Source organism: Adiantum capillus-veneris, chromosome 15, assembly GCF_014529385.1.
Source record: "Adiantum capillus-veneris isolate H3 chromosome 15, ASM1452938v2, whole genome shotgun sequence".
NCBI lineage: Eukaryota > Viridiplantae > Streptophyta > Polypodiopsida > Polypodiales > Pteridaceae > Adiantum > Adiantum capillus-veneris.
Window position 1 is genome coordinate 71,067,425 of NC_140945.1, and position 71,356 is coordinate 71,138,780.

A 71,356-nucleotide genomic window follows, 5' to 3' on the forward strand; every position below is an offset into this window, starting at 1 on the left:
GAAGGTTAAGAGGGGAGCAAGTGAATGATGGATCATTCTCTTTATAGTAGCCTTGGGATTCCAATAGTCGTTTAGGAATCCAACACAACGTTGTCTTACATTTCTTGGAGAGAGTAGGGAGTCTCTTACAAGGCTCCTGTTTTTTAGCATAAGAAATGATCGCTAAAGAAGTTTTAGGGATCCATTTGTATGTTTTCTTAGTTATATTGTGATGGGTCTTGTGTGTTTCAAGTTTTGTTTCAGCTATAGAAGTTGAAGCTCTAGAGAGTTGGGCTATAGGTACAGATGGTTCAACCTCTTGGACATGCAATGTTTTGGGTTTTATTTCCTTAGAAGGTAATATCTCAGGGACTATGGCTTGAGTGGCAGGGCTAAGAGCTGGTTTTTGTGTTATGCCACTCCCAATCTCCCAATCAATAGTGTATTTGGTTGCTATCATCCACGTGCTTCCTAGGTTTATATTGCCTTCCATAGTTCCAACAGGCATGACCAAAAAGTCTTGAGCTGCAACCCTGTTGTCATAACTGATAGAAGTGTGCCAGATTCCAAAAACCGTAGTTTTTTTCTTGTTGATACCCTTGACTTGGATAGTACTCTCAGCTAGAGATGGATTTCTAACTGACACCACACTCCATATGACAATAGATCATATTTAGCACCTATATCCAATAAGGCGTTATATAGCACTTTCCCATAGGCGCTATTTAACTCAATAGGGTATTGTAGAGGTGTGTCAGAGTCCATCCAATCATCCTTTGTTTCAACATGAAACGCATGTGTAACTCCAAGGTTGGCCTCTCGTGGTTGGCGTCTTATATGTTGTTGTTGCTCCTTAGCCTCAGCTTGAGCTTGTATCTTTTTTAATTCTGCTTGTGCCTTGGTTGCCTTTTTTTTAATGAATGGTACATAGCTCCTCTTGGCTTAAAGTATCATAATATCTTTTAGATTTAATCCCATTGAGGAATCCATACATCATTCTTGATTTCAACCAATATTTGTGTTGTAGCATCATTTGACAAAAAAATTGAAAGGCTATATGCACACCACCATGCATGGTATGGTTTAACACCCCAACAAAAGGCTCTTAGTTTGAGTGCATATACATTCTTCAACATATATGCAAAAATGTAAATAAATAGATACTAATCTACTTTATTGTGGAAAAATAGGTCAGAGTCCAAGTAAGGGGCATTTCTTGCAATGAAAGAAACATCGACCTCGAAGAACTCTTTGTCATGCACGAGCTAAGGTTTGTTGATTTTAAAAAGTGCAGCCTCCATTCATCATTTCTACTACCATTTTCACGGTATTCTGAGAAAAATCAAGCCAATAGACACCTCATTGTAACACTTCCTTCCACAAACCTAGTTCTAAATATTTACTTTTTTATCCACTCCCCATCAATTATAAAAATATTTATTTTACTTATTTTTCTTATTTTACTACTTTACATTTATAGAAAACATTCAATCAAGGCAATTTCACAAAACCTTACATTTCTTTCCATCAGTCAAGAATGTGCTAACACTAGAAAGCTCATAAAGCACTTGAAGAATCTTCCCAATTTAAGGTACCTCTGTTTCTCTTCCAATTCACAACTAAGATATCTTCCATCATCTTTGTTCCCTATCCTAAAGTGCCTTATCTATCTTGATCTTTTAAATTGTGACTCTCTTCTTAAATTGCCTTCCTCAATAAGCCACTTGAGCCTGTTAAGAACACTAGACCTAAGCGGGTGCACGGTCTTAGGAGAGCTTCCTAATACTATATCCCGGCTAACTTCTCTAGAAGCTCTATTTTTGTCAAATTGCACTCAACTGAAGAAGCTCCCAGATGCTATTGGTGATCTCAAATCTTTAAGATCTCTAAAATTATCTCGTTGCTACACCTTAAAAAGGCTACCGCGCACATTTTTCAACCTACAATCACTTCAAAATCTTGATGTCTCATAAAACAAAAGATGGGAGGCATGTGGCAACATGTGGCAAATTTAATGGCCTTGGAATACCTAAACATGGAACATAATGAGAAGCTACAAGATTTGCCAGCTGCTTTGGGAAATCTGAGGTCCTTGAAGGTTTTGAATCTATCCAGCTGTAAACAATTGAAGCACTTACGTGACAGTTTAGGCAAATTGAACTCTTTAAAGGCTCTATACTTGGCACATTGTGATGAATTGGAGGAGATACCATTAAATTCTATTGAAAAAATCTCCTCATTGGGCAAATTTCTGTGCCTCCAAAGCATAGAGAAAAGTTGCCACCATCTTTAATGGCAAAGCTTGTACCACATGGACAAGAGAGCCAATGATAAAAGCTGAACTTATTGCTCTAAATCTTGTCATGTAGACCTTGTGATTTAAAATAACATTGCTTATGTTCTTTATTCTATAGAGCTAAGCACTCTTATAAAAAAAAACCTCCACTTCCTGAAGGGTCTCTCTCTCTCTCTCTCTCTCTCTCTCTCTCTCTCTCTCTCTCTTTATACACACACACACACACACGTGTGTGTGTGTGGTGAAAATGTGCATCGACGTGCGTACACATAATGGAGCCTCAGAGACACATTCAACCTTGCAACCATGTAAATTGAGCATTTTAATATGGTAGTATGTGATTAATTGTGTGTGTGTGTGTGTGTACAGGTGTGTGTGTGTGTGTGTGTGTGTGTGAGTGTGAGAGAGAGAGAGAGAGAGAGAGAGAGAGAGAGAGAGAGAGAGAGAGAGAGAGAGAGAGAGAGAGAGAGAGAGAGCTTTTATACCGGGGTAGTATGTGATTAATTGTGTGTGTGTACAGGGTGTGGGTGTGTGTGTGTAGAGGGGTGTGTGTGTGTGTGTGTGTGTGTGTGTGTGAGAGAGAGAGAGAGAGAGAGAGAGAGAGAGAGAGAGAGAGAGAGAGAGAGAGAGAGAGAGAGAGAGAGAGAGAGCTTTTATACCGAGCTTTAAAGCAACTAGAAAAGATTTGTAGCACCAAAACCTCTTTTTATGGGCCCGAATGACATGTTGACACCCGACCCTACCTTCCGTTTGCATCCAACCGTAAATAGCTGAAGCAACAGGTTAGATCTTTGCAAGATTTGTGGTAGTCTCCAAAGGTATCCAAAGTAGATCTTGAATGTGAGATCATTCAACTAGCATATGATCGCTCTCTCTCTCTCTCTCTCTCTCTCTCTCTCTCTCTCTCTCTCTCTCTCTCTCTCTCTCTCTCTCTCTCTCTCTCTCTCTCTCTCTCTCTTTTACGCCATCGTTAGGTCTATCGCCAATGTATCCAGGCTATCATTGGTAGATACAAAGCGACTCCTATGAGGATCTTCACAAAGCAAGAGATTGATATCATACTAGAGAGACCCATGAGAGAATTCATGTGATGACAGAGGGCAAGAGCCACCTCGAATCAACAAGCTGTTTCTTATATCAGCCACCTTCCTTGCACCTCCCTCTCCCCCTTCTTTTTCTAGTGTTTCATTCTTTACTTCAGTACTTTATTTTGTATTGGACACTTTGACACACCAGATGAGGATTTTTGTATTGGTCTCATAGGTCTTTTAGGCCTTTTGTAGACGTTTATAAACATTTCATTTCACCTCCTGACTTTCACAATAAAAAGAAGGAGACATTGACTTAAAATGTAGCAGGGCCTTCAGCTACAGGGCATGAGAGGGGTGCAGAGCATGTGTAGGACATCTCAGAGGCAGTACCAGGTGAGTGGCTCACTCCTCTCGAGCCAGCAGCGCCCAAATGGATGGGAGCCTTCACGTGACTGGAGGTTCTCATCTCAGTTCAAGCTTGTTCAGAGACTGTACCCTCCCTGTTTTTTGAGTTACAGGGAGAGGGATGCTTACAGCGAGTTGCAGTAGAGGCCCCGCAGAGGTGGCAAAGTGTTGTTTTTAGAGGATCCGAGTGGTGGGCATCTGTGGGAGGACTTGTGTCATCGATTCTGACCCAGCAGCCCTCTTGAGACTCGACACTGGAGACTGTGGGCTTGTGAGAGCTGTCCACTGGCACGAGTACAATGGGATCCTGGAGAGTGGCTTTGGAGGGACCCTTTCTCTTCCGCAGACCACCCAGGTGTCCCTTTCTTTTAGTACACTGTTCGACTGCTGGGACGTCACGTACTGGCAACACAGAGAGAGGCTCGCCCTGCTGCAACACCTCATTGGCAGGAGGAGGGTCTCACAACTGAGTTCTTGGCAACTTTTTGGGAGAGGTTGTGGGACTCCAGACAGTCGAGGCGAGTCACTTTGTTTCAGTGGGCTGGTCGCACACAGAGCTACAGCAGTTGGGAGCTGGCTTGTACATAGTGGTCTCTCGGCCACATGTGCAGCTTGTGACCATTTGGTGGAGAGTCAGCATCACTGTCTTTGGGTTTGCCCTTTGGCACACGAGGTGTGGCTTCATGTGCGCGTCCGTCGCACGTGTCAATGAAAGGGACTTGCTAATACACTGTGTGCAAGCCACAGATGGCTCCAAGCACACAACTAGCCTAAACTAGTAAGCTCAAAGATGACGATGGTGTGTCACTCACCGCTCTACGCTTGTTGTCGTGGAGGATTTCTCGCCGTGAAGAAGTTCCACTCCAACCTTCAGTTTTGAAGGGTGATTACTTAAGTTTTTGTAACGGGTGGCTCTACTTCGCATTTTGAAGGCTGTAAAGAACACCGAGCACTATATGGCATGGGCGTGGTTAAATGGGATCAAGGGTGGAGGTGACAGATCATGACACGCATGCATTGTAGACCATGTGATTGGCACCCAAATTTACAAATCAGTCTGCACTTACAATGTAATGCATAGTAGTACCATGATCTTCAGTGAAAGCATGCGAGCGTGGTGGTTAGAGCCCATGCCTTAAATAGGGCAGGTCGTGGTTTTGACGTGCAAGGTGCGAGACAATCTTGACTAACTCAAATTTACTTGCTGGCCCGAATTTATTTTTTTGCCTTGGTTTTACTCGACAATCCAAATTCGACGGTTTGAATGACCCCCAATGTCGATCCCATTGGGATGTGCACGGGCTAGATTGTACGGAGCATAAAGAACTCGCATTTCTAGCCTTGAAATTTATACTTGAGCTTCAAAAAATGTAGAACTTTTAAAGATTTCACACATTGTATTTTGTTAAGCTAAAATCTTGCACTTGGCACCTTCATGTATAATTTTCCTTCTAGCCCCAAGAATGTGCACATTGCATGTTACGTTGTAGCTTTGCACAAAGGGTCAGAGTCAAATGATCTCAAAGTTGATTGGCGCTACCTACACCTTATGTGGGACAGCATGAGGGTGCTCTCTCTCTCTCTCTCTCTCTCTCTCACACACACACACACACACACACACACACACACACACACACACACACTATGGGTGAACATTATGGAGGCTTATATATCTCCCCCCCCCCCCCCCCCCCCCCCCCCCCCCCTCTCTCCCCCCCTATTGGCAAAGTAAGGCCTACATTACTAGCATTGTGCCACCGACTTGGGTATTGGGCAAGGAGCTCGTTAAAAAATCTTCAAAACTATCATTACAGAAGGAAGGCGGCTCCTTCCATCCTCGGACCGTGTAAAGGTGAGCTTTCTCCCCTGGCAGTAATGGCATCTGACGGACGAGGTGCTCTCACAGCATGGGGCGGCTCTACTCTCTTCACTTCAGACACTGAAGAAAGCGTGCATACCAAACCTATAAAGGTGAGGGCACTCCTTAGCCCTCACTTAGCTTGAGATTCAGTGTGTATATTGGGTAAACCCGTTCTGTGTTATTTCCGCTTGAAATACCAAAAGCAATGGAGCTTGCTACTCAGTCACCACAGGTATCATAAGTCTTCCTAAATTGTCTTCTTTTCGCCAGAAACCGACTGCTGTTTTTTTTGTAGCATGAGGCATGATCAAGCTTAATGGTTATTATCCCTTGACCGACTGTGGTTCTGGAGATGTTCTAGCATAGCATATGGTTGCTAAATACTACATAAAGCTCTCAAAGGATTTGGCAATCGTTTAAATGACTGCAGAATAGGTGTCTTTGGTTTTTTTCTCTCTGACTAAAACGTTTTTTCCCCTAAAGAAAGATTGTAGCAGCATATGGGTAGTGCTACCTACTCTTTTACCCTGAATTAGGGTGGGACATATTTAGATGGGCTGGCATCTCTTGGGCAGATCAAGGGAAATGACTGGATGTACTAACTAAGGCATACTTTGATGGATAGTGGTTGTTCTGTTGCGGAACCTTGGACAATTTTTTCGTTACTGCATATAAATTTTTTTATCACCAAGCTCCTATCTACTTGTTTTTTCTGATAGGCCTAGGCATTTTTGATGACCTTGGAATCACTTATGCATAGGAAATGAAGGGAGGTATTTTCTGTTTTCGGTTTTTTTTGAAGAGAAAAACTTGTCATAGAAGCCGAGGCTTGCCACAGTATGATGAAATGGCTCTAAAAAAAACCCATGGAAAGACTTCACCTCTGCATAAAATTATTAGGTAGATATGGGGCAGTATGTTGGCATGTACAGGTGTATATGGTTGGGAGTATATTGGTTGGCTTGGCTTCATGGCCGTTCTTAAACATCTGTTTCAACTGACGGAAAAATTGGTTTTTTCCAAATATATGAATAGAAGCAGCATTTGAGTGTGAACCTAATGGTCACTTGGCTCTGGAAAAAAAACTAGCATGATGGACTGGTTATGTCGCTGTTTTTTTAAAAAAAACTGGTTTTTTTCTGGCTTTTTTCTCAAGCTGTTGCGAGTTATCTCAAACTTGTGGCTTAACTAATCTTTTGACGTTAAAACTGGTTTTTAAAAAAAAGCTAATCTTAGCTTTGTATCATTCAAAACATGGGGTACTGTGTATGGATTCACAATGTGAGGAAGGATGACCTCTTGCTTGGCATAACCCTGGGGTTTTTTTTAGGGGAACTACCAATCTTTGGATATTCTGCTCTTTATGAAGGAAAGTATATGGTTTTTTTAGCATGTGGAAAGGAACTGATAAAAAGACGCTACACTTAAAAGTATCTTGGCTAAAATAGAGCTGAATACTGTCGAACTGAATGGAATACTAAGGGCTTAATAAGAAACTCGAAGTTTTTTGAAGGTAAGAATGTGGGGATTACTCTCAACATTGCGGAAAAATTTGACCTCTTTCTCATAAACATAAAAGCTCCACTTGAATAGGTTTTTTTGATACTCTTTTTGGAAAGAGAATAGTTGCTACTGTTATTTTTAAGCATAGCTACCTAGCTATGGAGAAAGCTTGGGAAATTGAAGGTAAGTATATGGTTGGTACTCTCAAAACTTGGCATAAATACCGAGATATGACTCGAGAAATGTGGTCTCACGTGATAAGAATGGAGTTTTTACAAAACTTTATTGACTAGTAAGTATATGGCTATTTCTATGAGCTCAAGCATAGCTACCAAGCTATGGCTTAAACAAGTAGACCTCACTGTTTTTTTAAAAAAATCTCTATAACCTAGCTTGTCTAAAGTAATTAAATTCTGTAAAGATGGACAAGGATAACAACTGATATAGTCCATTAATACCTGTAAAACACATCCAAGGCTAACTGAATTGTTGTCTTGTTTGGATGGATGCAGGTAAGGACTCTATCTTATCTTGGAGGGTTTCTTTTCTTTGGCAAGCAGCACTTCTGTTATGAAATATCCATTGAAAAACGGGGAAGTTTTTTTACTACCAAACCACATTGAAAGAGGATCTCTTTCTCACAATCTTTGTACTTAGATAATTCTGATACTGAGTTATTTTCGTACAAATCAAATCATTGATCCTTGGCCAGTTGTCTTTTGAATGTAAAAGTTCAATTATGTCTTATTAAGTAAGATTTAATACAGCTACACACACATCCTATACATAGGGTCTTCCCTCCGGGGATACCGGGATGCTGGCCTAGGATATTCTCGATAGAATAGAGTTCTATATTGGGACCCACAGTTGTTAAAACCTTTTTTGGTAGGCTGGTGTTAGGTGGCCCCTTTGTTAGACTCTCTTCTGGTCCCCTGCTCACGGCTACCATAGTCTCTGACTCAGTCGGTTTAAGGTTTGCAGGACCAAAAAAGACTTTACCTCGAAGACACTTTTCTAATCTTTATATCAACTGTGTTTCAGGACTGCTCACAGTATAGACTGACAGCTCGCATGAGTACAAATCACAACCCTAAAAATCACGCAAAGATCCTTGACCAGATCAAGCTCTTCATAAAAGAACATGCACCAAAAGATTCCATAGCGGCTAGATCTAGACCTTTCCTTCCTAGGAAAGCCAAAACATGTATCACATACTATGGCAAGAAATGATTTACCTTACCTCAATGTTTTTTGCAGACTCTTGACCTTTCTCAAGGTTTGGAACTCACCTCGGAGCCCCTCTCTGTGGCCTCCTCTCTGGTCCTCAGATGTATTAGCAATTTGGATGCATCACAACTTATTTATGACTCTGCCCTAATTTCAGACAAGAAGCTTCCAGTCTTACATATGTTATCTTTTAATGATTGGGTAAAAATTCTAGCTTCTTTAGACAAAGACCCCATAGAAGGTGTTAATCTACTATCCCAGTACATTGCCCAACTTCCTGTCCTTGCTTCACAATATCAGCAAGAGCTTGCCCTTTTCTCCTCATCTGGTGCTGAGCTGACAAATTTCCTTAGAAAACTCCGTGGACTTAATCCATCATTTGTTTGCACCCCTAATACCCCCGCCATCCCTTCAACAGGTGGAATCTTCTGTCGGGATAGTGCCGCTCTAGAGGCAGTAAAAGAGTTTCAATCTAACCTCTACTCTCTCAATGATGTCAATCTCCTTGAGATGGTCCCTAAAATCTCAAAAGTCTTTCCAGTCTTACCATTAAGACAAATAGAAATTGAATCTCTCGGGGTAGACCATCAACTCTGGGTTCTACCAAACAAAGCGTTCTTGGCTCCAATTCTCAGCGAAACTTGGGTTTACCTAGCCAACCTCCCTGCATCAACGGTGGAGGACTGCAAACTGAAAATTCTAAAAGGAGGACATTTTCTGGACAAAGGTGAACTAATTAAAGCCCCTTTTAACCTACACTTGATCGATCACTCTAAATGCCCATCGAACACTGGATTGTACATACGCACTAAGGGTAGCATGGAGTTTGCTAAAAGTAATCCGGACTTCTACACAGAGTCTATCTGGAACATCTTCCGACCCTATGTAAATTGTGCTTGCAGATTTTTGGACCCCAAAGCCTCCTGTGAGTCAAGCATTATGTGGTTTGACCATGCTATATGGTTTATCCTCAACCATTTGGAACTCCTATTCCCAGAGAAACCTATTGACTTTCATCTATCCCTCATCTGCTCTTGGCTAGGTGGGCAGGCACAACAGATTGTGATTGCTCAAATTGCCTTTAACATCTTCCGAGGACTGATGCATGATATTTTGAAAGAACTAAAAGCTGAGGAACCCGGTCTGTACCTCACCACATATTCAAATTACAAAGGAGTCAAATTCATTACTAATCTGCTAAAACCCTGTATTGAAGAAGATGATTCCCCTGCTTTTAAAAGAGCCAACTCTTTAGCTACTCCCAACTCTTTTACCTCCTTTTTTACACCTAGCTCCTCATCTAATCGAGGAAAATCTCGTAGCATTACTAGAGGGAGAGGCAGATTCCCTGCTATCAGAAGCTTCCCTGAAATCTAACCCTTAAAATATATAGTAGGTATCTACAAATTCATGTGGAAGAAAAGTTCTCAGCAAAGTGGATTCGAATTTTGGAGCCACCTACGTGCATTGTCTCTATCACAACATTCTCCTTGATTGGATCCCACCTAAAAGTCTCTTTTCTGAGTGTTTTGACATATTTTTTGGTAACCATAAACTACTTGACAACATTCTCATTGGATGGAGATATCACCATCCTCTAAAAGGATTAGTTCTTAACAATGACTTTCTTAGACAAAAAACAATCCCTCACTGTACTTGCAATCATTTTTTCGCATTCTGTAGGCATTTTAAAGAATGTGGCTACCATGTCTGTACTCAAGACCTCAACATTATCAACAATACTACAGTCCGAAAGCTCCTTGCCAAAGGACTCAATCACATTCCTAACTATCCAAAAAACCCCTACCTCGCCTTAGCAGCTTTACTTAGCTGCCTCACTGACCTTGTCAGTACTCTCCGACTGGAGATGACAGTCCTACCAGATTTAAAAGAGTTAGTTAAGGAATGCTTCCTTAAAAAAATCTCTCTACTTCCTAGAAAATGGCTTTCTTCTGATAACTCTTGGCTTACACCTCAGTTAGCCATCGACTTTCAAACTATCTCAGAAAATTGGCTAGTAGTAGGGCTTGACAAAAGCTCCAACTACCCTACTATTATGTGTAAACAACTTGCTTGGAAAGCTGCACGGGAACGGGTTGCAGGAAAAGAATTCTATCTTACCAATAAAACACCACAAGATATCTCCAACAAAATCTCTATACATCTAGAACAGCTAGGCTACACTATCAGTAACGTCAAGTTACCAATACTATTCCGACATATAAAATCCACAAACATAAATTCAGGTGGATATCTGATGCCTCCAATTGTATCTTCACAGATATCACCAAAGATATTACTCTTTGCCTTGATCTTGTTCTCACAGAATTTGAAATCATCTGTGCAGAAAAACAAAAAATTTGTAAGGATTTTCTTAATATCCAATGTAATCCCCTCTGGCTTACAAAAAATGCTACAGAGGTTACACTTAACCTTCCTCAGCATATTTTTCACATCTTTACAGCTGATATCACACAGTGCTATGAAAACATCCCACTGAACGGAGATCTTGGCCTTAAAACTGTATTGGCCAAGGTCATTAACCTAGCATTTACCAATGCCAAAAAAAGAAAGCATTTCTTTATCTCTCTTGCAAAAAAACCCAGATGGATTCTAGCATCTCAATCCATTAACCCTTTACACTTTGATGAAATAAAACTATGGGGCATTGGCGTGTGTGTGGGGCTACACCCTTGCATGGGGCACTGGCGTGTGTGTGTTAGAGAGAGAGAGAGAGAGAGAGAGAGAGAGAGAGAGAGAGAGAGAGAGAGAGAGATGAGCTCTAGAGGCATCCATGTGTCACTTAAAGGGTTATTCTACTTTTCCTTTTGAAGGCCATAAAGAAACTCCAGCGCTCAAATTTAATACTTTGATATGTATACTACTTCTTTATTGAGCTTGAGAAATCCTCGAGCACTGAAGCCTTCCACGCATCAAGAAGTTCTCTCTCTCTCTCTCTCTCTCTCTCTCTCTCTCTCTCTCTCTCTCTCTCTCTCTCTCTCTCTCTCTCTCTTGCACGTGCGCGTGGGTGAAGCACCATTTTTTTCAGGAATGTAGAACCTCACAGGCATTGACAATCAAGATGGATGTCTCCGCTATTCCCATGCCACTACTGGTTAGGGAGGTTGACAAATTGGCTTGCGAGAGAAGTTAGAACTACAGTGCCACAAGTCTAGGGCTCGTGGTCCCAACTTGGTGGCCACATCTCTCATGTGTGTGTGTGTGTGTGTGTGTGTGTGTGTGTGTGTGTGAGAGAGAGAGAGAGAGAGAGAGAGAGAGAGAGAGAGAGAGAGAGAGAGAGAGCACTTGCGTCCAGCCCCGCCTTGCATGCGACAAGATTGGCCTTGCGACTATGCTTTTCGGCCTTTCATTTCTTAGCTTCCTGCCCACAGAAGTAGTGCCATTGGTGGCTGCTCTTCTTGCACCTTGCTCAGCTATGCGATGGACGTTAGGAGCAAAGGAGGTCCTTCCTACACACTCACAAAATATCTTCCATTGGAATGCGTAAGCTAAAGGTTTATTGTGGGAACTATTTAGTTCGCAAGGAAAAATGAAACCACTTATGTTATCTTTCCAAGAAAATAGACACAAAGCTACTATATTGAGATCGATATGTACATAGTGTGAGGAATGTTTAGAATATTCTTAGGATTGCAATAACATGCGTGAATCAAATAAGCTAGTGGGATTCTGGGATATGGATGTTTCACGAAGGATCATAGGTTGTGACTTATTGCATGCCTAAAAAAGAGTAGAATGCTTAACTCTACCATTGAGATATGAATCATATAAAACAATATGCTATCCATAGATATTGACAATATAGTAAGAGCATGCAGCCCTCTAAAAATTTCATTTTCTCTTGCACATCTTCTTTCTTTACTATTGAACACCATATTTGACAAGTTTCATAGTGGTTCTTATAAAAATGTCATTTTCTCTTGCACATCTTCTTTCTTTAATAGTGAACACCATATTTGACAAGTTTCATAGTGGTTCTTATAAAAATGGGGAGACATGTTTGTCTTTTTTTGCATTACCCATTGCATTGAACTTATTGCAACGGTGTAAAGTGAGAGCATAGGGAAATAGCATGCATTAGCCTCTTGGCATTGACATGATACAAACAATCAAAGCTTACTTGGATACCAAAATATGGCCCCTTTATCATAAATGTGGTGACTGCCCCGAGAGCCCGCTACCACTTTCGCCACAAGACCAACAGAAGGATAGTCATAGCAAGGTGCTCACATTGATAGTCAGATCAGAGCAAGGACAACAGATGGGTGTCCAGGGATCGGGCCAAGCATGCCAAGCAAGGTGCTCACATTGAAGCAATCACTACAACACTTGTGGGGTGTGTGTGTGTGTGTGTGTGTGTGTGAGAGAGAGAGAGAGAGAGAGAGAGAGTGCACGTGTGAGAAAGATTATTATCTTTATAGTAATAATATTTCTCATAATAATCTTTCTCACACACACATACACACACAAGAGTGCACGTGTGAGAAAGATTATTATCTTTATAGTAATAATATTTCTCATAATAATCTTTCTCACTCTCTCTCTCTCTCTCTCTCTCTCATAGAGATTTAAACTCTCATAATCTATTATTTTCTACTCTCTCTCTCTCTCTCTCTCTCTCTCTCTCTCTCACACACACACACACACACACACACACACACACACACTAGTATACTGTTCTCATTAGTTATATTTGTTTTAAAAGAAAAAAACCCCCCCCCCCCCCCCCCCCCCCCCCCCCATCCTTGTTTGAGGCTCCTTCTGCCTGGACCATACTAGGTCTAAACTTAAGAAATTGGTTTTTTATTTGGACCACTACTACCAGGGGCCAAGCCCTTGTTTGAATTATGATGCTCTGTCGAGTGTGATCAATGTTGTCTGCTCTCATGGCGTAGTGAAGGCGGCCTTCTTCCCCCCTGACTGTCGATCCCCATTGAAGGCCATATGCGTGCAGCTTGATGCTATCTCACACTCATGGTGGAGCACGGCCTAGCTCTCTTGATACCGTGGCACAACAAAAGGGCAAGACTTGCCTCCTCCTGCTATAAAAACAGGTGAGGGCGCATCTCTGCCGCTCACTTAGCCATTGCAGGTGTGTTGAGTTATTTTGTGAAACACCTCTTATCTGCTTTTTACTACCAAGGAGAATGGAGCTCTCCTCGAAGGCGACTCAGGTGTTCAATCTTACCCCTGCTGAGTTTGCTGCTTTACTGCTCTATTTATGCACAAATTAAACACTAAAAGGTTTTTTTAAGGAAAGGTAGTCCTACCTTATGCTTGTTACAAGCATAAGGTCACAGTATGCGTGCTTGTTACAAGCACGCATACTGTGCAGTTTTTTTTTTGTCTATGGTATACTTGCAAACTGTGTGCAAATGGTATTTTCTGTTGATATTATTTCAAAGGGCTTGATATGGTAAAATTAGGAATGGTGCATCCCTGCCTTGTATAAAAACTGCTCCTGACCTCGGACTGGTTAGGTAGACTCTATGGCTTACTGTAGGCTATGTCGATTCTTGTAAATTGTTGCAGGTTCATATAGTTATGAGCTTGACTGGCTATTTTTGCTAAGCCTAGACATGATGGCTGGCCTTGGGTCTCTTGTGCGTAAAAAATGTTCGTCTATGGTTGTCTGCATAGAAAACAGGGGTGGCCTCAGTACGGTGTAAAGAGCTCAGAGATTAACCACTGCAGGACTTCACCTCCACATAAAACTTTTTGTGCATGTGTGGCAGTATGTGTATGTAGATATATGGTTGTGAGTATGATGGTTGGCTTGATGGCCGTTCCTAATACATGCTACAGTTGGATATGTATTGATAAACGCAGACTGTTAGTGTATCCCGACTGTATAAATGGTAGCAACATGGGGTTATGGCCGATGGGTCACTTGGCTCTGACTCTGGCGAAAATAAACAGCTTAATGACTGGTTCTTGTCGCTGTTGTTACTGGTTTTTTTCCCTAAAGAGATAGGGGTATCTAATTGATTGACAGGTTTCGAAAATGGTGAGTTTTTTTCTGTGATTAACTGGTTGCCACTGGGGCTTATCACAATTGGGAGCTCATATCAGGCCGGATACTACAGTCCGTGATAACCTGGCATTTTGTGAAAGTAAGTATACAACAGCTTGTTTTGGCTTTGGAAAAAAGCTATGGTTGGTATGGCCGGACACTACTGTTCTTGAAAACCGCTAATGGATATGAAGGTAAGTATATGGCCGGGGTTGTTTCGGCTTGGGTATAGCTTCCAAGCTATTACTAAAATAATGATGAGGTTCCACAAAAAAAGGGGGGGAGTCTTGCTCTCTCTTGACTAGTGACATTGTTGTCTTATTGGTTTAAAAAAAACGAGGTAGTCACCACCATCATCTATGACCTTTGGTTGACAAAAAGAAGTCGGATTTCACATCTCTTTGTCTAAAAGAAGTACCTTTGGTACCATGGGTTCTATTGATTTTGAAGGTAAGTATATGGTTGCTTTTTTATGCATAGCTACTGAGCTATGGCTCTTAGTTTTACTTTGGATGGACTTCACCATAGACTATAAAGTAATATGAAAGACTGCTAACATACCAAAACTAATGAATAAACTAGCTTGTCTAAAGTAATTAAAACCTATAAAATGGACATGGATAACAACTGATATAGTCCATTGATACCTGTAAAACACATCCAAGGCGAACAGAATTGTTGCCTTGTTTAAATGGATGCAGGTAAGGACTCTATCTTATCTTGGATGGCTTTCTTTTCTTTGGCAAGCAACCTTTCTGTAATAAATTACTCACTGAGGAACGGGGAAGTTCTTTTACTTCTAGTCTTACTGAAAGAGGATCTCTTTCCTACAATCATTGTACCTAAATAATTCTAATAATGAGTTATTTTTGTACATATCAGTTCATGATTCCTTGGCCAGCTGTCTTTTGAATGTAAAAATTCAATTATGTCTTATTAGTTAAGATTTAAACAGGTACACACACACACACACACACACATGGAATGTGGTCAACATACAAAACATCCCTTGGCTGGCCCAACCTCATTGTACACAATAAATAAGCAACATTACACAGAGCAAGCCACACCTTTAACACTAGGTTGGTAACCTAACAGGACATAAAATTGTCCTTTGCAAGGTCCAAGAAAAACTTAACAACTCCTAGAAGAGGTGTTTATTCACAAAACCCTTCATTGAGAGTATTCACAAGACCCATGTGCTTTAGGAAAAATTATAAGAATGTTGAAATGTGTAATCCAATGGAAGAACTAATCCCTCAAAGTAAGTGCTTTTTTACAAACAGCAAAAAACGGGAAGTCCATTAATGCGTAGCTTAGTGCTCCTAAAAAAAAATTGTTCTAGGAATCTATAATAGTATAGATTTCAACTGGAAGAGTACCTATGACCTCAAAAAATCTATTAGAAGTCTCACATTTTACTTGAAATTAGCATGTTTTTAGACAGTTTGAGGTGTAAGTGCATGTACGGTTACACATGGCTAATTGATCATTCAATTTAGTATACGAAGCACTTTATGAGCACCCTAACTCTTGCTAGGTATCACTGACACAAAAAAGTCACTTCTTTTCATCCTCCATTGATAATGACAAGGAGATTATGAATGAGAAGTTCTTCCCAGCTATAGAACACTGTAATACTAGTAAGTTATATTGCAGAGGAACAAATTTGCAAGCTTGAATCAAGGTCCTCCATGATAATTTTCCATGTGCACCATGAATAGGGATGACCAAAAAACATTATGCACATTAGAAATTAGAAACCATTTTATAACAATGTATTTTTTTCTAAAAATATAAAGCTTATTAGAGCCATTCTAGAAGGACAAAAGATAACATGTCAAAGCACTAACTTTACAACAAGAACAAATTCTTCCAACCTAATATGCATACCACATTGGTCATCATCACCACATTTGAAAAGACTTGCACATACTACTGTTCAATGAATATAAGTTACAATGACCATAGCCTCCCACAATGATAGATAGACCTAATGAGAAAAACCATACAACCATGTGAAAGAGATCCATATGTACATTGGCCAAAAGGATAGCCATAAACTATAAGCATTTGGACGTCTTTAAAATCACAAGTGCTATTCTAGCATAGTTATAACCATAACAAGGCAATAATGCCATCATAATCATATCATGGCACATGTTGCTATTCCATGTTTCAAGAGAAACATATTCTAAAACCCATTAGTGATACCATAAGATTCATGAGACAGGAGCTACCACATGTTCACAAGACCATAAGCCATCCACAAAATCATGTCAAAAATACTTGGCAAGATGTAAAATGCTTGGCGCGATTAAAAACACCAAGAAGACCGAGAAGGATCACAAAATTTTGGTAAGATAGAGAACACTAAGCAAACATACTTGGTACCTAATAAAACCACTTTAGTGCGTACATAAATCATAAGACCACAAACCCTAGCAAGCATTTGGCAAAGGGCTCATGCACACCCTTCTGTACGTAAACCACATCAAGTCCCTCCAGTGGAGTATTATCAACAAGCAGCACAAACCCTAACAAAGTTGGGCATGAACATTAACTTCATCAACTCGCTCCACCTAACCATCTTACACAAGATCACAAACCTTGGCGTACATAAACCACAAATACTTGCTCCAAATGAGCATTACACACTCATGAACTTTGCGACGATGAGAGGAGCAAGCCATCTACAATGGGAGAGCAAGCATCTATTGTCGCCATATGTCGCCTTACCAAAACATAATCTTCCAAAATTTTTTCCTACAGTTGTTACCATAAACAAGTGTAAAAACACTCCAAGTGAACCCTGGCAAGAGAGAACTGGACAACAAACCAACAAGATAAATCATGAGACCTTGGCGAGATAAATCATAAAACCTTGGCAAGAACTCATAAAACCCCTGGCGAGAAAGGAAAATCATAATTTCAAGAGGGAAACACTGGATCAGATGTAGGCTATTTTAGAACCGCTATTATAAGTGACAAAACGCAGACACAAACCATAACCTGGCAATTCACAACCCATAACCTGGAGACAAAAACCCTAGCGAGATTGAACCCTGGCAAGATTGCAAACCGTGGCCTGGCGAGACAACAAACCTTGGCCAGCCAAAACCCTGGCGAGATTGCAAATTGTAACAAGACAAAACCCTGGCGAGACACTGCCATGAAGTATAAAACCATAACCATCAAAAAACAAGAATGGACCTCACAACTTGTGCAATTGCCATAATCATAATTGGGCCCTTGCCATAACCATAAGCGACAAATAAAACCATAAACATAACCTAGCAAAAACCATAAACATAACTTGGCACAAGAACATCTCTATCCATAATTGCCACAAACACATATGCCATAAAAAGACCAAGATATAAAGATTTCCATATCCATAATTGAGCACTTGCCATAACCATAAACTGGCCCATGACCAAAACAACCACTTAAACTTGTCCTTGCCACAAGGCACATCACCAAAACCATAACAAAAGGCACATTGTCTTCACCCAATCCCCAATCCCTGGCAACAACACAATCGGCTAGGTGGCAACCATATAGAAGTTCTTGACATAAGAAGACCAAAAGTGGAGTTAAACAACTTACATAACCGGCAAGATGTATAGCCAATAGGCACCATAAACTTGGAACCATATACCATTGCGTCAAGTTCACATAACGATAACCAAAGGCAACCCATAACCATAGACAAGTTCACATAGCCATAACCAAAGGCATCTGTCATAACCGAAACCATAGACAACCATAATGCCGCAACAAAAGATCGTGCCAAAATATCACATGAAACCATATTACCTGCCATAAGACCACAACCAAAGAAACAGACCATAAGCTCAAAATAAGGGCAGCCCATGTCAGACCAGCAGCAAAGGGAAAAACCAACAGCAAATGTAAAAACCTACCATCATCAAAGGGAAAAACCAGCAGCCAGAAGGACCATCAAAAGGGACCAGCCATCAGCAAAGAAAAACCAAAAAAACTAGCAGCCATCTGTCACTAGCAAAAAACCAGTCAACTAGCAAAAAGAACCAGCCATCGGGTAGAATCCATCAGCCAAACCCTGCATGTCCTGCAAAAACAGAAGTTAGAGAGTATGAGAAACTAGGCCTAAGCCATGCAAGTATGACAACAGTCACTAGACCATGAAGAATGCTAAAAGACTTACATAAGATGGAGTCTCGTCGTCTAGTGACTCTCGAGCGACCATCAAAGAGAAAATCAACAACCACCCTTGCATGGTAGTCCTTGAAGCAAGGATCAGCACACATTACCTTCTTACACTTACCACATCCCCAAATAGTGCGGGACGGTTTCGAGCCCTGCACTTCTTTGTGCTCAGACAAAAGCTTCTTCCATTTTGCTGAGCATACCACACAATACCTACTTGTTGTATCATGCAAACGAATGGGAAAATGGCCATTGTATGCATCCTCTATCACTGGTCGCTTACACACATATGGCCTAAAAGCATTATTTACCAGATGCTCATGCATATGTAGCATAAACTCAAACCTGAATACATCCCTCTTGCCATAGAGGTCTTTCCAAATGATCCAACAATTTGTGAAGACAGAATCCATGAGACCCCAAAAACCTGAATGCCACCACTTAAAACCATGCATTGTACTTTGCAAGCTATAACCACTCCCAAGAACCATACTATCAAATGTGTCACAGCCAGCTTTACATGCATTGTATTGCACCGCAACATCAGGACATACAACCTCCCTCCTCTTTCCATCACTCATCAAGCGCTTTACCTCACCTTTATGCATTCCATAACAATTAGAAGCAAACAAAATTTCTTTCTTGTCCATCCATGTGCAAGCAAGGACACCTTGCTTCTTGCAATATGCAAACCGGCAAGCACCTCGTGCTTGCTTACCCAAATGTAGCATCTTTGCATGTGGGAAGTACTTTCTATTTTCTACATAAGTACCTATACCACCTTGGCCTTCATGAAGCAAGTGCTCAAGAAGCTTAACGGAGGTAAAAAACCTGTCAAAAAACACATGATGACCCTTCCTTGGAAGGGATTTTACCAAATTTGCAACTGCATGAAAAGACATCTCACCAAAGTTAGGAAACAAGAGTGAGCCTACCACATCATCCTTCCAATAGTGTTTCTTGGAAGGCATGTAGTGAAGTGCCATGCCCAATGCTATGCCCATGAAACGCATAAAAGAGTGACGATCAATAGGAACCCACCTACGGATGGAGTCATGCAAGCTCCCACACCTTCTCCTCTCTTTTTCTGCATACGTGTTTGTTTCACTTACAATGTGATCAATGAGATCTAGTGGAAACAACATCAAAAACAAATGAAATTCACAAAACTCACGAGGTAAATGACCCAAATCAGGTCCATGGACTCCATTGAAGGGAGGGAGAGTCCTAAATGTGCCATGGGGCTCTTGCTCAAGGCCATCACCACTATGCCATTCCGGAGGAATAACATCAACAAAGTCATTATCCGCTTCGGGAGAGTCATCAAGTACCGGCCCTTGTGCCTCCAAGGCCTCATCATCACCACCTTCAACCCCCTCACCCTCCGATGCATGCTCATCATTGCTTTCCTCCTCATCAACTACATCAAATGGGCTAGGTGAGGGACTAGCTCTACCTCATGCATGCGGTAGTTTATGTTTACGAGGTCGGCCACCATTTCGGCCACTATATTTGCTAAATTCGGGTGATGGTCCTGAGGCATCATCACTTGTAAGCGTGCTACAGCCCTTGGGTCTACCCCGGTTTCGTGGTTTGGGTGGCCTTCCACGCCGCTTTGCAATCGATGTGGCCTCCACTGGAGTGCTTTCAAAATCAGGACTGCTAAGAGGAGTATCCTCTTCAAGATGGTAGGAATGGCTTCCCTCCCTCAATGCATCCTCAACAAGGTTCCTCCACATTTCAACCATAGGTGCATGACTAGATTGACCAATTTCATATGTGGAAGAAACAGGGGTACTTGCATGGCTTACCTTGCTTATTTTCCGAGGAGAAGTGAGATTCAGGGAGCTTTGAACAAGGTACTCGCAGATGCCATTCCAATTTGCAGCATAGGACTTTGGATCCCCCTCAAACTGACATGCAAATTTCTGAGTTTTTGCATGGTACTTGTGTAGCACCCCAAAGAAGAACACCTCAGCATGATTATCCCCAAATTCTTGTTGTGCCCAAGAAGCCCCAAACCAAGCCGCGGGTACTTGTAGCAGGGCACCTTCTTGGGCCGCGAGAAACTCAGAGGATCGTCCAACACGCTTGGCAGCCTACCTCTGCAGGTGAGTAGCGCCTTCCATTGAGCTCCATGCACGTAGAAAAATTTGATCCCTGCACCCGTTCCTCGGCCTCTGTTTCTTGGATTTTTGGCTCTCCTCACGCTGCCCTACCCCAATTGCTTGAGTTGGGGCTTTCATTTGGAGCCCTTGGATCTAGGCAAGATCCTACGGGCCTCAATTCTCCCTGATCTGGAGCCCCCATGCATGAATTTGAGCTTTTGGGGAGGCAGGACACTCAATCGAAAGGTGGCTGTTGCATGCAATTTTCCATGCTTGGATTGGATAGTTGCTTAATTACTCAAATTAGAAGGCATGCAACAATGTTGAAAAAAATTCCAAGTTTTTTTCAAGTTTGTCCTCACCTACCCCAGTTGGTCAATCTATGTTATCTAACTTGAATTTCTAGAATTAATTTGTCGAACTTCTCCAGTTAAAAGGACATAAAATTGTCCTAGTGTTGGGGTATAAAGCCCAATGTGGTCGCCCAGGTAAGTGGGCGGGCCGCCAGGTATGTACACATATTCTTTTGTAAAAACCTAATAAGAACTCACTATGCTCTACACATTACAGTAGAGCGAGTTCACCATATCGTCGTGCTCTTCTTCTCACACTCTCTCTCGCGTCGCACTTCCGCTAGTACTCCTTCAACTGGTATCAGAGCTCAGATCGAGGCTCGGGGCAGCACTGCAGGAGGCTAGAGTCACCAGCTCAGATTGGAGTGAAATTCGATAGGCAAAGACACGGCCCCAAATCTTGTGGGAGCACTCGTAGGGCTTGGTGTGCTCAGAAATTCATTCTGAGGTCATCTCGGTTACCGTTCGGCTTCGACAAAGTTCTGCGCAGGCCATTTTTGACTATGTGGTCTCAATGGGTGCAGATCCGACTCTGCAAATTTGGGGTTTTCGGCCTACGACTGCAGGTGCTGAGGATATCGACACTCCCAGAGTGTTGATTTGTGGATGTCTACACATCGAAGGACGGCTCACAGTTCTTGGAGGCGTGTCACATACGACACGGGCGCATCTACACACAGACTGTAGGCGACATCCACTAGTTCATCAGGTAGCTTGTGTTTGCTGCTTGATATTCCAGATTTCATCCTGACATTGCAGGTACTTCCACATGGGATGTATTGTCAGAGATGATGTATGTCTGTTGAGGGTTTGCTGGCTCTGAGTCACGCAGCAAACAACCGCCGCAGCGGTTACAGCATAGAGTGGGAAATTTGTGGATGTATGACTTTTTGGGAAGTCTATGTACTGTCATATTTACTGTACCCTTTGTTGAGGGTCGAGTGAGGTTTTATTGAGCAGGGGGATTCTCGAATGTTGAGATCCTTTCGGTGATACAGGTCTTGGAGCGATCCCTCGAGCACCCTTAGATAGGCAGCTAGGATGTATTGACTGTGAGTTAGACAGTTGGGATTGCATCTTTGCTTTACTGCCGTTGAGGCATTGTCACAGTCTATGCTTACAGGACAGTGACAGGACAGTCAGAGACAGTACAGGTGCAGGACAGGTTTACCCACAGCTTACAGTGTTAGAGAGACAGTGGTTTTTTGAGCTGTTTTTTGGTCTGTTTTTAGTACACCAGAGCCATTTTACAAAGGAGACTCTACCAAAATTTCTGCAGAATCTGAAGCTTTCTTGGTTCATTTGACAGGTTGATATTGGTTCAGAGGTCAGTTTACAGGGGAAACTCTGCCGAATTTTTCCCAGGAAAGTAAACTACTGTGAAGCGTAGCTATGGCTAGATCACAGGACATTGCTCTTTACAATATCAAGAAGCTGGATGGAACCAATTTCCCATTGTGGAAGCAGCAGATTTGGCACGTGTTGGTACAAAAGAAGCAGATAAAACCTATAAAGCTCAAGGGGATAAAACCAGAAGATATGGACAAAGATGAATGGAGTTCACACAACAGAAAATCATGTTGATCTACTTACAAAAGGACTTCCCTCAGAGAGCTTTGCGCATTTTCGCAAGCAGTTAGGTGTAGGGTAGTACATCACTTCTCTACATCTCTTGTATATTAGCTTGTATAGTAGCTTCTCTCACTCTTAAAGTACCACATTGGACTTTAAGTGGGAGGTTGTTGGGGTATAAAGCCCAATGTGGTCGCCCAGGTAAGTGGGCGGGCCGCCAGGTATGTACACATATTCTTTTGTAAAAACCTAATAAGAACTCACTATGCTCTACACATTACAGTAGAGCGAGTTCACCATATCGTCGTGCTCTTCTTCTCGCACTCTCTCTCGCGTCGCACTTCCGCTCGTACTCCTTCACCTAGGACATAAAGCTGTCCGGTTACCAACCTAGTGTTAAGGTGGTGGTCACGCGAGGCACAATTATCACAGTAATTGATAATTGTGTATACTATGCTTTATTTTGAGAAATTCAATGATTATCGAGCCTACTCCATGGTCGCGCAAAAAGACTCACCTGGTGGTTGATGATCTCGAACCACGAGCCGGTAGTTGACCTTGGATGCGCCTCACGACAAAACGTTTGCTGTGCATGTGTTGCAGCTGCCATGGTCGTGTAACCAGCTCCTTCTGTCTCTTTTGCTCTCTCTTAAAGAGGTGCAAACAACGTCGTCAACGTACGCAAGCTTTAAAAAAACAAAAAAAAGGTACATGCGATAGGCCATTGCAACTATGACAATTTTGGCATACTTACAAGAGCCTTGGAATAATAGAACGGAGCTGCTTCACTCAGGAGGCTCAATTATTCGCCCAACTTACTTATAACTGAGCCTCATGTGACGACGCCCTAAAGTCGGCTTTCTATAGTTGGTCCTAATCCACCATGTTAGGGACACCTAGGCCATGGGGACTTAAATTTCATGACTGTAGCAACGCGCGGGTCACATACTAGTAGCCATTAACGATTTTTTTTTTTGTGGAAGATCCTAGGGGGGGCTTTGCCGATAGGCTGAAGAATTTGGCCAGAGGTATTGGCTCGAATATGTGTTTGGGGTGCAAAAAGACAAGTGAGGATCTCTCTCACTTGTTCAAAGAGTGGTGGAGGATTAGTTGCCTAGCAAGAAAGCTATGTAACTGGGTTCAAAGGACCTGGAATATAGGGTTCTACAAGAAAGAACTATCTGTTGGGAGGGATAGGATAAAATGTCGGGAGGGATAGGATAAAAAGTCAAGTGCATATATTTTGAGTACAAACTCTTAGGTTTGGCTACCTTCAATATGTTTGGAAGGCTAGAACGCTAGAAACCATCGCTATTCAAAAATGATTGCTCAATAGTTAACTTTATGGAGATCATTCAAGAAATCAAGGAACTCATTTTTGCCCTTGGAAAAAAGAGAAACTCGGATGAGTGGAATCGGGCCATTCTCTCTACCTCGATGGGTAAGTGATTATAATTTATGGATATTGAGTAGCATAGAGCTAACTCTTTGTAATATTTTGAGAGATCAAGAGGCACTTCAGGGCTCGTTATGAACTTGAGGCTTCTTTGTACATTTCAAGATTTTAATACATAAACCCACTAGCAATTGTGAGTTTTGGCAAAAAAAAAAAAAAAAGAGGAGTCAGGTTTGAGCTTATAGTGTTTCACAACAAAAGAAGCAACTAGTGTTTCACAACAAAAGAAGCAACTAGGTCGCCCCAATTTTGGAAGCAAGTTGATTAAGGGGTATCTTGGGAGATGCGTTCGATAGGTTTGAAGTGAAAAAGCAGGGAGGAGACACGTGGAGGCGAGAGAAAAAGGCAGATGATGTGTGTATGTGTGTTTGGGCGCACATTGTATGCGTGCAAGACTGACTCTGACTCTCTCTCTCTCTCTCTCTCTCTCTCTCTCTCTCTCTCTCTCTCTCTATAGAGCGCATGCAGGTAGGAGCGCATGCAGGTAGGGGGAGGTTGGGTGCAAAGGGGGAGGAAGAGATGTGATGCAAGAGAGAAACGAAGAGACGAGAAGGCAAGCGCGAGGCAATAATGGAAGCACGGTTGCGCACAATGGAGGGTGTGGGAGCAGGGCTGTGCAATGAATAATTCCAGGACGAGTACATGCGCCTCGGCAAAATGATGCATGCTCTTGTAGATGATCGGAGTTAATCATTCTATGGGTGGTTGCGTGCAGAGTGAGGGGTAGAGTTGAAGGGCCGTAGACCAGGACAAGGTCCAAGTCGCGATATAGGAAACATTGTGCATCCATGGCACTGCCACTATCCTGTGACCTGAACTGCATACGTGGAGGTTAGCAGCATTTGTGTAGATTCACATTAATAAGGGACGTAGACCGAGGAGGAACAGAGAGTCATAATCAAATAAATCAACCATGAGAAGAGTCAAAGGTTTATAAAAACATGTAGCATTTTAATTAGACGTATTGAAGCAAGCATCAATACACAAGATGGAATCCCTTCATAACCACATGAAGAAATCTAGACATTGAAAGCTAGGTGTATAGGATCATGTTGGCATTCTCAATGAAAGCATGCAAGTTTTACTGCTACAATCCTTGTCAAATCAAGTCTAGCGTCATAGCCATGCCCCTTTTGTATGCTATTGAAGTTGCTTATGGTTAGGGCAATGAGAATGGAGATGCCGACATCTCACTATTAACAAAGATGATGAAGGCTTTTAGCGGTACCAGTTTCAGTAAGTTTAGTCCCTTCTCCTCATTAGGATCAAGACAATGATGATGATGTTGAAGGTGAAGGTGATATACGCACATTTGGTGGTAGATTGTGCTGTTCAACATCATTTTTTTTTGCTTTGACCATACTCAAAATTGTGAGTAGAGGAGTTATATTAACCTGAAAAGGAATGTACAATCACCCTCAAGCACGCTTGGTGCCTTGAGGGACCAAAGACACAACATGGTTACACAGTTGCACTACTTAGAGAGTTACATTTTGATGGCCGAAAGGATTCAACCTCAATATCATTTCTTATACATTGATTATGGAAAAGGTGAATATTACAATTTTGCTACTATATGAAGACAAGGTATTGAGAGGTGGTAAGATTATCTGACGGTATCTTATTAAGTTTAAGAACTATCCTTTTGAAGATGCTAAATGCGACTTGAACAACAACAGACATTGGCATTCTCTCATTTTGGCATTTAAAAAAAAGCATGTCGGTGTAACAAAGTAACAAGTGTTGAATCTTTCGAGTCACATGTGTTGTTTTTCATATTTACAGTATTGTGGAGATAAAACCAATGTTATGGAATCTTCAAATGATCTCAAGAAGCTAGTCTCTTTAGCCATTCTTAGAATTGGTCAAATTGCTAATAGCATGCCTAGAAGCGAAGTCTCGGGCGAAGTCTCAAAAATCATAGAAACTACTTCTAAACTAGAAGCTAAGCTTGTTCATAGATGGGAGAAGTGGGAACCAATGATACAAAGAAATGGTGTGAAGATACTTTTAAAGCAAGCTCGGATAATTTCAAATAAAAGGTAGTTAACTCAATAATTTTTTCTTTTCTTAATTAAAAAAAGTGCCCAGTTGATCTTCAATTGCATTAATCACAGAAGGTTACAAACACCCTAGCTTTTGTCAATTTCTTATTGAAGCAATTAGGTGCCCAAAACAACTTTTTTGAGTGAAGCCATTACTTATTTTTTGGTTTTTGGGGTGTGGGGGGGGGGGAGAAAGGAAAAGGGAAGGGTGGGGGAAAGAAAGGGAAAGGAGAAGAAGGGGGGATTTTTTTTTGTGTGTGCTTAAGGGAACCCCTAAGGGCAGCATAGGCGAATAGCCTAGTGGTTATACTTTCTACGTGCTCAGGTCAAATCCTAGCCATTAGGATTGGTTTTAAATTGTGAATTGAATGGAGATGCTAATTGAAAATGCTAAAGCATCTTGGGAGATTCTATGTAATGGAACCTGAAAGTGGAGCCATTAGGGGCAGTATTAGGGGCAAGTAGTAGCCTAATGATATCAATGTTCTTGTCACATAATTAGCTATTAGGGGCAAGTAGTAGCCTAATGATATCAATGTTCTTGTCACATAATTAGCTATCATTTGATCCTTAGTTTTGGGCAAAATTTTTCCCATTTATATTTCATAATAGGTATTTTTATCACGCCCATACCTAATTTAGCAAACCATACCTGATTTAGGTGCCGAAAACGACTTTTTTGAGTGAAGCCATTAATTAGTTTAGGGGGGGAAAGAAAGGAAAAGGGAAAGGTGGGGGAAAAAAAGGGGAAGGGGGGGGGGGGGGGGGGGGGGGGGGGGTGTGTTTTTTTTTAGTGCTTAAGGGAACCCCTAAGGGTAGCATATGCAAATAGCCTAGTGGTTAAGCTTCAACTTTATACTCTCTACGTGTTGAGGTCAAATCTTAGCCATTAGGATTGGTTTTAAATTGTGAGTTGAATGGAGATGCTAAAGCATCTTGGGAGATTCTATGTAATGGAAACTGAATAGATAACATTCGATGGTACTGTCAAAATCCATTCTAAATTCTCTCTCTATCTCTCTCTCTCACGCATACACACACACAAGGAGATGAAGAAGAAGAAGATGGAGATGGAGCAAGAGCACTCTTCAATTGCACAAATGAGAGAATAAGTGAATTTTAGGTTTAGTTGACTTTTATATGAGCTCGTCCCATTCACACTTGGGCGCTCATGCTTAGCCAACTAATCCCTTGAATGTTCCAGTTAGAGTGCGCCTCTCATCGGTGATCACTCTTACCCTTTTCCTATTGGACCGACAAGCCCCGTACCTGAATCTACCAAATAAATAATACAACGTCCGTCATAGGTGATAGGAATGTGCGTGAGGGTTAACAGTTCCCAGACTGGCTTAGCCTTTCCTTACCTTTGGATCGAGCAGCCCCTTTAGGCCATTTTGGAGTAGAGGTTATAACTTTGATTGCAGTTTCCTTAGGAAAGAGAGGCCTTACCGTTTTCTTTCCTCCTTTGATGTGGATAACTTCTTCGCGGTGAATGTGGATGTAGACGATTTCAGCCCCTTCGTTGCTGGCACTCATTGACAGTGTGTTTTGGTTGACAGCAGTGATAGCACTTCATAGGCCTCCCACCCGATGCTCTCAATTTGTGGTTAGAACGAGCAACACGAGATGGGGAGCTTACCTCTTGAATACTGACGACACTATAGCCTGGTAGTAGTACTTGAATGAAGGCGGCTAGTGCCTCTTTAGTCTCCTCCTCTTCCGTCCTCCATTAGAGAATTCCTTCAGCCATTCGTTCATGATTGATGGTGTGCGTTACTTTCAGCATTGTAAACCGAAGGTTTCCAAGAAGCCCTCCTCAGTGGGGGCACCAAATGACGAGAGCAAAGCGAGACATGGACCCCGACGGCCTCTAAAACGCCGGGAGCCGATGCACGCCTCAAGCCGATCACGATAAAGCGAACAGGGGGCACCACCTAGCTTTGAGCGGCTAGGACGCAGACATCGGTGATTTGAAATATCACGAACTTACACACACACACACACACATACACACACACACACACACACACACACACAGAATAGAGAGAATAGACAGGTGATGAAAGCCCTCGGGGGTGTGAGGGAGAATTACTTCTTGCCGTATTTACAAATGATCTTCTTTCCGACGAGGTGGCACACCGTGGTGATAGCGAGATAGAGGGGGAGATAGTGAACCTACTTGGTGCGTTCTCTAGGGATGACTCGGTGATGTGAAACTTGCTACCAAGAATGTGTGTGTGTGCGCATCGACCATTGGAGTCGAGAGGTGGACGTAGCTCCCTTCACATGATGCAATTCCAGAAACAAACCATTACACTAAATCCCCCCTCTTGTGACGCGAACATTGCCAATTCCTCCCACTAAAACTCTACCAAGTGCTGACCTCCCATGAGCTGCCTCCCCCCCCCCCCTCCCCTCTAGTGACCTCTCAGTGCCCTTTTATAGGTGTTGGCTGCTTAGATCACGGTAATCTGGCTTGATTAGGGTAAGCTAATCGGGGAGACAAAGCAAGGCGGTGGGTCGTGGGTGGTTGACCCTTGCTTTGTCTAGGGAGTTATTAAAATGAAAACCTCTAGGTGGGCCTTTGTGACCATCACCTAGAGAGTGGGAAATTTACAAGTTGAGATCTTTTTACAAGGCTTGGGTGAAAACTGAAAAAATGATGATAATAACCTACGGTTTACTGAAGAGGGTGTCGTGATCGCATGATGCCGATGAATGACAGTTTTGCCGGTGCGTCGGTGTAGCGCGTTTGTCTCTTCGCGGTCGGCCGGGGCATGCCTTTGGCGCATTTACTCTGTTTGTTTCCGGTGTCGCGTGATCTGGGTCCTCCTTCTTTTGTTGATGTCGTCATAATCGTCGAATCCTCCGTTTTTTTTTTGTACCATTTGTGTGTGCGTTTATGCGTGTGTGTGTGTATGTATGGGTGCGTGTGCGTATGAGTATATATATATGCGTAATCGTGTGTGTGTATGTATATATGTGTGTGTGCGAGCGTGCGCGGGAACGGGGGGGATATATTATACATGTAAATAAATATATATATATATATAAAATTAATTTTCGGACCTGCTGCTGGCGACGTAGAGAACGATGAGAGAGATGGGGTGAGAGAGAGAGAGAGTTGTACGCGAGAGTGTGTGGGTGTGTGTGAGTGTGTGTGTGTGCGTTTGTATGTAGCGGCGCCTGTACAGGCTGCGAAGGGAGAGAGAGAGCGTGAGGAGCGGGTAGCGCGGTCTGCGGACAACGCGAGTGAGAGAGAGGGGGGGTGGGGTGGTGAGGTGGTGGGGGAGGGGATACGGGATGGGAGGTTGCATTCCATGGTGCGCCCGCATGGGCGGGGGCCGGGGTCGAAGGCGTCCGCGCAGGCGCATCCGACAGAGGCGCAAACGGGGGGGGATCTTAGTCAACGAAAAGGGGGTATATATATATATATGAGAGAGAGAGAGAGAGAGAGAGAGAGAGAGAGAGAGAGAGAGAGAGAGAGAGAGAGAGAGAGAGAGAGAGAGAGAGAGAGAGAATGAGTGTGAGGTCGTGAGGGAGGGTGAGAGAGGGTTAGGGTGTGTGGTTAAGGGAATTGAGAGAGAGAGAGAGATAGAGATAGAGCTTTCCTTCCATGGTCTGCGGGGCCGCTCTCTCTCTCTCTCTCTAGAGCTAGGTGAAGGAGGGGGGGGGGGGGGGGAATATAAGGCTGGTGGTCCACCAAGGTTGGGGAAGAAAACAGAGGGGGGGGTATAAGGCCAAAGGGGTGTGGACGACGGAAGATGGGGCATAATATGGCGGCCCGCTGGGGTTGGGGTGTGGACGAGCAAAGAGAGAGAGAGAGAGGGAGGATATTTGAAAGAGAGAGAGAGAGAGCATATACAATATCTGTGGCGGCCCGCCAGAGGGTGTGACAGAGGCATCAGCGTCTTATGCTTCCACTGGGCCGCGTGATGCAGTGCGGCAGAGTAGGTGAGAGAGAGAACATTGGTGGAGCCGAGCAGTACGAGAGAGAGAGTCCGTCTTTTGGCGATAATGGAGAGGTGTGGCCATACTAGCGGGGCCCCGCTAGTGGTTAAGCTTAGAGGGGGGTGGTGAATGGTAAAGAGCTTCTTTTTTTGTGTTTTTTTTTCCTTTCTTGGTGATATGGCTTCCCTTACTTAGGGTGTGGTTCTCGCGGTCACGGTTTCGAAAACCGACTGTCAGCATCAAAAAGTTCTCTCTCTCTCTCTCTCTCTCTCTCTCTCTCTCTCACGTGCGCGTGGGTGAAGCACCATTTTTTTCAAGAATGTAGAGCCTCACAGGCATTGACAATCAAGATGGCTGTCTCCGCTATTCCCATGCCACTACTGGTTACGGAGGTTGACAAATTGGCTTGCGAGAGAAGTTAGAACTATAGTGCCACAAGTCTAGGGCTCCTAGTCCCAACTTGGTGGCCACATCTCTCATGTGTGTGCGTGTGTGAGTGTGTGTGTGTGTGAGAGAGAGAGAGAGAGGATAGAGAGAGAGAGAGAGCACTTGCGTCCAGCCCCCCTCTGCATGCGACAAGATTGGCCTTGCGACTATGCTTTTCGGCCTTTCATTTCTTAGCTTCCTGCCACAGAAGTGGTGCCATCGGTGGCTGCTCTTCTTGCGCCTTGCTCAGCTATGCATTGGACGTTAGGAGCAAAGGAGGTCCTTCCTACACACTCACAACATATCTTCCATTGGAATGCGTAAGCTCAAGGTTTATTGTGGGAACTATTTAGTTCACAAGGGAAAATGAAACCACTTATGTTATCTTTCCATGAAAATAGACACAAAGCTACTATATTGAGATCAATATGTACATAGTGTGAGGAATGTTTAGAATATTCTTAGCATTGCAATAGCATGCGTGAATCAAATAAGCTAGTGGGATTCTGGGATATGGATCTTTCACGAAGGATCATAGGTTGTGACTTATTGCAAGCCTAAAAAAAGAGTAGAACGCTTAACTCTACCATTGAGATATGAATCGTATAAAACAATATGCTATTCATAGATATTGACAATATAGTAAGAGCATGCAGCCCTCTAAAAATATCATTTTCTCTTGCACATCTTCTTTCTTTACTATTGAAGAGCATATTTGACAAGTTTCATAGTGGTTCTTATAACAATATGGAGACATGTTTTTCTTTTTTTGCATTACCCATTGCATTGAACTTATTGCAACGGTGTAAAGTGAGAGCATAGGGAAATAGCATGCATTAGCCCCTTGGCATTGACATGATACACATTATCAAAAGCTTACTTGGATACCAAAACATGGCCTCTTTATCATAAATGTGGTGACTGCCCAGAGAGCCCGCTACCACTTCCACCACAGCACCAATAGAAGGATAGTCAGAGCGGAGCAGGGACAACATATGGGTGTCCACGGATCGGGCCAAGCATGCCAAGCAAGGTGCTCACATTGAAACAATCACTACAACACTTGTGGTGTGTGTGTGTGTGTGTGTGTGTGTGTGTGTGTGTGTGTGTGTGTGTGTGTGTGTGAGAGAGAGAGAGAGAGAGAGAGAGAGAGAGAGAGAGAGAATATAGCAAATAACAGATTATGAGAGTTTAAATTCTATGAGGGAGAGAGAGAGAGTGCGTGCTTTCTCACACGCACTCTCTCTCTCTCTCATAGAGATTTAAACTCTCATAATCTGTTATTTGCTACTCTCTCTCTCTCTCTCTCTCTCTCACACACACACACACACACACACACACACACAATCACACACACGCACACACACACACACAATCACACACACACGCTCTTTTTTCGTAACTCTCTCTCTCTCTCTCTCTCTCACACACACACACACACACACACACACGGAATGCGGTCAACATACAAAACATCCCTTGGCTGGCCCAACTTCATTGTACACAATAAATAAGCAACATTACATAGAGCAAGCCACACCTTTAAGGTGGTGATCACGCGAGGCACAATTATCACAGTAATTGATAATTGTGTCTACTATGCTTTATTTTAAGAAATTCAATGATTATTGAGCCTACTCCATGGTCGCGCAAAAAGACTCACCTAGCCGTTGAGCTCCAACCACGACCTAGTAGTTGGCCTTGGATGCGCCTCACGACAAAACGTTTGCTCTGCATGTGCTGCAGCTGCCATGGCCATGTAACCGTCTCCTTCTCTCTCTTAAAGAGGTGCAAACAACGTCGTCAACGTACGCAAGCTTAAAAAAAGCAAAAAAAAAAGGTACATGCGATAGGACTTTGCAACTATGACGATTTTGGCATACTTACAAGAGCCCTTGGCATAATAGAACTGAGCTGCTTCACTCAGGAGGCTCAGTTATATGCCCAACTTACTTATAACTGAGCCTCATGTGACGAAGCCCTAAAGTCGGCTTTCTATAGTTGTTGCTAATCCACCATGTTAGGGACACCTAAGCTATGGGGACTTAAATTTTATGACCGCAGCAACGTCCGGGTCACATACTAGTAGCCATTACCGATAATTTTTTTTGTGGAAGGTCCTAGGGGGGCTCTGTCTCGACAGGCTCAAATAGGTGTTTGGGGTGCAAAAAGACAAGTGAGGATCTCTCTCACTTGTTTAAAGAGTGCTCGAGGATTAGTTGCCTAGCAAGAAAGCTATGTAAATGGGTTCAAAGGACTTGGAAAATAGGGTTCTAAAAGAAAGAATTATCTGTTGGGAGGGATGGGATAAAAAGTCAAGTGCATATTTTTGAGTACAAACTCTTAGGTTTGGCTACCTTCAGTATGTTTGGAAGGCTAGAAGGCTAGAAACCATCGGGTAGTCAAAAATGATTGCTCAATGGTTAACTTTATGGAGATCATTCAAGAAATCAAATCAAGGAACTCATTTTTGCCCTTGGAAAAAAAGAGAAACTCGAATGAGGGAAATCGGGCCATTCTCTCTACCTCGATGGGTAAGTGATTATAATTTATGGATATTGAGTAGCATAGAGCTAACTCTTTGTAATATTTGAGAGATCAAGAGGCACTCCAGGGCTCTTTATGAACTTGAGGCTTCTTTGTACATTTCAAGATTTAATACATAAACCCACTAGCAATTGTGAGTTTTGGCCCAAAAGAAAAAAAAGGAGTCAGGTTTGAGCTTATAGTGTTTCACAACAAAAGAAGCAATTAGGTCGCTCCAATTTAATTAGGTCGCTCCAATTTTGGAAGCAGGTTGATTAAGGGGTATCTTGGGAGATACGTTCGATAGGTTTGAAGTGAAAAAGCAGGAAGGAGACACGTGGAGGCGAGAGAAAAAGGCAGATGCTGTGTGTATGTGTGTTTGGGTGCACATTGTATGTGTGCAAGACACTCTCTCTCTCTCTCTCTCTCTCTCTCTCTCTCTCTCTCTCTCTCTCTCTCTCTCTCTCTCTCGATAGAGCGCATACAGGTAGGGGGAGGTTGGGTGCAGAGGAGGAGGAAGAGATGCGATGCAAGAGAGAAACAAAGAGACGAGAAGGCAAGCGTGAGGCAATAATGGAAGCACAATTGCGCACAAGAGAGGGTGTGGGAGCAGGGCTGTGCAATGAATAATTCCAAGACGAGTACATGCACCTCGGCAAAATGATGCATGCTCTTGTAGATGATCGGAGGTAATCATCCTATGGGTGGTTGCGCGCAGAGCGAGGGGTAGAGTTGAAGGGCCGCAGACCAGGACAAGGTGCAAGTCGCGATACATGCAACACTATGCATCTATGGCACTGCCACTATCCTGTGACTTGAACTGCATACATGGAGGTTAGCAGCATTTGTGTAGATTCACGTTAATAAGGGACGTAGACCGAGTAGGAACAAAGAGTCATAATCAAATAAATCAACCATGAGAAGAGTCAAAGGTTTATAAAAACACATAGCATTTTAATTAGACGTATTGAAGCAAGCATCAATACACAAGATGGAATCCCTTCATAACCACAGGAAGAAATCCACACATTGAAAGCTAGGTGTATAGGATCATGTTGGCATTCTCAATGAAAGCATGCAAGTTTTACTGCTACAATCCTTGTCAAAGCAAGTCTAGCGTCATAGCCATGCCCCTTTTGTATCCTATTGAAGTTGCTTATGGTGGTTAGGGCAATGAGTTTGGAGATCCTACTTCTCGCTATTAACAAAGATGATGAAGGCTTTTAGCAGTACCAGTTTTAGTAAGTTTAGTCCCTTCTCCTCATTAGGATCAGGACGATGATGATGATGTTGAAGGAGAAGGTGATATACGCACATTTGGTGGTAGATTGTGCTCTTCAACATCAATTTTTTTTGCTTTGACCATACTCAAAACTGTGAGTAGAGGAGTTATATTAACCTGAAAAGGAATGTACAATCACCCTCAAGCACGCTTGGTGCCTTGAGGGACCAAAGACACAACATGGTTACACAGTTCCACTACTTAGAGAGTTACATTTTGATGGCCGAAAGGATTCAACCTCAACATCATTTCTTATACATTGATTATGGAAAAGGTGAATATTACAATTTTGCTACTATATGAAGACAAGGTATTGAGAGGCGGTAAGATTATCTGACGGTATCTTATTAAGTTTAAGAACTATCCTTTTGAAGATGCTAAATGCGACTTGAACAACAACAGGCATTGGCATTCTCTCATTTTGGCATTTAAAAAAAAGCATGTCGGTGTAACAAAGTAACAAGTGTTGAATCTTTCCAGTCACATGTGTTGTTTTTCATATTTACAGTATTGTGGAGATAAAACCAATGTTATGGAATCTTCAAATGATCTCAAGAAGCTAGTCTCTTAGCCATTCTTAGAATTGGTCAAATTGCTAATAGCATGCCTAGAGGCGAAGTCTCGGGCAAATTCATAAAAATCATAGAAACTACTTCTAAACTAGAAGCTAAGCTTGTTCATAGATGGGAGAAGTGGGAACCAACGGTACAAAGAAATGGTGTGAAGATACTTTTAAAGCAAGCTCAGATAATTTCAAATAAAAGGTAATTAACTCAATAATTTTTTCTTTTAAAAAAAAAAGTACCCAATTGATCTTGAATTGCATTAATGACAGAAGGTTACAAACACCCTAGCTTTTGTCAAATTTTTATTGAAGCGATTAGGTGCTCGAAATGATTTTTTTGAGTGAAGCCATTACTTAGTTTTCTTTTTTGGGTTTGGGGGGAGGGGGGAGGGATTTTGTTGCTTAAGGGAACCCCTAAGGGTAGCATAGGCGAATAGCCTAGTGGTTAAGCTTCAACTTTATACTCTCTATGTGCTGAGGTCAAATCCTAGCCATTAGGATTGGTTTTAAATTGTGAGTTGAATGAAGATGCTAATTGGAGATGCTAAAGCATCTTGAGAGATTCTATGTAATGGAAATTGAAAGTGGAGCCATTTAGGGGCAAGTAGTAGCCTAATGATATCAATGTTCTTGTCACATGATTAGCTATCATTTGATCCTTAGTTTTGGGCAAAAGTTTTTCCATTTATATTTCATAACAGGCATATTTATCACGCCCATACCTGATTTAGTAAACCATACCTGATTAGGTGCCCAAAACGAATTTTTTGAGTGAAGCCATTAATTAGTTTTTTGGGGGGGGGGGGGGGGGGAGGAAAGGAAAAGGGAAGGGTGGGGGAAAAAAAGGGAAAGGAGAAAAGGGGGGGGGGGGGGGGGGGGGGGGGGGGTAGTTGTTTTTTTTTAGTGCTTAAGGGAACCCCTAGGGGTAGCATAGGCGAATAGCCTAGTGGTTAAGCTTCAACTTTATACTCTCTACCTGCTGAGGTCAAATCCTAGCCAATAGGCCCGACCAATTTTTGAAAAGAGGCTAATTAGGTAGAATCAACGAAGATTCTGTCATGGGTTTGAGCAGGAAAAAAACGAGTGACTGCACGTGGAGCTGAGGTGAGACTGAGGGAGATGCCATGCGTCGACACGCGTGCAGACATAGAGAGAGAGAGAGAGAGAGAGAGAGAGAGAGAGAGAGAGAGAGAGATTTGACTCTTTTTGCATGCAGGTAAAGCTATGCAATTAGAGAGAGAGAGAAGAAGAAGAAGAAGAGAGTTTTAACATTGTATCTCTGTCGCGATAGCCTCGCTGTCTGTGTGTGGAGTAGTGCAGTGACCAAGGGGAGGGCTTCCTACCATGGATGCTAGAACAGCCTCAGGGTGTAGCGCACGTAGAGGATGTACAATTCCTCTCTCTCTCTTTTGTCTTCATGCGCTCCAGCAGTGGGTGCAATTGGAGGTGCACTAGCTTGGTTCTTAGAGAGAGGCAGCAATGCCGCCGTGCATCTCCTGATTCCTGTGCATTCCTGAACGGTATGACCTCGCACTGCAGGCATGCTGAGGACACGAGGAGAGAAAAAGGCAGCTCACAGCCTCTTGCTCTGTGGAGCCCATGGCGATGGTAGAGGAACGCCAGGGAGCATAATCTAGTGACGACAATGGCAACGGCGACGATGGGGGGCTGGGCGCAAGAACCGGGCATAATTGAGAGGGTTTAACTTTTAGATCTGGGAAAAGGCGAATCTTCCCAATTAATTAATGACCTCTTTGAATTTCAACCGAGTAGTTTCTAAAGCATCTTGGGAGATTCTATGTAATGGAAACTGAATAGATAACATTTGATGGTACTACCAAAATCCATTCTAAATTTAGTACATTTACATCACTCAAAGAAGATTCTTTACTATCTATACTAATAGATAAAGGGGGAGGGAATTCCGGTTCCCCCCCTGCCATGCGTCAGCTTCTCCTTCAACCGGTGGGTGTGGCATGCAACACCCGGGAACACAGTGACGCACAGAGAGAGAGAGAGAGAGAGAGAGAGAGAGAGAGAGAGAGAGAGAGAGAGAGAGAGAGAGGCGGCAAAGCCGCCGGCTATACTAGTGTATATTGTGTGTGTGTGTGTGTGTGTATCCATGTATGTATATATGTGTGTATACATACATACATATAAATATACAAGAGTGTGTGTGTAAAATGTGTAGAACCAATTGCCTTCTCTAAAGTTTTTGATACAGTCATTTTGACCTTTCATATGAAGTGGTACCTAATCTCCAAATAAAATCGCATGACTTATCGGTCGGTTAGGTTTTGAATAGATGTTGAATCGTCAATGTTCAAATAATTCAAATTAGGGTCATGTACGCTACCAATGAAATGGCTTACAAGTGTTGCTCAAGAACACAGGTGGGCAATGGCTCGCCTCTTTGTGCTTTTGCTACCAATGAAATGGCTTACAAGTGTTGCTCAAGAACACAGGTGGGCAATGGCTCGCCTCTTTGTGCTTCTTTGTCCCAATATTTTGGTTCATTTCTCTCACATTTTCTGCCATGAGCTCTCCCTACACACATTCCTTTTGCAACCATAATGTGGACTCTCAATTGTGACACTCCTTTTCACAATCCTTGAGTGTCAAGAGGCACTTAACAGAAAGAATTGTGATATTTTCAAATGTTATGAACAAACTTTGATGGCCAATAACATATATTCACGATTTATTTTAAAGTAAATTGGTTAGAGCTTGTTCAATCTACTTGATGCAGGCCAAATTTGAAGGAGATACAAAAAAAATTAGTCGATTATTTTTTGAAGATCTGCGACGATGCAAGCAAAGAGGTTGTGGGATTTGAAAAGCACGTCAAAGAGATCATGGATAACTTAGAGAGAAAACGTGTGGTTGGGGTTTGTGGAATGGTAGGAAATCGGTAAAACTACTTTGCTCCAAGCTTTAGATAAAAAAATAAGGCGTAAAAAACCTCTCTATTTGGTGGCTTATCTTGAATTGGGACACCAAAATATAGAGGAACTACAACAAAGCATACTTTTCCAACTCAGGTACCCCAAGTTTCTTTTTTTGGGTGAAAATGATTTTGTATTGTCTCATAATTTCATGTATATGTTACTTGCTTTGATGCATTAGGTATCCCCAATTCCATGTTTCCCGTCCTGAAAATTCCGAGAAGGGCCATCGCAAATTGGCGACGATTTTCAAATCCTTCAACAACAATAAGAAGAACTAGTATGTGACCCGCGTGTTGCTGCAGTTAAGAAAAGTATGGTTATTGGATCTCTCTTTCTCTCTCTCTCTCTCTCTCTCTCTCTCTCACACACACACACACACACACACGACGAAGTCATATATAGGTAGGTGTATGTGTGTGTGTATTTGCGTACCCACGTGCAAGAAGAATGAAATTGTAGTCCTTGGAGTCACTCTAGGAAGATAACAATGCCTCTCTCTCTCTCTCTCTTCTCTTCTCTCTCTCTCTCACACACACACACACACACACACACACACACACACACACCAATGTCTCTTTTTGGATTGTTCCTATGTTGTTTAAAATTATGTTCTCTCTCTCTCTCACTCTCACTCTCTCACTCACTCTCTCTCTCTCTCTCACACACACACCTTGGGATAGATGTAAAACAACTATAGCTTCTCCAAATATGTGAAGCTAAAGTAGTCAGTGGAAATTGATCCTAGAAGTTAAAACAACATTGCTAGCCATAGAAGAAGCCCACATGCATACAATGCTAAGATGCTTTTCATCCTTCCATCTCCAATTAAGGTCTTTTTATATTCACCATTGCAAGAAAAGGAAACATTTTAACTTTTTGCTTCAATGTCTACATTACCATCATAACCTGCAGATAAATATCTCTCAACACGCTAGTCCCCACAGTGCTCTAATGTACAGGAAGTGTCATCGTCACTGCTGATGGGGAGGTGAGAGAGAGCATGAAGAAGAATGTGTCCCCTAAGTTTGGACAATGGAATGCGTTCCTACATCTCTCTCTCTCTCTCTCTCTCTCTCTCTCACACACACACACACACACACACACACACACACACACAATCTGTCCAAGTTGTGGCTACAACTGCTCGCACCTAAGCCATTAGCTCTTTACTCTCTTGCTACCAGAACAAACTCTTAGTGTTTCAAGCAAACCCACCCATGCACACCTATTTCCTTGAGCACCCATCTTCTACTACCAAGCACTCCCCACCAATGGACAATGCTTGCCCCCTGTTCGCCTCTACATGATCATTAGTAGCTATCATGATCAAGGTCTTGGTCTTAATCCCGATGCACTCTTTCTCTTTCTCTGTCTACTTGCTAATGGTAGGGCTCTCTCTCTCTCTCTCTCTCTCTCTCTCTCTCTCTCACACACACACACACACACACACACACACACACACGTGCGCACACACGCACACACACACACACAATTTTGACAACTACAATCTGCACATTGTCAAAAAAAGGTGATTTGCACAGTCTACGTCTCTCTCTTTTCTCTCTCTCTCTCTCTCTCTCTCTCACACACACACACACACACACACACACACACACACACACACATACACAGGCTGATAGGTCAAAAACTTTAGCTATTGCAGGTTATTAAAAAAGGATGGAATCGCATAGAATCTGAACTACACCCAATTTTCAATGACTCTTTAATGTGTCTATAGTAAGGACGACGACCCAACAGGGACTCAACAACTCAATTTTGGTGTTGATCCAATAGGCCATGCAAATCAACCAAAAAACAATGCATGGAGGCCCTCTCCTTCCTTTAATTTTTCAAACTCCATTATAAAGAGTATAGATAATGGACTACTGAATAATAGCAAAAAATTCTTTTGTGTACTGAAGAAAAACATAGGTTTACTATAATCCCACCTACAAATTTTCTCAACTATATCAAATGCACCTTGGAGGCCCTTGCTATGTGACATAAGGAAAGGGCTTGGAAGGGGGGAGGGGGGGCGAGGGAGGGAGACCAAGGCAAACAAAGAAAAAGAGTGGATTGGGTACCAAGAAAAGGGTCTCTCTCTCTCTCTCTCTCCATATGAAGGGCGACACACTTGTCATATTTAATTTGAATGTTAGGACATCCACAATGATTAGAGGAAAAAACTTAGGTATAGTATAATCCCATCTATAATTTTTGAAATTTATCTCTAATTGCGAATGGCTTTTATCAAGCAGGAGGAAGCGGAGAAAAGAAGAAGAAAGGGTATTAATAGAAATATAATTTACTTGCAAAAATGTTCGTGTATGTTTTGGGTCACAATGTGCATATATTGTATTAACTGGAGACCCATGTGCAAAAATATGCCAAGGTCTGCATGTATTCTTTTTTAGTTAATTCAAATCAAGCCCTTAAGAGCTTTTTTAAAGAACATAAATTAATGCTTAGAGAATCTACAAAGTGCAGAGAAGTTTAGTGAAAAAACCTTCAAATATAGTAAATTTGCCTCTAAATTTTTTTTTAAAAGTATGGTATAGACAAATGCTTGAAAAATCCTCAATTTAGTGTACTCTCACTTGTAGCATTTAAAGGTGAGGAAACCTACAAAGTATAGAGAAATTGAGTGTAAAAGCCTTCAAATATAATCAAGGTGCCCCTAAAATCTCTCATATGAAAATTTTCTAAGTTTATAGGAGAAAGCACTATGCCTCAACTCGATTTAGTGGAACCCTCCTTACAAAATTTGAGATTTGCCTAAAAAATTTGAATATGCTTTTAAATGCTCGAGAAAACCTAGATTTAGTGCAATCCCACTTACAAATTTTGAGATTCGCCTAGATTTGCCTCAAAAAATCTAATTGGTCTTTAAACGCTTGAGAAAACCTAGATTCAGTGCAATCCCACTTACAAATTTTAAGATTCACCTTTGAATTTTAAGTCAATCCAAAGGAGAGAGCAGTGACAAAGCTCAAAGAAATCTAGCGTAAAAACCTTCAAATATAGCTAAGAATTGTCAGAGTTCTCTTTCGTCACCTACATTTTCTGTTTATTGAGGTCTACTCCTACCTTGGGCTTGCACATCTTTTGCCTTGGATTTGTCGGATTGAACTTTCCAAATTGCATCAACTCTGAATTTTGTCAATTCTTAATTTCATAGATGTTCATGTCGATTTTTTATTATTGATTCTCGATTTTGGATTTTGTCGATTGTCACTTTGTCGATTGTTGATTGTAAAACCAATGCTTATTCTCCTTCCCTTCTCTCTCTAGTGACGGTGTGAGATTCCTCTCACCCTCTCTCTCTCTCTAGCCAAGGAGAGCTAGTGTTCTCTCTCTCTCTCTCTCTCTCTCTCACACACACACACACACACACACACACACACACACACACACACACACACACACACACACACAGGCTGTAGTGAATGGTGCTCTCTCTCTCACTCACTTACACATGCATTCTCTCTCTCTCTCTCTCTCTCTCACACACACACACACACACACACACACACACACACACACACACACACACACACAGAGGACATCCATAACAAATTGCTGGACTCCTACCGCTGAATTGTCGAGCTCAATGTACTTCATTAATGCAATGCAAATGTGAAAAGCCTTCGTGCAATGCACCAACACCTTAGGGAATGGCACGTCGATTTTGTCTCTTATATTCACACACATCGAGAGAATGGGTCTCTCTCTCTCTCTCTCTCTCTCTCTCACACACACACACACACACACACACACACACACACACACACACACACGAATACATGCATTTAGCTTTTGAACTTCGAGCATTGAGTTCAAAGATCATTTATGACATAAAAAGTTTGTGCAAACCTCCGAAGGGAAATTTATTGAGCAACACATGGAGAATTTTTTTTTATGGCCTTCAAAATGTAAAGGAAAGCTACCTTTCAAATAATTTTCAAAAATAAAAGTGAAAGTGAGGGCTGGAGTGAAATGGATTTACATTATAAATTAAGATAGAGTACTAAGGTCTTTTTGACTTTCCACTGCCAAGACTCCCTCGAGTCTTTTCATTTTCTACCATCCTTCACTTTTGCATTTTCAATTGAATGTTTTTTAAATGTTCTCTTTGAAATGAAGCAGAAAGTGACACATGGAGGGTCTCTCCTTCCTTGAAAATTTTAAGCTGCTTCATATATAGTATAGATGTTTTGTTGCTCCCTCTCGAGTCCCCAATTGCCTACCATCATGCTCTAGGTGTGCATGACACATGGTAGCAGAGAGTTGAGGCAGCATAGGCTCGCACACTTTCCAAGCACCCCCCTCGACGCTGCTGCAGTTGACACCTGTTTCACTCCCCACCACCACCCAGTACGCTTCGCCTTTTGCTTTTCATCGATACCCATGAAAAAGAACATAGTACCACCCTTTGGGTCCACTTGCTCATCCTTTATTTTATTTATTACTGCTGCGATGCTGTCTCAGATTCCTTCGCTCCTCTCAAGTGAATGCTTCCCTACCCTTACAAAAGGGTTTTTCAGTTTCGAACCTTCACCAATACAACAAATACCCTACTGCTACTCCCGTAACCACTTCAGCGCCTGGCTTACCTGCTCCAAAGGGCTGCTTCGATATGATCATCGGCTCCACATGCTGCATCCATATACTCTCTCCTCCCCAAGAGATGATGCCGTAGACTGGAAGTGCATGCGCTCTCTCTCTCTCTCTCTCTCTCTCTCTCTCTCTCTCTCTCTCTCTCCCCGCCAGACTGAAATCGCCTCCTCAAAAGCATCTGTCTTGATTCGCCTCTTCTTTTCTTTTCCAAAGGTTGTATCACCTACTACATGAAATCTCTGAAAATCCCATTTCAAATTGGGTCCCCTTGCGACTAAATAAGAACTAGTATGTGACCCGCGCGTTGCTGCGGCCAAGGAAACAATGCCTCTATTCTCATAGGGTTATCTTCTCTTCCAAGTGGAACAGTGTCAATACTCTCTTCGTACACATATAGTCTATCGCATTTATAAAAGTGATGCATGACACGACCTCTTAATAGATGCTGCAAAGCATTCTTTTGATACCAAGATTAGAAGCTTCTCATAAACATTATTTTTCATGAGGTGATGGCCCTTGTTCAAATTCTTAGAAGTGCTCTAATTCTATTGGGGTGTGTGTGTGTGTGTGTGTATATATACTTAGAGAGAGAGAGAGAGAGAGAGAGAGAGAGAGATTCCTTCATTTGGTCTACCTTGATCTAGTAATGCTACCAAGCTTGATTATAGAGATTAGATAAGTTAGCATGGTGTGAAGAGATGAAATCTAAGAGATTTCAATGTAATAATAAAACTTTTCTTTATAAATGGAGTGAGTTTTAGGATTGGTTTCAATGACAGGAACGCAATTGGATTCAATATCTCTGCTCCACTCTCTTTTTTGCTTCTATCCTTCTACATATGTATGGATGTATGTATATATATATATATATCTCCACACACACACACACACACACACACACACACACATATATATATATGCATGCTTGAAGCAAAGATTTGTCATATAGGTTTTGAGACATGATGATATGTTCCAATTATGTCTATATTTACACATAGTGCGTGCGTGCGCACGCGTGCACGCACGCACGCATATATGCTTGAAGGAAAGATTTGTCACATTTGTCATAGAGAGGTATCTTGCTATTGTTCCAATACACACATTCAAAGTTTCTATGCTCCCCTAAGTTTCTATGCTCCCCTCGTCCCCCCTCCCCAAAACCCTCTAGTTGAAGTGGCTATCCTTGGTGGACATTTAAAAAGGAGAAGCGAACTCCTTTTTCTCATTTTTTTGAAAAGAAAAATATAGATGGCTATGATTGGTCTGCCTCTCTCTCTCTCTCTCTTTCTCTCTCTCTCTACCATCAGATAGGTCTTTGAGATCTCATTGGATGTTCTTACAACATTTCAAATTCTTCTTTTATCAAGACGTGTGTGTGTGTGTGTGTGAGAGAGAGAGAGAGAGAGAGAGAGAGAGAGAGAGAGAGAGAGAGAGAGAAGATGAAACAAAAATAACTTTATTCTTACCCATGTTGTGAGATATATCTTTTGGGATTGTTCCGATGGCATGGAAAATTTTCTTCTTGTTTATCTCTCTCTCTCTCTCTCTCTCTCTCTCTCTCTCTCTCTCTCTTTCTTTCCTCCTCCTCCTCCTCCCCATAGATATTCACTTTTGTTGAAGGTTTGTCTTGTAACTTTTAAAGTCACTTTAGATTGTTCCTACACGCGAGCATTTTGTTCTGTCTTCCTCTCTCCTCTTGTGTCATTTGTTGGACTTTGCATTTCAACACATTAAATACGGCACTTAACAATTGTCCCCCCCCCCCCCCCTCTCTCTCTCTCTCTCTCTCTCTCTCTCTCTCTCTCTCTCTCTCTCTCTCTCTCTCTCTCTCGTTGATTTTAGATCGGCACCCTTGCTTGCCAAAATTTAAGGAATTTATAGATTTTTAAGCATGGCCCACATGTTGACTCTTAAAAATAAAAAGAACAAAATATCCAAGAATTGGTAAAAGGTCGATCAACTGAAAAATCTCTCTACCCATTTGGGGTGTTCTCTCTCGTTGATTTTAGATTGGCACCCTTGACTGCCAAAATTTAAGGAATTTATATATTTTTAAGCATGGCCCACATGTTAACTCTTAAAAATGAAAAGAAAAAAATATCAAAGAATTGGTAAAAGCTCCATCAACTGGGAAATCTCTCTATCCATTTGGGGTGTTAATGTGAGGGTTGGTCTTTGTCGGGCATTTAATCCATTTTCAATGAGGGAAAGCTTTAGCTATCCTTTAAAACATACACTGATGCCAAAAAATAATATCTTGAAAATTTGAAAAGTGCGTGAGCTCAACGGTAAAATCTTTCTTTCTCTCTCCCCCCCTCATAAATGTACATGTGTATGCACACGTGCAATGTGATGGTCTCTCTCTCTCTCTCTCTCTCTCTCTCTCTCTCTCTCTCTCTAATGGTCAATAATGTGGATAACGATCCTTGCATTTGCATGTCATGCATGTCCTCAAAGCGAAACAACCCCAAGTCAACGTTAGGCGAGCTTTTTTCTTTTTCTCAAGCTCTTCAAAGAAATACATAGTTCCAAAATTTTCTAAAACATATCAATATTGATCTTGAAAAAAGCCTCTTGAAAAGATAAAACCAAATATATCTTCAAAAATTACATTTCTATTAAACAAAAAAAAATCATTAAAATTGTTTTTTTTTATATCTTCAAAAAGTAAATTTGCATTAAGTAACAAAACCTCCACTAAAGTTATCCCCTTTTTGTTATGTGCGTCACAACATTTATTTTATGTGGAATAGAAAGTCTCTTGACTTCACATTTGAAAAGGCTTGCCACTTCTTACATTTTGAAAAGGCTGTCATTTCTTACAATCTTACCTTTTACTTTTGCATTTTAGATTAGATGTTTTGTAAGGTGTTTTTTGAAATGAACCACGGAGTGACACGTGGACGCCCTCTCCTTCCTTGAAAATTTTAAGCTGCATTATAAAGAGTATAGAAGTGTGCTTCATTTTAGATGGGATTCCTACTGTAGAGTTTTGGAGTGACTTGTTTCCCCTTGATTTACAAGGCCTTCTTGGTCTTTCTAGCAACTTTATAGTCTCCTCACAAAATCAATGCATCATCGAGGATCTTTCTAAATTTGCTTGCTCCAACCCCGAAACGGAATTCTTGTAAGGCTTTAAACTATCTTGTAGATCAAAATGAGTTGTAGAAGCATGAAGCTCATAAATTCAAAGCTCCATTTTATGTCTTAATAGCTTTTCACCCTCGAGGCCTTGAGAAAAAAAAATAACTTGTGAAAATAAAGTACATACCTTATGTATCTAACTCACTAGGTCCACAGTGCAAAAAAAAATAAAAAATCAAAATTTGAGATTTACCTCTAAATTTTAAATTTGAAGGTACAATATTTACAAAAAATGTAGTGTAAAATGTAGTTTGAGACCTTTAAAAATTCTCATTTATAAAATTTTCAAGTTTTTTTTTTTTTGCAAGACTCACAATTGTGAGTGGATAGTATTAAGAACATCAAAAATCTACACCAACCTCAAGCTCAGACCGAGCCTTGAGTGTCAAAGGATTACAAGTTTTCTGCTTGACAGAGAAACCACAACTACTTCTTCCGCTTTATAGATTTTCCAAGTTTTTAAAAAAGAGTTTTTTTGGGTTAGGTTACATACGCTTTCACCTTTGCAAAAGGGTCATGCGAAAGATCTCTTTTGTGTGAAGGCTGAAGCAAAAGGAAGTCTATTGGCTGACTATGAGGCTCAAAATACTTTTGCCGATGAAATTGTGGATCTCTGTGGTGGCCTTCCTCTTGCGCTTGTCAAATGTGGTACTTATTTCTCAATCAAGGAAAATCGTACAAACAAAGAAAAGATCAAAACCCAGCTACGTGGAACACTTCAAGATACCCCTTGTAAAGACATCTTTGAGCAACTACTAAACAGCATAGGCCAAGAGGAAGAAATCTTGGTAAGCCATCTTAACTTGCATACTTGAATACTTTGTACACCCATTATATTTCTGAGATTGTGAGTGTGTATGTATGTGTACATGTATGCACCCATTGTATTTCTTAAGTTCTGTATATGCATGCATGCGCGCATACACACACATTGACATGCATGTGTGCACATGCCCAGCTTGCAACTCGGCAAATTTTTGGCTCGTGGTAGGACTTCGGGGATTGGTGGCAATACTCGGCCTCCCTATGGTCTAGTTTTTTTGGTTTGGTGGCCTCCAGTGGCTTGTTGAGGTTCTGCACTATTGTCGCTTTCATATGGTTTTGTATCAAACTAGAGTGCCTCGTTAGCTGCATTAGAAATGACATACTAAGTAGGAGTAGAGGTGGAGGGAGGGGATGAAAGTGAATAGGAGTAAGTAGACAAAGGTAGAATTGAGAGAGAGGAGGGGAACATAGTATCACACATCTTAATTATACAATATGAATTTTATAATGTAGGAAATCTTTTCTAAAGTGTTTCATTACTTGCATTAGAATTGAGTTAGTATAGTTTTCTCAAGTTGCATCCGGTCTGACTGGGCTTGGATCTTAAAATATGTATATGTTGGGACATGAGCAACCTCGTACCCAAATACTTGGATCTCAACATGAGAGACTTTGGTGCCTATCGTCAAAAGCTGTCTTTTGCCTCGTTCTCCAATGCCTATTACAAGTGTCAGAGAATTGGACATTATGCTAGGAACTGTCCCGATGCAGTAGCTACAAGCAACCTGATGATCAAGACGACATGGAGACGGGTGGCCAAAGAGACAAATCCTCCTTCAGATTACAATCTACATGCAGAGGATGCCAATCTAAGCAAAGAGACAAAGGGTCCTGTTGATGAGGTTAAGGATAAGTCATAGTCGATTAGCATAGAGGCCACGAACCCTGGTGGAGTAGCAAAGAGACAGAGTGTCCTTTGGTGGAGGTGCAAGACAAGCCGGAGCTCATCACTAAGGAAGTGGGTTTACAGGGCCAAAAACTGGACCTCATAAGCCAAATTGTTAAGGTATTGGGCCCTACGACCACCATTGTGAGTTTGCTAAGGAGAATGTCCATGAAAAATTGATATTGGCAAGGTCTAGTTCAATGGGATCCGTCTCCGAAGTCGGCTTGGTGGGCAAGGGGTGTGTTGTGGCAAAGCTCTCTCCTTGGTGGCAACCCTAAGCCAATCTTAGTTCGTTTACGCAGGTGACGTACGCTCTCAAGGTGGCTCCCTTAGTCGGCCGATGTAATAGTTTCTCTGTGAAAATACTGAAGACAACGAATAACAGAGCAAACAAATGAACTCGCTGCTGCTGCCCGGACCCTCCCCCTCGCCTTCGCTACTCCCTCCTCGCCTCCTCGCTATCGTTGCCCCCCCCCCCCCCCCCCCCCCCCCCCCCCCCAAAAAGCGCTCGCGTACCCCCTGCTCTGCCCCCTGCGTGCAGGCCCCTGGCTGCCCCCGTTTCGCTCAACCCAGCCCTCTGTCCCTCCCCGTTGCCCATCTCCTCCCCCCCCCCCCCCCCCCCCCCCCCCCCCCCCCCCCGCACCCGCTCAGCCTGCCCGCCCAACCACCCCCACCTTTGCCCTGTGCTTCCGCCATCCTTTTGCCCGCCCGCCTGCTTGTCCGCAGCCTATTGCCCTTTGCACCGTCCGCCTGGATCTTCAGTTTTTTAGCCTATCTTGCTTGTTGAGCCTCGCCAATTACCTTGGTGTGTTTGGTCCAGCGGGAGCTTCCCCCTGCGTCTTCATCTCTTTGCCTCTTCTCCGTAGCAGCAAACACAAATGGAGGCTCAAGCTTCGCCACAGAGGGACTCCACTGAAGTCCCCTCGCCCGACCCCGCTGAGCCCACCATTCGACTTGCTCTTTCACCGACAGAGCAAGCGAGCCTAGCCGCAGAGGTGGAACGCCTGCAGGTGACCTCCGTCATCGGCAAGATTCTCGGCACTAGACCCAACAGAGGAGAGCTGCGTGATCTTCTCCATGCCCGCCTTCTTGTAACAGACTTGGACACTCCAAGTCAAGAATCAATCGCGACAGCACCAAATAACCACTTCAAAACAATTCACAGATCACAATAGATTGTTTGGCACTGGCTCGGCGGAGTTTCGTGCCTAGAGATATTGGCCCCAAAGACTAGCATCCCTTTCGGTATTTCTTAATGTATTAAATCAATGTCAAAGTACAAAGAGCGGTTAGGGTTTCACTCTCAGACTCTGCGTCCAGATGCTCTGAGAAGTGAGCCTTAATCTGCGTATTTAAATGTTACAAGGGATGCCCAAAAGGAGAGCCCCAAAAGCTTGAAATCAAGAGCAGTTTCTCTCTCTCTCAATGAGAGCCAGTAAAATAAAGCAAAATCAACCCTTTCTCTTTCTCCAACTTCTTGCGTAGCCAAAAAGCGGCCAGGATGCATCGCTCATTGCTTTGTCAGCCTCTGCAATTTCCGGGATCTTCCGTACACTGCTGCCACGTGGCACTGGCACCAAAATTTAGGGTTTTCAGCCACTTAGGGTTTCAGCCAGCAGTTAGGGTTAGGGTTTCCAGAAATTAGGGTTTTTTGAAAATTAGGGTTTTTGGCAGAAATTAGAGTTTCTGCTGCCGGTAGCCACGTCATCACTTGTGAGATACCCCCCTCTTGAAAGCATTGTAATCGACCGCGATTACGCCTGCAAAACCGACAAAAGCCATAAACCGTCTTAGCAGACACTGACTGTTAGTACCTACGTACTAGGAACACACATCTAGCACATGTACCAAATCGATAGTCACATTACACGACATCATAGGACATCACCAGACATCACAGGACATCACATGACATTCAACATTCATTCGGATCTTAGAGCATGATTTACCGGCAATGTAGCTAGCAATCACATCTAGGTCCAATCGGGACCTCATCGATGTCCGATTGACTAACCCCTATTGCAACCATGTCTATTTGAGATCAATCAGACCAAAATGCTGCAGTCATTTCGTCTATCAGTTCCTGCACTTAAGAGAAGTCAAGAACAAATCAGTATCATAATCAGGAATTCCATTTCATAAAGTCATCCAACAGAATACTGTCAACTCTCAGTATCCTTGAAGCTCAAAGAGACATCAGTGACTTTAGTATCAAAATCAAGGCATCTGTTGACAAAGGAGCGGAGTGACTCCCCTCTTGTGCATCCCACTGCACCAGATCTCCGGCCAAGCTGAAATTTGGGTTCCGTTTGGAATAGACTAAAGCATCGAGGTAAAGTTTCACAATCCGAGGAGTATCTGCTAGGTCCTCCTCCTCCATCCACTTCGCATCAAATGCAGGATAGTTCTTGAACTTAACCAAGAACCGCCTTTGAACTTCACCTTTCTTCGTATCCCTATGTGTCAAAAGCTGTTCAGGAACAAGGGTCTCCTCGTTTTCTTCCACTTCGGGTTGCTCATCAGGCTCCCCATCATCAGGCACATCACCCCTAAAAGGTTTCAAGAGACTCACATGCAATGCATTGTGAATCCTCCAAGTATCTGGCAGTTTCAATTGGAAGGAGATATCATTTTTCTTTTCAGTAATCTGGAAAGGTCTGTAGTATTGCATACTAAGCTTTGGAAAAAGCCTCTCCTTTCCCTTTTTCTTTCTTAGGCGTGCCTTCTCAAAACGTAAGAGCACCTAATCATCCTCCTTCAATTTCAAGTCGCGACGATGGCGATCCGTTGCCTTCTTCAACGGATCGCCTTCTTCTGTCGTTCTTGAGACTCCTACAAACTCTCGCGAACCTTGGCAAAAGACCGTATCCAAATCTCGCGAATATTCATCCGCTTCAAATATCTAATCTTTCGTGCTCCGGAAGGATGGAACCTTCGCAGCACTTTCCACAATCTCAAATGGTGTCTTCCCCGTCGAAGAGTGTATCGTGTTATTGTAGGCAAATTCCACCAAAGGTAAGTTCTTTTCCCATTGAGTCAAGACTTCAATAAATCTAAAAACCACTGAATTTGCAATCTCTGATTGCCCATCAGTCTGCAAGTGGAATGATGACGAGAATTGCAACCGCGTGCCAATGTTCTCCCAAATTGCCTTCCAAAACAAACTCATAAATCTTGGTCCTCTGTCTAAGACAATCGTCTCAGACGTGCCATGTAATCGGAAAATCATCATGATCATTCTATGTTCTCGGGAGATCAAAAATGAAATCCATTGCAATACTTTCCCAGGGGTGGGTGGGTATGGGTAAAGGCTGTAACAATCCATGTGTCTTATGCCTGTCAAACTTGACCTTCTGGCATACTGCGCACAAACTCTTCCACATCCTTTTTGAGTCTCGGCCAAAAGAAGTATCTCTCTACCCCTTTCATGGTGGTAGCAATGCCGCGGTGACCCGTAAAAGGTGGACAGTGGCATTCAGTCATAACCTTTTCCCTCAACGGCTGTGTAACGCACAACATGATTTTTCTCATCAAGTAGCCTTCCCGAAGGGAGTATCCTGCTACTGTCTCCCCATCCCGCATCTGTGTGAAAATATCTGCAAAATCTGTATCTGTGGCATACTGATCGACCATATCCTCGAAGCTCCTATGATGTATCGCGGAAATAGCCGAAACCAACGGCTTCCGAGACAAAGCATTTACCACCACATTCTTGTGTCCCTGCACATGGACAATCTGGAAGTGAAACTGTGACAAGATGTTCGCCCACCGCATCTGCTTTTCCGAAAACTGCTTCTGTGACAAGACGTAGCGCAAACTCTGATGGTCGGTAAAGACAGTAAAATCCACTCCAAGTAGGTAATGCCGCCACTGAGTAAGAGCATGGATAACCGCCAAAAGCTCTTTCTCATATATCTGTGCTGTCATCTCCGGCCTAAAGAACAACCGGCTCTCGTAAGCAATGGCATGGCCTTCTTGCATCAAGACCTCACCCAGACTACGACCACAAGCATCACAATATACTTCAAATGACTTATGCAAGTCCGACAAAGTCAAATCTGGTCCTGTAGTCAATTTCTTGTTCAATGTCTGAAAGGCAGTCACCTCTGTGGATCCCCACGAGAAAGGGACTCCTTTCTGTATCAAGATATGCAAAGGGGAAGCAACATCTGCAAACTTTCGTATGAACCGCCTGTAGTACGAACACAGTCCCAAGAAGCTTCCAACTTCATGACATTCTTCAATTCGGGCCAATCACGTATAGTCTCTATCTTGGCCGAATCCATTTGCACTCCTGCTACTGAGACAAAGTGTCCCAAAAAGTGTATCTCTGAAGCAGATGATCTCTGTGTTCTACCTCATTCTTGGAGATAACAATGATATCATCAAAGAAAGTGTCAACAAATATCCTGTACTCTCGAAAAATCCTGTCCATCATCCGGTTAAATGTCGCAGGAGCATTGGTTAAGCCAAAAGGCATCACCAAAAACTCAAATAACCCAAAAGTCGTCCGAAAGGTTGTCTTATAGACGTCTTCTGGCGCGATTCGGATCTGATGATGTCCACTCTTCAAGTCAATCCTGCTAAAGCACGAGGATCCCTGTAACCTGTCGAGTATATCATCGATCCTAGGAATTGGAAATTTTTTCTTGATGGTGATTTTGTTGAGAGCTCTATAATCGATGCACAGCCTCCAAGATCCGTCTTTCTTCAAAACCAACAACACTGGAGAGCAATACGGTGAAGTACTAGGCTGGACAAGACCCTTTTCCAAGAGGTCTTTCACTTGGTTCATAATCTCTTTATCCTGTGCTCGGCTCACACGGTAATGGGGCCGGTTCGGTGGTGTGCTTCCAGGTATCAGGTCAATGGTCTGATTTTCAGGCCCTCTGAAAAGCAATCGGCATGAGTGTGGAGAAAAATCTTGGCGTTCTTTTAATCAGGTCAAAACATATTCAACCTTTATCCATCGTTCAGTTCTCTCCTAGAAGAATGAGTAAAGAAACTGAAGTTCATCAAGTGCAATCTCTGAGCCCTTCATTTATCAAAGTCGCTTTCTCGATCGGGTAGTCAACCACGGCGTAATTCTTGTGGTACCAAGGGATCCTGAGTAGAACGTCACTCGCGTGCCCTGAACACCCCTGTCGTTGCAAACGAAGTTTGCCAATGCTCGGTGTAATGGCAACATCCCATTCGGGTGCCAGTCGAACTACCTCCGCCTGTGGCGTCAGTCTATCGGGCGTAATTCCAAATCGAGCCGCCAATTCCAAGTGAAAAGAAGTTGGCCTTGGCTCCTTCAAAAGAGCTTCCTGATTCTTCACTTTGCCCCAAAAGCGGCAAAGTTTGTACTTTCAGTCATTTGATTCGGTGCAGGTCCCACGCCATGCGGTACCCGTTCTGCTTTTCTATCTGCCTTTCCTGCCACGTTCCTTAGCTGTTGTCGAACTCTCAGGCCCGTCGTCGTCTTTATCATTCTGTTCTTTCTGTGCCTTTTTAGGGCACTTCGCGGAGATGTGTCCATGTTCCCCGCATCCAAAGCACTTCCCTTCCTTGATGAATCGAGCTCGCTCCTGAGGAGTAAGCTTGGGTCGTGCATCCTTTTTCTCTCGGTTGCTCTTTTTCTTTCTACTTTCATTCCCAGAAGTCTGTTCGGCTCGTTGTGTCATGTTCTCATATGTGGGGTAAGTTAGACTGCCAAAGTGAATGGCAAAGCCCCGCTTCGCATGACTGATCAACTCCTGAATAGAAGCTGACTTCTACTCCAAGCAGTGATCTCGGATCTTTGTAGGTAGACCCAAGGTGAACTGCTCAATCTGTACTCTGAACGACATCTTCTTGAATGAAGAGGCGGGTAGGAAAGAGCTCCAGAATCTCCCACAATAAGCATTGATAGTATCTTTCTTGGTCATCCGAAGAGCAGCTCGTATATCTCGTTCATATTCTTGCGTCAACCAAGAAGAAATAAAAAGCTTTTTAAATTTCAGCCATTTAACTGGCGCAGTCTTGTTTAAAAGAAGCGTGGACCACCAAGTAAGAGCATTCCCCTTAAAGTAAGAGGTAGCTCTCCGAATCTTGGAGTGCTCTGAATAGCGTCCTCCCGTGAAAGCGATGTCAAACTGCTGTATAAAAGACAAAGCTTTCGAAGCATCTGAGTATCCTGAAAAGTATCAAACTTGATCGAGTGGCCACCTTCCTTAAACTCTCGGACTTTCTTGCTTTTATCTTCGAGAAAGTCATACTGGTCGGCTTTGTAAAAATTCTTCTTGTTTGCATAAAAGTTTCCGTCATCAGAATCTGAGCTGTCTGTAGACGAGTCCTCAATAGAACTGTCAGTCTCTGGGCGAGATTTAGCTTTCTTTGCCTTTTTCTTGCCCTTTCCGAAGCTTTGTTTCTTGCTTCGCTTTTACCTTTTCTGTCTTCTTCGCTAGAATCTGAAGAGCTAGAAGAACTGTCAGAAGAAGAAGAGAAGAAGAACTGGGTACTCCTTCAAATCGAACACGCTTCTTCTGTTTCTTTGCCTTGTCAAAAGTCAACTGACGACCCAAATATCCCGGGAAGTCAGTGCTTTTCTTCTGCTTTTTGCCGTGCTTTTTGGCTTTCTTTTGCACCTCAAAAAGCTGAGCAATCCGTGCATCAACCACCTCTTGTAATTCCTTCTCTGAATACTGTTTGTGATCAGAAGTTTTCTTGAGAGCGGGTTTCAGGGGTGGTGTAGTGGTTTTCTGCCACTGCGCATGCACTTCCTGAAAAGAAGTCTCGCTCATATATTTTGTCAATTTCGGATCCTGCGCAAAACTGAGCATCATCTTTGTTGCATCGCCGATCAATTGACGATGCTTCATCTCTCTTTGCTCCGCCTGAGTAGGCCGAGGCGGGCCATACTCTCTGCCAGAATCTTCGCTGTGATCCCTGCCCGTATCTCCAGATGCAGGGGAGTTGATTGATCCTTGCGTGAAGCCATAGGTGCTGCGGAAAAAAAATTGGGGATCGGATTTCCCGTAGAAGAGAAATCGGCCGTGCTCTGATACCATTGTAACAGACTTGGACACTCCAAGTCAAGAATCAATCGCGACAGCACCAAATAACCACTTCAAAACAATTCACAGATCACAATAGATTGTTTGGCACTGGCCCGACGGAGTTTCGTGTCTAGAGATATTGGCCCCAAAGACTAGCGTCCCTTTCGGTATTTCTTAATGTATTAAATCAATGTCAAAGTACAAAGAGCGGTTAGGGTTTCACTCTCAGACTCTGCGTCCAGATGCTCTGAGAAGTGAGCCTTAATCCGCGTATTTAAATGTTACAAGGGATGTCCAAAAGCAGAGCCCCAAAAGCTTGAAATCAAGAGTAGTTTCTCTCTCTCTCAATGAGAGCCAGTAAAATAAAGCAAAATCAACCCTTTCTCTCTCTCCAACTTCTTGCGTAGCCAAAAAGCGGCCAGGATGCATCGCTCATTGCTTTGTCAGCCTCCGCAATTTCCGGGATCTTCCGTACACTGTTGCCACGTGGCACTGGCACCAAAATTTAGGGTTTTCAGCCACTTAGGGTTTCAGCCAGCAATTAGGGTTAGGGTTTCCAGAAATTAGGGTTTTCTGAAAATTAGGGTTTGCAGGATTTTTAGGGTTTCTGGCAGAAATTAGGGTTTCTGCTGCCGGTAGCCACTTCATCACTTTGTGACACTTCTCGCAGAGGTGGGCAAGATCTTGGACGTTCAGTTCCTCGGACGCGGCTACTATCAGGATAGGGTTCGAGACCTCCCAGATGGCGTCCAAGGTCATCGCGATGAGTTGTAACAGACTTGGACACTCCAAGTCAAGAATCAACCACGACAGCACCAAATAAACACTTCAAAACAAGTCACAGATCACAATAGATGTACAATGGCCCGGCGGAGTTCCGTGCCTAGAGATATTGGCCCCAAAGACTGGCGCCCCTTTTGATATTTCTTTTTATATTAATTAGATCAAAGTATAAGAGAGTGGTTAGGGTTTCACTCTCAGACTCTGCGTCCAGATGCCCTAAGAAGTGAAGCCCTCAGCACTTATTTAAAGATACAAGGAATGCCCAAAAGCAGAACCCCAAAAGCTTTTAAAATAAAAAGCATTAGTTCTCTCTCTCTCTCAGAGAGTCTTTTCTCTTTTTTTTATACAAAAAAAGCAAAATTCGCGTCGCTCATCAAATTTTTTTTTTCAGCCTCCGCGATTTCTGAAAATTAGGGTTTCTAGCAGAAATTAGGGTTTGCAGGAATTTTAGGGTTTCTGGCAGAATTTAGGGTTTTTGCTGTCCGCCACGTCATCACTTTCTGACATGAGTCCCCTGACCATCCGAGCAGTTCGAGCCCACTTCCGACAGTGGAGACATGGTTTTGACCCAGCTTCAGATGTTCTGGTAGAGGAGGCAGATCTTCCCATCTCCGTCTGCTTTCCTGGTTTGAGGAGGGAGTACCTATCACTTTTGTCCAGGATAGGCTCAGCGATTGGGACTGTTCTGGAGACACCTCGCACGGCAGCCTCAGTAGCTGCCAAGGCGGCCGGCATTCCCTCCGTTCGTGTTGTGGTTAGGGACACCCACACTCTCCTGAAGGCCATTCTACTTCCTCGGGTGAGTGGGGGTTGGTTTAGACAGAGCGTGGAGTATTCGGGCTTCCCGAATCAGTGCTTTACTTGTCGATAGATAGGCCATCTTGCGAAAGCCTGTCCACGGAGGAGGCCCTGACCTACACCACAGGCCCAACCCCAGCCTTCAAAGGCTGGCTAGCAGCACAGCAGGCAGAGACACAGAGCACACAGGCAGAGCCACCCTTCGAGCCTGGGGCTCAAGTGAAGGAGGGATGGCAGTAGGTTCGTGGTCGACGACGGCAGGGGCCACAACGACAGCCTGGCACTCAGAGTGGTCCTCAGGCGCCTACCCAACAGGAGTGGGTTCCCATGGGGAACCGATTTGACCCTCTTCAGCAGGACGAGGTCCCTGCTCCAGCCTCCACCTTAGCCTCATCCTCGACAGCCCCCCTTCCCCCGAAGTTCCCCCCCTCCTCTTCAGCCCCGCCTCCTGCTCCTTCCCGCCTCTCCACCTCGCCCTTCTACCTTTGCCGATCCCCCTCGCCCCCCCCTCCCGCTCTAGTCCCACAGTGGACCCAGAGGCCAGGGCGATCCTCGACTGCTAGGAGATCTCTTGGCAGTGCTTTTGCTACGAGTCGCTTGGCGAGAGAGGGACAGTCATTCTTGCGACCCCCTCTTCTGGTACAGACGTCTCCCTTTGCAGCAGTCCCTCGTGGTCTGACGAGCTTCGACATTCGGCGTCGATGGGACTTGTTTACCTACGACTTTACACGGTTTCTTGGCGACTCCTCATTAGACCTTGAGGCAGCCTGCTTCAGGGTTCATGTTTTGTTCCTTGCAGCTAGGGGGATAGAGGCCTTGGACTCAGTGGTTGACTTCTCTTTTCCCCTTTGTGGCAGGGACGAGACTGGGTGGACTTTAGACTCAGTGTTGGAGTGGCTACAGGTTTGGAAGTCTCAACAAGAGTCTTCCTAAGTTCTCTCTCTTCTTGGAGAGGTAAGGAAATCCCATAAGCATAAAGTTGTTGGGTAACTTTGGCTTGCAAGGTAGGGTTGTCCATAGCTTGTTGCAACCTAGTAACAAGATAGTTCATAAACACTGGGGCATCATCAGTAGCACCTTCATGTGCAAAATCAAAGTTATAATATATATTCTACTCTTTTTATTATTGTCATCCATGCTAACTAAATTTATGTATATGTTACTTTGTGCTTTGGTACCCACCTTAGTTGATACTCTTCTTTAACTTTGAAAATTAGCTCTCAAGCAGACACACATGTGGTTTAGAGACTATTGATTGCAAAGAGTAGTGGAGAGGGTCTAACATTGCTCGGTTGATTATGGTTCTTGTTGAGATTGCTACCTTCACCTCCTAATTGCTTGTGCCTTGCTATGTTGATTGGGTAGGAAAAACCCTTCAATGGCCCTTTTGGGCACCCAACTCAACCACATAAAAGTAGCAAGCTGAGAGGACAAGGGAGATAGACGAGGTCATAGCCACCTACGAGGGCTTTGAACATTAACATAGCTGTGATAGTTTTTCATTGCAACGCCCTTTGATCCCGATTGCGAGAGATTTGATACAGTCCCATGGAAACCTCTCTGTGTATGAGCACCAGGTCGTCTCCTAGTGTCGCCCCGTCCTTGAGTATGGCAGCTCTTGTTTGTGAACCCATACTAGTGGCTTTGGCTTGCCCTTGTGGCCTCTATGTCCCTCAGTTGGTTCCTCCTCTCCCTGGATGTTGGGAGCCTGCACTTCGTTGCCCTTAAAAATCCCCGACCATGTGGATGAACTTGCTTCCAGTTATTTTGAATCTGAATCTATGCTAACGAAGTAAAAAATTTATATGCCACTGAGTAGGTTCTTTGGCCATTTGATAGCTCTATAGACTAAGAATGCTGGTTGGTTATGAGTCTCCTCATACGTTGAGGCATATTCTTTTGTTTGTAAAATGCTCATCTGAGCTTTATTTGAAGTAACTCAAGATAATACATGCACACCCGGGTATATTCTTTGCATAGGGGCATCTAGCATATACAAAAAATTCAGTTCAATGGGCGCAAAGCTCCCAGAGGGATGGGTCAATGCGTTGAGGCATATTCGAAGAGAAATAAAGCTCTGACAACAATGTTAATTCTTAACCTATTTGCTTTGTAGTTTTCTTTTGTACTTTTGGGCTGGACCAAAAAATTTTAAAACTGCTATGCTTTTGCTGAATTGAGCTAAAGTTGGGGGGCGAGGGTGGGCCAGGTATAAATGTTCTCACTGTGTACACTTTTTTTGCAAATTTGGGCTTGTGTCACACAAAATAGCAAGCCTTTGTGGATGTTGCAATGTTTTGGAATGGCAAGGAATGGAAGAAGGCAAGCATTGCCATGGAGTATGAGATTGGGGAAAGCCTATTGGATCGCCTTCGAGAAAAATCACTGGTCACTTGTGATGGAGGAAATCCATCGGTGAAGGTCCATCCCCTTATGGAAGCTCTTGCAATAAGGCTCGCTTCTCAAAAGCAGCAAGTATACTTGAAAAATGCATCACCTACTGGGGTAAGCCAATTTTATTTATTTTTCCCCTTCATTATAATAATCTACCCATAATACAGTACAAAACTAGAAATATGCCACTACCATTGTGTTTTCTATATCATCAAAGCCTTAGAAGCTTTTGTGGCAATTGCCTGTTCTAGAATTTTTAAGGCATAGATCTCACTTGCCTACACAACAAAAAATTGCTAGATCACAAGGTTGGGCATAGTGTGCCTCAGCCTACAATTGTGCCGCTTTGAAGTCCAAAAATCTGGGTGACATGAAGAGGAAAAGGGAAATTTATGCCAAAATGTTGAAAAATACAATGCAAAATTAGTGAAAATTAGCTGAATTTATCAAAATTAGAAAACCTATAAAAAGAATTTGTGTTTGGTTACAAAAACGATTTTTCTTTGGGCAGATACAGACGAGAGATAGAGTACTCTGATGTTAATTTTCGAAGGAGGGGTATACAAACTGTGTCTAGATTCTTAAAGCAAATTGCATGAGTGATGATGATCAATTTCTTCTTAAATAATTAAGCCTCATGCATAGTCACACAAATACCTGAGTGCCTTTTGTTTAGCCATCTTTGCCATAGTCACATATTTGCCATGGTTATGAAAGCCAATGATTCAACCAATAGAACTATACTAATTGAATTTTTCATTTATACATTTATTATAGAAGTAATTTGATGAAAAAGTAAAAGATCTGATAATCATACATCATACACCCCAACAAAAGGCCCTTAGTTTGAGTTTCATGCATCTATATAGAATATACATTCTTTAACATATATGCAAAAATGTAAATAAATAAATACTGATCTACTTTATTGTGGAAAAATAGGTCAGAGACCAAGTAAGGGGCATTTCTTGCTATGATAGAAATATCGATCTCAAAGAACTCTCTGTCATGCACGAGCTAAGGTTTATAGATTTTAAAAAGTGCGGCCTCCATTCATCATTTCTACAACCATTTTCGCGGTATTATGAGAAAAATCAACCCAATAAACACCTCATTCTAACACTTCCTTCCACAATCCTAGTTCTAAATATTACTTTTTAATCCACTCCCCATCAATTATAAACATATTTATTCTACTTATTTTTCTTATTTTACTAGTTTACATTTATAGAAAACATTCACAACCTAAGGCAATTTCACAAAACCTTACATTTCTTACCGTCAGTCAAGAATGTGCTAACACCAGAAAGCTCATAAAGCACATTCTAAAGTCTCTTTGTTCCCTATCCTAAAGTCCCTCATCTATCTTGATCTTTCAAATTGTTACTCTCTTGTTAAATTGCCTTCCTCAATAAGCCACTTGAGCCTGTTAAGAACACTAGACCTAAGCGGGTGCACGGTCTTAAGAGAGCTTCCTGATACTATATCCCGGCTAACTTCTCTAGAAGCTCTATTTTTGTCAAATTGCTCTCAACTGCAAAAGCTCCCAGATGCTATTGGTGATCTCAAATCTTTAAGATCTCTAAAATTATCTCATTGCTACACCTTAAAAAGGCTACCGCGCACATTTTTCGACCTACAATCACTTCAAAATCTTGATGTCTCACAAAACAAAAAGATGGAAGGCATGTGGCAACGTGTGGCAAATTTAATGGCCTTGGAATACCTAAACATGGCACATAATGAGAAGCTACAAGATTTGCCAGTTGCTTTTGGGAATCTGAGGTCCTTGAAGGTTTTGAATCTATCCAACTGTAAACAATTGAAGCACTTACCTGACAGTTTAGGCAAATTGAACTCTTTAAAGGCTCTATACTTGGCATATTGTGATGAATTGGAGGAGATACCATTAAATTCTATTGCAAAAATCTCCTCATTGGAGAAGATTTCTGTGCCTCCAAAGCATAGAGAGAAGTTGCCACCATCTTTAATGGCAAAGCTTGTGCCAAATGGACAAGAGAGCCAATGATAAAAGATGAACTTATTGCTCTAAAGCTTGTCATGTAGACCTTGTGATTTAAAATAACATTGCTTATGTTCTTTATTCTATAGAGCTAAGCACTCTTATAATAAAAAACCTCCACTTCCTGAAAGGTCTCTCTCTCTCTGTCTCTCTCTCTCTCTCTCTCTCTCTCTCTCTCTCTAGTGTTGAAGTCTACACCGCCGAAGGAGTTGAAATCTAGTATAGATGCCCTCTTCTAGTGCCCCCCCCCCCCCCCTCTCTCTCTCTCTCTCTCTCTCTCTCTCTTGCAATCATCAGGGCTATAGGGCCCTCCTTCATTAGTCCTACTTCAAATTTAAAATTTAGAGGTAAATCTCAAAATTTGTAGGTGGGATTACACTAAACCTTGGTGTTTTTCGATAATTTTCCTTTGTCTACATACTGGGTGGATTCTCCCTCTCTCTCTCTCTCTCTCTCTCTCTCTCTCTCTCTGAGAGAGAGAGAGAGAGAGAGAGAGAGAGAGAGGTACTGTATGTGCTGGAAATTTACAAGATGGAATATTTAATTTAAGAAGAATAAGCATTTGAGAAGACAACATTTGAATCTTTGCAAGTTCACATGAAAACCTTTATGTAGCAACGTAAACAAAAGTCTTCACAACATATTTTCAAACTAACTTTGCACTAACATATAGAGTAAGTGATATTTCTCATGTCAAAAAATATAACATGCGTAGAGACTTCTTAAGATTTCTACGCTCAAAAGTGTAGCCTACGACATGCCCTACTGCGGTATCGAACCACCCATGGTCCACGATGTAAAACATATCTACCAATCACTGGAGGAAGAGATCCTAACACAAAAACACGTAGAAACCAAGCACCGAGACTAAGATTCTGAGAAAACATAGCATTGATTGGACGGGTTTTGCTTAACTCTGCAATGGTGACACATGCTATGAATCCTCTTTGAATAGCAACTTGAATGTAGCACAACAAGCTCGGATCATATGAAGCATGATATATACCCACCATCAAGAATTCTGGGTAATATTGTAATCTATAGCCAAACAAAAAGCTATTAATATAGATAGATATTTTGATACACAAAAGCTATTACTTTACTATATCAACATCAACATTGTTACCTTGCTACATCCAAGTCCTCGAGTAGATGAATCACCTGCATGGCTGTGATTGATGGACCTCTCCATAATGGTGGATCTAATACATAATTGTTGACTGTGAGATTTAAATTCTTTAAAGTATCAAAATGTCACAAACACACATATAAAATATTTTACCTCGGATGTGTCGAGGTCTTCTTCCTAGTGTGTAAGTCACAGAGGCGTTAGGATCCATCTTCATTCCTACATATAAAGGATTAGAAATTCATAAAAAAGCACATGAATCATAAATCTAGCAGCACTAATAAATCTTAGTCCTTTGTTTCTCAGCGAATATACCTTGCTTGAGGTTACACCATGTTTCATCTATAATTCATAAGAAGATATTAAGCTTATAAATAACAAAGAAATAGTCGCTCTATCGCTTCTTGCGAGAGTCACCCTGCTTTTTAATTGGATGAAACATGGCAAGGGGGTGGCGTGGGGCAATGGATTGTTGTTATCAATGCACTTAACTTCATAAGGTCAACTACAACACCTCTTTGTAGACAATGTTAGAAGTGTATGTTCTTTGATCTCCATGTCTACTAACGCTTGTTAAGTGACTATCACCAACCACAACCTTGATGGAAGAAGAGGATCTCACGCGAGACATGCCACATATAATTGACCATGGGTGAAAATAGGTGTTGGGAGATACAATCCAAGAACTCCCAATGTTTGGCCTTGTGCCTTGTTGATTGTCATGCCAAAAGCACAACGTAGGGGAAATTGGCAGCATTTCAAATCAAAAGGGAGACCTCTAGATCCCATGAGAAAATCAATCCTTGGAATGAACACTGCATTTCCTGCATGTGACCTTGTAATGATTTCTGCTTCAATCACTTTGCTGTGCAATTGCTTACAAATCAAGCGTGTCCCATTACAAAGACCACTTCTTGGATCCAAATTACGAAGCAACATAACTGGAGCATTCTGTTTCAATTGTAAAACATGCGGTGGAAAACCTCCCCCAAGATCTAAACTATTTACAAACTCACTTGTGAATAAAATGCTATCACAATTTGATTCACACACTAAGTCTGCACTGACATATTCCTTATAAGTACTAGGAAATTGCTGCAAGCCCAAATTGTTTATAGCATCCACCTCCTTGTTCCATGGAGCCAAAATTGCTCTATCCTTGAAAAAGGTTGCATGGCAAGAGAGTGTTTCAAGCTCTCCATATTTGCAAGCAATCAATGCTTGCAAATTATTTTGTGGTAGCATCATGCAGGCCGGGAAATCCACATTATCAAGTATGTCCCCATCACAAACATCGCCATTACCAATATCAAGTGTCCATTTCACAAACTCTCTTTCAATAACATTACTGAAACAATTGACCACTCGCATATTCTGTGTTAGATGCATGATTTCTGTACTTTGCCAAATGTATGAGTGGCACAAAGATGCATTAACAATGTCTGCTCTTCCTCCTTTACGCACAACAGGTAATATATGTCTGAAATCACCACCAAGGAGAAGAACCTTTCCACCAAACAACATGTTATTTTGCATGACATCTCTTAGTGTCTTATCAAGAGCCTCAAAAGCGTGTCTATGAGCCATGGGGGATTCATCCCATATGATCAGTGAACTCATTCGCAACAGCTCAACAAGATGGCTGTTTACTTTAATGTTACATGTGGACTCATAAGTTATATCAATAGGGATTTTGAATCTAGAGTGTGCAGTCCTTCCGTTGTCGAGAAGTTGTGCTGCAATCCCGGATGATGCACATGCCAAAGAAACTTTGGACTCTCCACGTATCCAAGAGAGCAATGCATTATAGAGATAATTCTTTCCCATTCCACCTGGCCCTTCCAAGAGAAAAACAGTCCCTCTGCTCATGGCAGCTGCTTGTAAAACCTGATGGTAAGCTTCCTTTGTCCAACATTGAAAGATGATTCCATTCGAGCAGACAATACTCTTTGTTCCTCTCTGTTATACATGAACTCTTCAGCAAGCACTCCATGCTCACTCATAATTTGCAATGCGTGATCCACCTGGGCCATTCCAGAATAATCCGAGAGCCTCTTTCCATAGTGTTGAAGCATTGTCTCTAAGTTTGACAAAGTTTGGTTTTGTGCCATGTGTTCAGAGATATTCGCATCATTTGTGCGAACCCTCATATGATATACATGGTCCTCAGAAAGCTCCTTATAGAAGCAATTCCACAATGCACCAGGATATATCGGATCACAAAAAACCAGAATGGCTACAAACAGTAGGTGCAATTGTTGCCCTGTTTGTTGAAAAGAAGCTTCTTCCAAACAAAGAAACCATTCATCATCAACTTGCAATAATCCTCGTGCATTACATGCTTCTTTAAATGTGTCATATACTTGTCCGTTGAAGGTTCTAATATCCTCAAAAGACTTACATCCTTTGCACATGTTGAGTAACATACGCAAATAGTATAAATCTCCAGCATTGGGAACAATGTGGTACATTCTTCCAATCATGTCACCAATCTGTCTTTGAGTCCATGTTCTACTTGATGGATTCCAAACCCACTTTGTTGGGAAGTCTATGTACAACAAATCGTTGGCCTCTGGATATTTTTGATTTGCAACAAACCACTCAGTGAGCGTTGTCATTTTTCTGACCTCTCTCTCCACCACACTCTGTACAGTCGCTCTGTCGTTGAAGATGACTTGATTTTGATGAGGCAAGTGAACTTGGACCCGTTGTATATCAGGTTTCTGTTGATGCATGTGAAACCAAAATATATGCCAGATAGCCTCAGATGCTGATACATATCAAGCATTAAGATAGTTTGTAACTTCATTTAGAAGCCCTTCACTATCTTGTAGAACAATAGTGGCCTTGTCATGTCCCTTATACACATACTTGTAGAGATATTTCATAGCGGATATGGTGGAGCAAACCTCCACATTGATATGTGCATTGTACCTTATTAACAAAAATGGATTGTATGGAACAATCCATTTATTACTCATTTGCACTTTATTATGAACAGTGTAATTTCCATCATCCCTCCTCATGTACGTTGGGTATCCATCCCAGTAGTCGATGCACTGAAGCTTCGAGGATATTTAAACCTGCACTTTCCCTCTTTCATACATGGAGCATTTTTATTCAAGTTTCCACATGGGCCATGCACATTACACCGACTGATAACATCATAAAACCGTGGAAACATTACCTTATCAAGGAGCTCCGCACACACAATCTTATCATAATGCAATGTCTCTGCTGGCTTATGCTTAGATGCAAGTATCAATAGAATGTGAGCATGAGTAAGGCCTCTCTTTTGGAACTCAATCACAGAAATGTGTCCAATAACCTTACCAAAAATAGCTCTCTTAATCAGCAAGCCCATCAAATCCTTGAACCTATGGTAGAAAACACACGTATCAAGGATGATCATTGAATGTCTGTCCAGACAGTAATGCATCCTGTGTGATGGCATCAAGAGAGGCACCCTCGCTTCTTGGTGCGGCCCAAGTTGGGCATATCCCACAATCAGTGCATTCCAAGAGATGACATCCCATAAAGGAAGCTCCTCAAGCACTTTTTGTGCTTTATGAAGAAGTGCACTGCAACCGCCTTCGGTGGCGGCATGGCCCCTCTTACCCTCAAACATCTTGCTCTTACTTAGCATCTCAAGATGCAAGTGTATGTGATTGCATCATAGAGACACCCTCGCTTTGAACACATTCATTTGAAAATAGCCCATAGATTATTGACCCTGCCCAAGTTAGGCATATCCCACAATGAGTGCATGACGACATCCCATAGATTAAGCTCATTGAAAGCACCTTTTGTGCTTTATGAAGTACACCACATTTGGCATACGTGTTGACCAAGGCAATGCAAGGGTTCAAGGTTTTTACACTAAATTTCTCTATAGGTTGTAAGTTTTCTCAAGTTCAAATTTAAAATTTAGAGGTAAATACCAAAATTTGTATGTGGGATTACATTAAACCTAGGTTTTGTCTAGCTCTGCGCACCCCACCATCAACAGAGCTCCATATCAATGCAAAATAGCGCATCTAAGCTTCTCTTCCCCCTGTTTATTTGTCTGCTGTTCCGTTGATGATGAGTTGTAGAGAAATGCCTCAATTCCTTTTCTCTTGCTTTTGAAACTGAGTTAGCTCTGTGTTTCTTGGCTTCAAGCCTAGTTCGCCCCCATCGTCGGTAGATTGTTTTCGTCATGTGGGGGAGGGGAATCGATGATGGTAGTGGCAGACCTCTCTCTCTCTCTCTCTCTCTCTCACACACACACACACACACACACACACACACACACACACACACACACACACACACACACACACACACACACACACACACACACACACACACACATGCCAAATGTGGTGCATTTTGGAAAGCACAAAAAGTGCTTGAGAAGCTTCCTGTGTAGGATGTCATCTCTTGGAATGCACTGACTGTGGGATATGCCTAACTTGGTTAGGGCCAAGAGAGTGACTGCCCCACCTAATGCTTCTTGCCCCCCCCCCCCCCCCCCCCCCCCCCCCCCCCCCCCCCCCCCCCCCCCCCCTCTCTCTCTCTCTCTCTCTCTCTCTCTCTCTCTCTCTCCCCGATATTCTACTCATGTGTGGGCATATCCCACAATGAGTGCATTCCAAGAGACGACATCCCATAGATTAAGCTTATTGAAAGCACCTTTTGTGCTTTATGAAGTGCACGACATTTGGACCAAGGCAATGTTAGGGTTCAAGGTTTTTACACTAAATTTCTCTATAGGTTGTAGGTTTTCTCAAGTTCAAATTTAAAATTTAGAGGTAAATACCAAAATTTGTAAGTGGGATTACATTAAACCTAGGTTTTTTCTAGCTCTGCGAGCCCCACCATCATCAAAGATCCATATCAATGCAAAATAGCGCATATAAACTTCTCTTCCCCCCTGTTTATTTGTCTGTTGATCCGTCATGATGAGTTGTAGAGTAATGCCTCAATTCCTCCTCCTCCTAGCTTTTGAAACTGAGTTAGCCCAGTGTTTTCTTGGCTTCAAGCCTAGTTCGCCCCCCTCAGTAGATTGTTTTCGTCATGTGGGGGAGGGAAATCGACGACGGTAGTGGCAGATCTCTCTCTCTCTCTCTCTCTCTCTCTCTCTCACTCACACACACACACACACACACGCCAAATGTGGTGCATTTCGGAAAGCACAAAAAGTGCTTGAGAAGCTTCCTGTGTAGGATGTCATCTCTTGGAATGCACTGATAGTGGGATATGCCTAACTTGGTTAGGGCCAAGAGAGCGGCTGCCCCACCTAATGCTTCTCGTCCATCAGCTCCATCCCTCTTTCTCTCTCTCTCTCTCTCTCCTACTCATGTGTAGGCATATCCCACAATGAGTGCATTCCAAGAGACGACATCCCATAGATTAAGCTCATTGAAAGCACCTTTTGTGCTTTATGAAGTGCATGACATTTGGTATACATGTCGACCAAGGCAATGCTAGAATTCAAGGATTTTCACACTAAATTTCTCTACAGGTTGTAGGTTTTCTCAAGTTCGAATCTAAAATTTAGAGGTAAATACCAAAATTTGTAAGTGGGATTACATTAAACCTAGGTTTTTTCTAGCTCTGCGAGCCCCACCATCATCAGAGCTCCGTATCAATGCAAAATAGCGCATATAAGCTCCTCTTTCCCCCTGTTTATTTGTTTGATGATCCGTCGATAATGAGTTGTAGAGAAATGCCTCAATTCCTCCTCCTCTTGGCTTTTGAAACTGAGTTTGCCTTGTGTTATCTTGACTTGAAGCCTAGTTTGCCGCCATCAGTAGTTTGTTTTTGTCATGTGGGGGAGGGGAATCGACGACGGTAGTGGCAGATCTCTTTCTCTCTCTCTCTCTCTCTCATCCCAAATGTCATTTCGGAAAGCACAAAAAGTGCTTGAGAAGATTCCTGTGTAGTATGTCGTCTCTTGGAATGCACTGATTGGGGGATATGCCTAACTTGGTTAGGGCCAAGAGAGCAGTTGCCCCACCTAATGCTTCTCTTCCATCAGCTCCATCCCTCTCTCTCTCTCTCTCCCCCGGATATTCTACTCATGTGTAGGCATTCCAAGAGATGACGTCTCATAGATGAAGCTCATTGAAAGCACGTTTTGTGCTTTATGAAGTGCACCACATTTGGCATACATGTCGACGAGGAATCCCAATCATCGAGCGAGTATTTCCGAGCGGACAAGAAACCGAGCGAGCATAAGCAATGAAAAATATTAGATCAAGATCTCAATAGTTACTCTATTGAGTATAGTGTAGCAAAGTAGCCATGTTGCATCTCAAATAGTGTCAAACAAAAGAGCCATACTCTTCCTTTAATGTGTTCACACACATTAAAATAGTTTCAAACAAAAGAGCCATACTCTTCCTTTAATGTGTTCACACACATTGATACACAATCATATCTTGCTTCTGTACCATCTTGCTGAGCACATTCCAAAACTCTATTTGTGCAAACTTATTCTCCATGGTAAATTCACATGTTGCAATTGTCATAAGTTCGTGCACAAAAAGATCAAAAGTTGGTAACTCAAATGCCACATGTCCATCATAATGTGTAGGTAGCTCTTGAACTTGAATGATATCCTTTGCTTTCTTGAGTGCCATGTGTACGTTGTGAAGGCATTGCATGTAGTATACCAACTAGTCTGGAGGGACCATCAGACTATTACTAGTGTGTCCTTCATTCCAATGCCTTGTGTGCTTTCAATAGCAATGCGAACGTTCTAGAATTGACATTGGCCATGATTGAAAAGGAGAATTTGTTCACCACTAGCAAGTTCAGTAGCCTTTATCTTCACCTGCTCTCCCATTAGAGTTAACTAGTATGGCCGGCCGCCTCTCTCTCTCTCTCTCTCTCTCTCTCTCTCTCTCTCTCTCTCTCTCTCTCTCTCTCTCTCTCTCTCTCTCTCTCTCTCTCTCTCTCTCGTGCAGTGCTCAATGTCGTCATGTGCAAGCGGCCGCAAAATTGCACTATGGAGCCGTGCATGTGCATCGCAAATGGAGATGATAATGACGGGGTTGTCAATGCCAGCCTGAAGCTGATGGTCATTTGTACATGCGCGTCTCATGATGAAAGCATTGGGCACAAACACTTGCGCACACATACACGAAGAGGTAGCACACAGGTTGGAACTCTCTCTCTCTCTCTCACATATTGGAGAGAGAAAGCTTTGGAACTATAGCAAGTCGAATGAAATGGCTATGGAAGCTTTGCAAGGCGATCTACAATAAGAGGAGCACTTGAATGAGCACGCATGAGTAGTTCTGCAAGAATTCAAAGCAAGCAACGTCCCGACCACACTTTCAAAAAAGGCCTTCGTGACTTCACCCGACCGCATTACAATAAGAACGTTGTCTAGAGGAATGTGAGAAGTATCATTGTTTCTGTGCATACTTCTAGTTAAATATTTGAATCCTTTAGGAATGGTTTTGTGCGGTTATTCATGGAATATGTTTCATTACTTGAAAGCTGCATAGGGAACTTGTCAGGATCTTCTCCATGGGGAAGGTGATGTGACTTAGAAGACTCATCGGAAGATGGATTATGGAGAAGGTGCCCATTCAAATTGTTAGAGCTACTGAGCTTTGGCCAACAATGCTGTTATGCACAAAAGGACAAAGAAAAATGTAGACAAAGCGTGTGGACTCCGGGCCAAATCCATCATCTACTTTCACGACCTGCTAACTAAATTTTTTTGCGCAACAAAAAAATGCATTCCACCATGACATCTTCCATTTCTGCTTGAAATGAGGCACTACACGAATAAGCGACTTCATCTTTTGAAAGTCACACATTTGTCTATCAGGTGCCCCAAAATTTGGTCCTACCATAAACATTTTTTTGAGCTAACTTACATAGAGATTCAACCAAATAAATTGTTTCCATCATCCATGCAGCAGGGGTGGCAATGGCGTTGGCTACATGGTTTCAACACTGACGATGGGAACTGAAGTTCACGTCAGTTGGTGGCTTCCGTCTATAGGGTTGTCGCCGCATCATCATCGTCTTCTGAGGTGGCAGGGAAGACAGCATGGTCGATTGCTGAGCAAAGGCTTCTAATGGAGCAATAAATGCTTCCATGATGGTGGTGTTAACTTCAACTGCAACCGATTTGATCGGGTTGGCTGTAGGGATGCCGGGAGTCCCTTCTGTAGTTGCGGCATGGGATGGTCAGGAGCAGGCAGAGGTTTGCCATGGTTGGCATTGCGTGCAACAGGCTGTGCTTGAGCCGATGGGCACACCATGTTTTCGGCTGGGCACACCATGTTGCAACACACCTAATCGATGATCTTCTCATGTATCTCCTCCATTGTTGAACCTATGTTTCCCAGTGCAAGTATGGCACGCTTGATCACCTCCTGCCAGTAGTAACTACTGTCTTAATTAGTATTCATCCTCATAAGCACCTGTTCAAGAAACTCCAATTAATAGACACAATCTAGAGCATTGCAGAGTAACATACTTCACAAAAGACACAACTCAATATGACCGCAGAGGGAAAGATCAGGTACTCTTCACGCCACTTAATAGTGGCCTTAATTACTGCCATATAAAGTCATCCTCATATAATCAAGTGCTCCCGGCTGAAATGACAATGCAGAGGGAAGGGTACTCAATATGTCGATGAACGCAGATTAGGTCAAAAGAGAACAATAGAACAACAGGCTTAGATAACTATGGAATTGCTCGGCTTCAATGACAGTCTGACAGATCATGCGGGAGCAAGATGATGACCTTTTGAATCATGAAGAGACAGTGACAAGCACAAAAAACATTGCCTTGGCTGCAAAGAAAACGTTGGATTTGCACACAAAGCTTTTGGATAATTTAGATGACGACACAGACAGAACAAATACACAACTGAACGCTATGCAGAGGAGGCTAGGCTACTGGGGCAGAAGACAAGCAGTGGGTGTTCAGTGATGTCCCTCATCTTGATGGTTCTTTTGATTGTGATACTAGCCCTTGTCATAATTGCGTTGATCCGATATTTGTGAGGTATGCTAGCCCTCGTCATAATTGTGCTGATCAGGTACTGTGTGAGGTGTCTTTGTGCGAGCAAAGGATTGATGGTGAGGTTTCAGTATGTGGCCCTTTGGAATTCACAAGCTGTTGCTGACTTCTAAAGTGACTGCTGGCAAAAAAAAAAAAGGTTTGACAAATAAGTAATGCATGTAATCATCATGTCTCATGATTCTATCAAAGCCGCCTCAACATTGACCATGGTCGGTGATTCAAAAGGAAGTTGTAACATAGCGTGTGTGTATGCTATGGGTAATTTCTTGTTTGGAGGACCACCTTTTATCAAGGTTGAACTACTTTTTGCCTTCTGTGTAAGCAAAGATTGGTATCTGGTTTGTTAATACTGAATACCCAGCAAGACATGAGACGTCTTATTTTGTGATGTTTGTCTTGAATTAGAGTAACGGATTAGTTTTTTATTTAGAGAGAGAGAGAGAGAGAGAGAGAGAGAGAGAGAGAGAGAGAGAGAGAGAGAGAGAGAGAGAGAGAGAGAGAGAGAGAGAGAGAGAGAGTTATTTCATGAACCATGTGGGGTGCCTGGCATTTTCTAAAAATAAGAGGGAGAGGGAGTCAACGAGCATTTTTGAAATCGAAAAGGACATGATATTAAGCTGAGACACATTTTTCCCAAACACCTAGGACGATAAAATTTACTATATCGTGTCCAAACACTTGCTCGGGTTTGTCCTTGCTTGGAAAAAATCGTTGGGTGCATGGTAACACTCCATGTCGACCAAGGCAATGCTAGGGTTCAAGGTTTGGGAAAAAATCATTTTTTTGAACATACAAAATTCCTTCTTTTGAATTTTCTAAGAGAAAATTTTAGGAAATTAGGCTATCATTTGAGTTTTTACACTATTTTTCTCTATTTCGGGGCGGAATTTCTCCTTTTCCCCTTGCCTTCAACCGGCATTTTTGAAATTGAAAACGACAC

At 42.5% G+C, this 71,356-nt stretch overlaps 1 pseudogene; it reads left to right on the forward strand.

Annotated features, from left to right (window-relative positions):
- Positions 1–25,825: 25,825 nt before the first annotated feature.
- Positions 25,826–60,254, forward strand: LOC147440867 (disease resistance protein ADR2-like; annotated as a pseudogene).
- The last annotated feature ends 11,102 nt before the right edge of the window (positions 60,255–71,356 follow it).